Here is a 72,089-nt window from a genome sequence, read left to right as displayed (position 1 = left end):
TGAATCCGATTGAACACATCTGGGACATCATGTCTCGCACCATCCACCAACGTCACGTTGCACCACAGACTGTCCAGGAGTTGGCAGATGCTTTAGTCCAGGTCTGGGAGGAGATCCCTCAGGAGACCATCCGCTGCCTCATCAGGAGCATGCCCAGGAGTTGTAGGGAGGTCATACAGGCATGTGGAGGCCACACGCACTACTGAGCATCATTTCCTTGTTTTGAGGCATTTCCACTGAAGTTGGATCAGCCTGTAATTTTATTTTCCACTCTGACTTTGAGTATCGCTTCAAATCCAGGCCTCCGTGAGATATTAATTTTGATTTACATTGATAATTTTTATTTTTAATTGTTCTCAATGCTTTCCACTATGTAGTGAATAAAGAATTACAAGTGGAATATTTTATTTAGTGTTATTTAGGATGTGGTATTTTAGTGTTCCCTTTATTTTTTTGAGCAGTGTTTATGAGGGGGCTGCATTGTACCCTATGAGTTGGCTACTTTATATTCTATGAGGGAGCTACTTTATATTCTATGAGGGGAGCTACCCCAACCCCTGCTACATAATTAAGACGTGTACTACCTTATATTATACCCTGATATTAGCGTGTTTTACCTCACAATTGATGGTCTTGTATTTATTTCTATGTAGCTACATAGTGGGCCCCAAGAGTGATTTTCTCTGGTGGGTCCAAGGTGCTCCAGACCGACGCTGTGCGAGCCCCACGCCTGCATATCTCACGGCTGTTGGACAGCCTCAACACATACAGGGATTGCCTAGCAAGCAGGCTGTCTAACAGCCACGAGACATGCAGCTGCAGGAACGCAAACATATTATTTGAGCACGCCGAAGACACTCGGTTAGTACATGAGCATGCTCAGATAACACCTCGTCCGAGCACACTCTCTCATCACTAATGATAATACAATAATGGCAAAAAATCTGCACTGATGCGCAGAGGCACCATCTTGCTTTCTATTTCCCATGTGTTCATTAGTTTTGACACCCTCATCCATTAAACAGGAGGCCCTAGATGAACACATCTATGAGTTGTACTTGGATATGGAAAAAATGCTGTGCCTAAACCTGTAGGAAGACAGCTTAAAAAATAGTAAAATATATCCAATTTCTAGAATGAAACATGTGAGTATCATCAGCGAGCAGTGCCGCACTGAGAAGCATGGGGCCTCCCGGAATAGCTCTTTAATTTGCTACTGCTTTCCATTACGGAGCAGATAGATTCTTCGATGTCATACGCACGTCAACAATATTGTGCGCTGAGACTTAGTTATTTAATTTTGATTTGTAAACCCTTTAGGCCATGAGCGATCTTGTCACATGGAGATAAAACTGCGTGTGATTACTTTCACAGGAGACAAAGACTGACTCAATTAGAAAGAAATAAAAGTGGAATCCTTTCTAGCAGATGAGGAGGGAAGGGGCACATGTGTTTCCTGTTAGCGGAATGAAATAGCCGCCATCATTTGTATACTGTATGTGCGCTTGTTTCTAATTGTAACAAAGAACAATGTAAACACCAGCAAATCAAGAGCGGGTCCTCTCCCCAAATAACATGTTTATCAATAAGCGGCCCTGACACTGCACCCAGATCTGTGTATTCAATCAGCTGTAAGTGCTCTGGATCATCTTTCCTGCATCCTTCCAACATACCCACCTCATTACCTTGTTTCCAAAGCTGTCAGTTATAGGATGTCATATACTGCGGGTACGGCAGACAAGATTATTACCGTGTGTGTACCCATGGAGAAAAGCCTCCCAAACCCATCTCTTCTGTGTAGTTATTTGCTTTCATCAGGCATGGTACCATACATTTTGGAATATTGACAAATCTTAGAAAAAGAAAACCGGAAATATGATATTATGAAATACATATTTTATAGGGCTATTTTTTTATAATTTTTTTTTAAAGACAACCCTTGTCTATGTGACCTTTTAGGTCCAGACCCAGAACCATTCTGGTGGACTTCAGCCATCCTTGTATTACAAAGACAAGTATTAATAAAAATTGCAACCATGTAATACTACATATCCTTTGTGGACCTCCACTGAAGGAATGTTTGGTTGACCACGGTTTCCATTTTAGCTTTTTGTCCAATGGTATGGAAGCAAGACCTGTGGCTTTCAGCTAAACACCATGGTGGCTTCCATGTGTTACATTTGCAACCTTTAGAGCTCTCCTCGTGGTTGAGTGTGCAGACTTTAGACTGTATTGGCCTAAAATGTCCCAATATGAAAAGTCAAAAGATTATCAAAAGGATTTGCAGAACCATGGTCCAGAAACCAAGCTGGTAGTCCGTGGCCGCCAGACCAGAGCCCTGAAAACCTCATCCTAAGTGCCAACAACCTTGGTGACTCTTCTGATAAGTAGTGACGTTGCTAAGGGTCTACTAATCAGAAGAAACACCGGTGATGTCACCAGTTTGGATGAGATTTGCAGCACTATGGACTGGCTGACACACACTATCGATGTGGCCGCTCCATCAGTGTCCTGCAAATCGTTTTATCTGGAATAGACAAGTACTATTGTGAAGCATAATATTTAAAACAGTCTTGTTGGGTTTTGTCTTCATGCATCAGTTGTTGACAGACAAGTCATGCACTTTATCAGTCCAGTTACTCGACCCATTTCGTAAAAGAACTGTTACCCTGGATGCCGGAAACAATCCCACTGAGTATAAGAGAATCTGTTTCTCTCTGGCATTTCTTTCCAACACCGGAGGAAGAAAACAGAGGAAATGCGAGAATTCGCCGTTACAGATGTTTGCACTTGGTTCCAGGAGTTTAGACTCCATCGTTGGCGTTTGTTGTTGAGATTACACATTTCATACATCTCACTTGTAATCTGTGTTCTATCAATACATTATCAGTGCCACGTAAATACTACATTTCTTCTGAATATACGTTGAGAAGCTAATGAGATCTGTGTAAGCCCCAGTGCAACAGTTGGACTAACTGCGCATTGTATAGTATCTTAGGGGCCATAAACTCAGGTTTGTGAACCCATATTGCCACAAATGGTAGGATTAGTATTCTCTGTTTTTAACTTTTACAAAGTGCTTAAAATGGTCACCAAAAAACTAATTCTAAAAACTGGCAACATAATATACTCGTAATATACTATGCAGGTTTAAAGGCTATGGACACCGTTGGCATGGAAACTTTATTTTTTTACACTTGTTCCAGATTATCTTTAGGGTCCTGGATGCTGCATTCTTCACTAGCTCTCCTGTATGAGCACCGCTTCATTGCTGAAGGAATTTGTCATTTCCCAGCTCATGAAGGATGATGGACCTTACTTCCTACCACACCCTCTCTCATCTCTGATTCGTCATGTACATTGTCCTTGCTGACCTCCTAGCTCACCTGCTGAGGCCAAATTGAGACGTCCCTGAAACACGGAACTGCAATGCACAGACCAGACGGGTTCATCTGATCTGAACTTAGCAGCTTCAGAAGCATATGTCTTCCCAATGGTGGACATATCATTGGTGCAACCTGTGCAGCTGCGCAGGGGTCCAAGACGTAAGGGGCCACCTTCCACTTTGAAATCATCAAGGAGTTTCTTTCAACGGCACAGAGGGAGCCATATAGTGTTCTTGCACAAGGTGCCATATCGTGTTCTTGCACAGGGAGCCATATAGTGTTCTTGCACAGGGGGCCATATAGTGTTCTTGCACAGGGGGCCATGTAGTGTTCTTGCACAGGGGGCCATATAGTGTCCTTGCACAGGGGCTCTCTTCCATCTGTGCCCGTCACTGTCAGCCTGCCAAGTTCAGCTCAGCAGATCCGCAACCAGTTAGTACATTGCAGTCCATACTTGTATTGTGATTCAGCAACTACTGAATTTGGCCAAAAATGGAGAGCTCTGTCAGAGTCAAGAGCAGAGCTCTGACAGATGATTGTCAGATTTTGTAAACCAGACAGCTAATAAAAGGAGTAAAAGATTCTGGCACTCACTTACTGAATAAATGCTGATTAATTCAATTTATGGAAATCCAATTGAATTGAATTAATCAGCATTTATTCAACATGTACAGTGGGAGATATAAGTATTTGATCCCTTGCTGATTTTGTAAGTTTGCCCACTGACAAAGATATGAACAGTAGTGATGAGCGAGTGTGCTCGTTACTTGAGTTTCTCCGAGCAGGCTTGGGTGGTCTCCAAGTATTTCAGCGTGCTCGGAGATTTCGTTTATGTTGACGCAGCTGCATGATTTGTGGCTGCTAGACAGCTTGAATACATGTGGGGATTGCCTAACAAACAGGCAATCCCCTCATGTATTCAAGCTGTCTAGCAGCAGCAAATCATGCAGCTGCATCGACATAAACTAAATCTCCGATCACGCTGAAATACTCGGAGACCACCCAAGCCTGCATACTGGCTCATCACTAATGAACAGTCTATAATTTTAAGGGTATGTTAATTTTAGCATTGAGAGATAGAATATAAAAAAATAAAATACAGAAAATCACATTGTATAAATTATATAAATTTATTTGCATTTTGCAGTGAGTAATAAGTATTTGATCCCTCTGGCAAACAAGACTTAATACTTGGTGGCAAAACCCTTGTTGGCAAGCACAGCAGTCAGACGTTTTTTATAGTTGAAGATGAGGTTTGCGCCGATGTCAGGGGGAATTTTGGTCCATTTCTCTTTGCAGATCATCTCTAAATCATTAAGATTTTGAAGCTGTCACTTGGCAACTCGGAGCTTCAACTCCCTCCATAAGTTTTCTATGGGATTAAGGGATGGAGACTGGCTAGGCCACTCCATGACCTTAATGTGCTTCTTTTTGAGCCACTCCTTTGTTGTCTTGGCTGTATGTTTTGGGTCATTGTCTTGCTGAAAGACCCAGCCACGACCCATTTTTAATGCCCTGGCGGTGGGAAGGAGGTCGTCACTCAGGAATTTGCGGTACATGGCTCCATCCATTCTCCTATTGATGCTGTGAAGTAGTACTGTGCCCTTAGCAGAGAAACAGCCCAAAACATAATGTTTCCACCTCCATGCTTGACAGTGGGGACAGTGTTCTTTGGGTCATAAGCGGCATTTCTCTTCCTCCAAACATGGCGAGTTGAGTTAATGCCAAAGGCCTCAATTTTTGTCTCATCTGACCACAGCACCTTCTCCCAATCACTCACAGAATCATCCAGGTGTTCATTGGCAATCTTCAGACGGGCCTGCACATGTGACTTCTTGAGCAGGGGAAGCTTGCGAGCACTACAGGACTTTAAACCTTTACGGCGTAATGTGTTAGTAATGGTTTTCTTGGTGACTATGGTCCCAGCTGCCTTGAGATCATTAACAAGTTCACCCCGTGTAGTTTTAGGCTGATCTCTCACCTTTCTCATGATCAAGGAGGATACCCCACGAGGTGAGATTATGCACGGTGCCCCAGATCGATGTCGATTGACATTCATTTTGTATTTTTTCCATTTTCTTACTATTGTACCAAGTTGTCTCCTTCTCACCCAGCGTCTTACGTACAGTTTTGTAGCCCATTCCAGCTTTGTGCAGGTCTATGATCTTGTCCCTGACATCCTTATAAAGCTCTTTGGTCTTGCCCATGTTGTAGAGTTTAGTCTGACTGATTAATTGAGTCTGTGGACAGGAGTCTTTTATAAGGCCGGGATCACAATTGCGAGAAACTCGCACGAGTCTCGCATCTCAATACCCATCACTGCGCTCAGCTGCATAGAAATACATGCAGCCGCATGCTCCGGTCCCGAGTGCTGGTGGCAGTGCCGCTTATTGAGATGTGAGACTCGTGCGAGTTTCTCGCAAGTGTGATCCCAGCCAAAAGGTGACTATGTAAGACCACTGTCTTTAATGCAGGTAACGAGTTGATTAGGAGCATCTAACGGGTCTGTAGGAGCCAGAACTCTTAATGTTTGGTAGGGAATCAAATACTTATTGCAAATAAATTTATGGTATACAATTTGTACAATGTGATTTTCGGGATTTTATTTTTGATATTCAGTCTCTCAATGTTTAAAATTATAGACTGTTCATGTCTTGTCAGTGGGCAAACTTACAAAATTAGCAAGGGATCAAATACTTATTTCCCCCACTGTAAGTCCCTGGATCTTTTTCTCCATTTGTACTTTCTCTCCATGAGCACCACAACCTTACAGAGTGCCGACCCACTGTCTTCTATTTTATTAGCTAATACAAGGGATCTGCAGCAGATGAGTTTGAAACTTTGTAATAAAAACTATTTATAAAGTTGCTTAAAAGGGGTTGCCCAGGTTGAAATATTTTTAGTCGACAAATGTATAGTTTTCTAAATACTACAATATCAACCTTCTATACCCCCCTGCCACTATAGCGCTGCCTCTCTGCTGCTACCCCAATCTTTATCGTCCAGGCTGCAGCAGTGACCCATGCAGCAAACACTGGGCTCAGCATTACTTATGTTTTATGGAATAATATTTTACTTTTTCTTTTAATGCAACAGTCTCTATGTATATAGTTTTTTTTTTATATGGACCCTCATTGTTTATATTCTCTTTAAAAAAATGCTTTCTTCGATTCGTAATTCTATGATAAATCTAGAAATCGCATACTCATTGAGTCCAATATCTTGAAATGTTTTAAACAGAGAAAAAAACACACATACTAAAGCATGGTGGCTCAGTGGTTAGCACTGCAGCCTTGCAGCGCTGGAGTCCTGGGTTCAAATCCCACCTTGGTACAACATCTGCAAGGAGTTTGTATGTTCTCTCTGTGTTTGCGTGGGTTTCCTGCGGGTTCTCCAGTTTCTTCCCACATTCCAAAGACATACTGATAGGGAATTTAGATTGTGAGCCCCATCGGGGACAGCGATGAAAAGGTGTGCAAACTGTAAAGCGCTGCGGAATATGTTAGTGCTATTTAAAAATAAAGATTATTATTATTAATACCCATATAGTTAAAAATGCACCAAAAACCAAATAAACACCAGAGAAAATGCTTGTAAAATAGATATTTTTACATTTTATTATTTACCTTTTTTTACCAAAAATGGGAAAAAATGTATGAAACCCTGTTATTACTTTATTTAAGTGTACATTTTCTGAATTTCTAAATGACGCATTAAAGGAAATAGAAGTTAGGACAATGCAAGAGTTTATTATTAAAATTTCCAAAAATATGTCTGGTCATCGGGTATTAAATTGTCGGACAGTGAGCCAGGAACCTTCCTCTATGAGCCACAATGAAGAGCCGCTAAGGAAGGCAGACTTGGCTGAAGCAGATGTGGCCGCTCATGTATTACTTGGTCTGGAATAGATCGGAATGTGAATTCTATGAAATACAGTTGTCTTTATGAGGAAAGAAAACATCTAGTTACATGTCAAAGAATAACAACGAAGTAGTAAAAAATACCCGAATCCGCACCATTCCTATTTTTAGTTTTGTCAAAACATTGCAGCAGAAATGTAGAAACTGGTGATCTGGAAATTTTCCCCCTTTTCTCCAAAACTCTACTTTATATTATAGCAGTGCGCGAAAGCCATGTGCTAGATATGATAACATCTTCTGTTGGGCTGATCACATTCCCTCCATATGCTTGGGTTGCAGTTTTCCCATCTCTTGTGTGCGGGGATGGAATATATTCAGGTGATTGAGTTTTATTAATGTCTCCTGTGAGGGTTCAGAAACCAGATGGATATACATTATCCAAACAATCCGTCCTGTTTGTACAATATATGGAAGAGACAGTCAACCTGTGGAAGTCCGCCTGGACTGTAAGCCCATAGCCGGGAGTAAAAGAATCAAGTTTCCGTACAATCGGAGATGTTGACTTTAAAGCCAGAAAACCTTGTTGGTTCAGTTCAGAATTATTCCCCCATCTAAAGTACAGTGGACATCTTGCTGATTGCTGGGGGTCTGATCGCTGGGACCATTTCTCATGACTGTCATATCAGTTCTATACAAGAAAGGGATCATTTTTATTGATCGCCTATGTGATGTGTAAAAAAATAAGAAAAAAAAGACAAGGGTTGATGATTTTTTCAGCTGATTTTGGATGTTAAATATGCTATGTGACCCATGTAAAGTAGACTACTGAAGTATCAAAAATGTTGATTTTTGTTTTCCCAATCTGTGACAGCTAAATCGATCATTCTTTGCTAAATTCCAATTGACAAAATATTATTATAATTGAAAAAGTCCATTTTAATTAATATTTGCAGTAAATATGCCCATGCACATCGGACTATAATGCTCATTTGCAGCTCCTGGGCCCCAACACAAAATCTCAACAAGAACTCAAGCTATAAAATACCCTTTTTAATACCAGCACTTTTTGTGATATTAGTTCCAATATTACTTGTTATTAAGGGTGGCAAAGACAAACATAAAAGAAGGAGCGCAAAGAGAAACTAGTGTGAATTGACCTTATGGACTGCTTAGATCCAGTTACTTAAATGGTTTGGGTAATAAAAGACAAGATTATATATACCTTATAATAATGCAGATAAAATTAGTGTTATGCCAGATATTTTGGCCCACCTTCAGTGCACATGCAGCTTCATTTACATAAAGATGTAATATTTATTTTCTCAGCAGTTGAATATCCATCTTGAGCAAGGAAGGTATAAGGTCCTTTCTAAATATCTATCTTTGCACTTTAATCACTTTTGTGATTGGCATTATTATAAAATACCCTATACTTCTCCCTATCCTGCTAATCCCTAAATTAGTTTTTTAAATTCAGTTTGTTATATTTCGTTTGAGTGGAGTCTCAGGAGGCTGGAACTGCACTCACTTCTCCGCAGGATCTATCACCCCTCCTGAAACAGGACATCATTACAGGTCAGCGCTGCAGTAGCTTCCTACATTTGTTTTGCATTGCCGCCCTATGAAGATGTTATTGGATCCATGGTGCTGAAGCAGTAGGAGAATTAAGTGCAGCGCCGGTTCTCTGCTTTAATCCCTGCCACAGCGTCTAATTATAAAACAATAAATCATCAGGGTCGGAGATAGAAGCAGGGTGAGTGATACAAGTGCTGCCTCACAGATTCTAGCACCACTCTCAAACAGTTCGTCATCTGGGGGCAGTAATAGAAGCAATGAGTGACACCAGCACTCCCCATGATGACTATTCATTTGAAGGCGAAGCTAGAAGCTGTGGGGCGGCACTGGTGTCACTCACTGCTTCTATCACTGCCCCCTGATGACCATTTATTTGAGGTCATTGATAGAAGCTGAGGGGCAATGCTGGTTTCATTTACTGTTTTTATTTCCGCATCTTGACTACATTTTGTTGCACAGTTAGAATATGCAGTGGTGGAGATGGAAGCATAGTACAAAGTTGCAACCACCTCTTGCCCAGTTTCTATCGCCATGGATCCAGGACTTCTTCAGAGGGCGGTGATGAAAAAAACAGTGGTAAGTGACTGCAGCGCCACCCCCTGATGACGTCCTGTTCTGTGATAGCCAATGCCGCTGCAAGGAAGTGAATGCATCTCCAGCCTCCTATGACATCCTGGATGAGACTCGTCTCAAACAAAAGTCACAGCAAGTGAAGTATATCGAGAAGTATAGGGAATTTATTTTTTTTTTAAACAGCAATTTAAAAAAATGGTTAAAAATAGGATGTAAAAATAGATATTTGGAAAAGACATTTTAGGTACCAGACCACAATCACTGTCCTTGTGACTGGTATCTAGAGGTCCAAGACCTCTTCGCTATTAACCCAAGAAGAGATCAATTTTTGATGACTTATGCGAACAAGTTGTTCTTGGTCATACGTTCATTTGTGATACCACAATTCTCTAGCTGCTGTGTCCCAAGATAAAATGTTTGAAGAGGACCAGTTAAGGGTTTTTGCTACCCTATCTGAGGCAGTATGATGTAGGGCCAGGGACCCTGATTCCAGTTATGTGTCACTTACTGGGCTGCTTGCTGCAGTTTTAAGAAAATCACTGTGCTATCTGCTGCAGATCTAGCAGTGCTCTAAATGCTGAACTCTCTATAACCCTGCTCACACCACTGATTGGCAGCTCTTGTGTGTACTGCTCCAAGGTAGAAAGCTGCCAATCATTTTTAGGGTTGGGTTATACAGAGGTCCTTAATATGGAGGACTACCTAGCAGCAGGTTTACAAGTCCTCTAGTGATAATCTCCTGCTAATAAAGCAATGATTTTTATCAAAACTACAGCAAGCAGCCCAGTAAGTGACTCAGCCTGGAATCAGGCTCTCTGCCTTGACATTATGCAGCATTCAGATTAAGTGACACAAACCTGGTAACAGATTTAACTCTCAAGACATTCGAAAATCCTAATTCATTTTTTTGTAACAACTTGTGAAAAAATCGTTGCTACTTTAGTCAATTTTACTCCTGCCCTGCCACTTAGCGCAAGAGGCTGTAGTCAGCCATACCTTTATATATTCATTATCATTGTCAGTGGCATCAATTATAGCAGAAATCTACTCCAGCTCATAATTGGCATAGATTTCAGGTTGTGGCACATGGACACCATCAAGGTGTGACAAATAGATTGGCAAGCAAGGATGACCCGAGGCGCCAGCAGTAAGGCCATGGGCGGACATATCATTGGTGCTATCTGTGCGCCTGCACAGGGGACCATGTGTTACGGGGGCTCATTTCTACCTTCATGTAGGTGGAATAGTGCATTATATTGAGCTATTGGAATGAGAAAGGGCCATAAATTGTTCTTGCACAGGGGCCCTTATTTACCTCTTAAGAGTTGCATTTTGAAATCACGTGACTTTGTGTTGTGCCTTTTTGCTTTGTTATTCCTCCTGAGAATACACTAATTGCCCCTGCAGTCTTCCCATCACCCTGGTTAATAGGTTGTGTCCTTACAGACTGTCAGCAGTGCTAAAGGGAACCTGTCGCGTGATTCTCACTGCCCAAACCCCGGGCACCATGAACTGCAGCCAGGTACATTATTCTCTGAAAGGTTCCGGCGCTGCAGAGGACACATACTTTGAAGATCCATCTACATCTCAAAGTGCTGCGGTAGGTGATTCCCTATGTACACGCAAGGGAAAGACCTGTCACTCAGCTGCTGCTCCTCCCTACTCTGATCTCTGGCTATGGTTCCTATCTGAATCCTAAAAATATATAAAGCATTTCAGAGATTATTATACCTGGATGCCATCGGGGCACGAGGATGCTATTGATGGTATAAAGAATGTAAAGGGGTCATCCTGCTAACAGTTCCACCCAATTGCATTATTGTCCCCGGCCCCTGCGTTGTAAGTACGAAGGGCAGCGCAACTGCGCATGCCCGAAAAAAAAAAACTTAATGCACAGGCGCCGGGGACGATAATGCAGCAAGAGGAGGCGGCTCCCGGCGCGCACAGGCCCGGAGTTACGGCTGGGAGGCGTCTGGCTTAGGAAGGAAAGTCCCGCCTCCGGGACGATTTCAGGGTATGAGGGGGCACATATTATAAGTGATTATTTCAGCGTGTGCAGGGAGCAAAACTAAAAGAGTCACCTTGTCAGAATGCTGCATTACTGCTGCACAAGGTGGCTCTTTTAGTTACAAACGCCTGAGGGGGGTGACAGTGGCCCTTTAAACCTAGATTTGCAGAAGGAATAACAGAGGTACAGCACCGCACAGACTTTTAAGAAAAAACTTCTTGAACTGTTCTTTTAAGAGGAATAAAAGTATTTACTAAAATTAACATATCAGCAAAATAATTGATCTTCAGATTAAAAAAAAAACGGGATGCAGGAAAAGATAAAAAGAACTCCATGACTCCAAAATACTGGAATCAGAATTCGGAATCTGTGCTTTGGGGAAACATTGAAGTATGAAGCGTCCTGTTTTTTGAGCCCTATGGTCAGGTCATTGAAATCACTGCTCTTACTGACGGCAGGTTGAGATCACTGCGTCCCTGGACCACAGGATTGCATTGATTCAAAATATTGCCAATACTGTAAGGATTGTTGTAAAATAAAAGATCAGTGATTACCCATACAGATATTCAGTGCAGGAAATGTAGCAATGTTACCCATTTTAATACCACAACAATAAGAATATTAGATTTCCCGCAAGGAAAATTATTAGCAGATTGTTGTCCCTTTTAATCCAGAAGAATATCAGAGCTATTCCTTAAAGGGTTGTTCCCAAAAAAGCAAGGTATCCCCATCGGTAGTAAATGGTTCAATAGTTGATTCATGTGCATCATTGACCAAATTTGTGCTTAGCTCGGCAGGGCCTCCCACCGGGCCCTTAGCATTACAGGAATCCAAAGAAGCCGAGGCCCCAACTCAGAAAGTTCCTGATAAAAACTTGATCTTTATTTCATATTGGTTAAAAAGTAAATCACGACAGGAAGACAAAACAGGGAACGTTTCGGCCAAAAATGGCCCTTCTCCAGCCTAAAACAATCCAGTTATGATCAATGTTATACTGGGGTGACAATAGCCCACCAGTAACTAACTCCAGGACCCCACTTTTCAGTTACTTGCAAATGGGACATTATCCTCAGTCACAAATGTATATAACAATGGCCTGGGGAGATTGTTAAATATATAAGACGCTGCCTCTGTCTGTACACAGTGATTCAAGTGTATTGTGCCAACTACTGCTCATATAAGAGGGTGGCCCACCGGAGGATTCTCCTGCTCTCCTGTGGGCCAGTCCAAGCTTGGCTATGATTATGACTACTGTTTCAAAATCCTCATAATAAGCTCCATGTGAACATCCCCTGACAACTGCGTTAGCGTTTGATGCCTGTGTCATGGGGTGATCATGATGACTGCCTCTGAACATTTTAGTCTACCGGCAGCAGTAATTTGACTGCAATCTGTATTGCTTAGTTAGATGGCTAATTACCCTATCAGACATGTCCTATGACGGAGTGGGTACAGGGCACATTAGTCACCCTTGTTGAAGGGGGTCCCTCACATGAGCAGGCACTTTAAGCATGTGCCCACCGGAAGTCTTTTGTATAGCAGTATTGTGTACATATCAATGGTATTAAAGGACTGTAGCTATAGGGCTGGTATTTGGTAACTGGATGTCACTATTGAGCACTGCGTGGTGGTATTTACTGATATTGGTGGCACTGCTAATTATGCACTGTACTATTGTCATTATTATTTTATTGGGTGGTACATCATATATGGTGGTATCTGGCATCTGGCCAGTGTAGGCTACTCCTTTTGGGCTACGTATGTTTGGAGCTTTTATTTAGGGGACTCTAGGTAATTTGGAAATTAAATGACAGTGGTCCAGGAAAGAAAGCAGTGATAACAGAAGGTGCTGCCCACGGCTTTATTAAAGGTAAGGTTGGCCCTGCTGCACAAACGGTACTGAAATACATTATATGTTGGCTATGATTCCTGTGCAACTGAACGTAACCTAAAGCTCCCTGCTATCAGCCCCGTGGTCTCGTCAGGTCCCCTGCTCCTATTTTATAGTTCACACATTTTTGGTTTTTTTTATTGAAATAAATGTCTGTTCCAATGATCACATTTTTATAAGCATTTTTTATTGTAGAAATACACACAAAAAATGACAACATTTTAGGATATCGTTTAATCTACGGGCTAAGGGTGCTCATTTAAAAGAATAGGTAAAATTTGCAGTAAAAGGCGCTTTTGCACAAAAGAGATCTATATTTTATTTTTATTTGTTTATTTCACTGATTTATATAAAACCATTAATTCCACAGCGCTTTACAGACATTAAACACACAAACAGCATGTGGATGAGACTATGTTAAAACTTCACTTTGCTGGTATTGTAATACGCTGCGGATTTTACATGCAGAAAATCTACAGATAAAAGATAAAATCCAGCCCAATGAAGCAAGGAAACGTTATCTATTACACAGTTCAGTATGGGCATGGCCACACATTACAAAGGATTTTGCTCAGGAAAGTTCTGCAATTGTCCTATTCTGCCAAAACAAACAATTCAGAGAAATGGAATTGATTTTCAGTTGCAGAAATTTCTGCTATAAAATCTGCCATGTGCGAATTCACCCTAAAACGTGCAGATTTTCTCTTCATACCTGTCACATTGCAGTCGGTGTACAGACAGCAGATGATTCCTGCAGGAAGCGGAGTGTCAGAGCTATGACAAATGATTCACATCAACAGTGTGTAATAAAACCAGAACTCTGAGCAGGTGATACAAAACTTTATTAATATTCTTCAAATAAATGCAGCATGTTATAACTCTGCTTAGCCCTGCATGACTTCGATTTATTTTACAAATGAAACACAAAAAATGGACAGTCCTACTCTCCATCATATAGAATATTGTAAAATATAGTTATTATAAAATTAGAAAAGTGTGTATTTATATATATTTATATATATATGTATATGTGTGTGTATGTTTGTGTGTATATATATGTATATATGTGTGTGTGTGTATATATATATATATGTTCGTGTGTATATATATATATGTATATTATGTGTGTGTGTGTGTGTGTATATATATATATATATATTTGTGCGTATGTGTGTGTGTGTGTATATATATATATATATGGGTGACAAGTAAATGCATGGTAAAAATTAAGTAGCAATTTTTTGAAGGTCTTACCTCCTAATTTTGCTCCTTTTTGGTCATAGATATTTTATAATTTTCTTTTTTTAGGATTGGTTATCATTGACTGGTTGCTCATTAGCACATCATATTGCAGTTTTAAATGTTTGTTTAGTATTTATCGTCATGCATATCCCGCGTTTTGTATGGTATGTTATGCCGTTTACCGATCAGATTAATTATATTTACGCGAAAAACTGAACTGACTGCTACACTGCTACTAAGTACTGATACATGTATAATGTACATAATTGTGTAAATGCATATTTTACTGTAATTAAATGTTTATTGCTATTCTCTGTTTTTTTGAATTATAAATCGTATATCCAGTTAAAGATATGATGACAAACTGAGGGGTTATTGTGTGTACAATATTGTGGAAAATGAGAAACATCGAATAATTCACCTGCCTTGAGCAAGTGGTAGATCTAAATTTAATGTCAACATATTTTACATGGTGAATCCTTATGCCAAAAGGAACAAATTTGAGGGGTAAGACTTACCAATTTGCAAAGTTCATTTTTCCTTGGCACCCTAATATGTATATGTATATACGTGTGTGTATATATGTTTGTTTGTGTGTATATACTGTATATATATATGTGTGTGAGTGTGTGTGTGTGTATATGCATGTTTGTGTGTGTGTGTATATATATATATATATATGTACCATATATATATATATATTTGTGTGTATGTATATATTTGTGTGTGTATATATATATGTGTGTGTATATATATGTTTGTTTGTGTGTGTATATATATGTGTGTATATATACATATATATGTGTGTGTGTGTATATATATATACCGTATATGTATATATGTGTTTGTGTTTGTATATATATATATGTGTGTATATATATGTTTGTGTGTGTGTGTATATATATATGTATGTGTGTGTATATATATATATATGTTTGTGTATGTACATATATATGAATGTGTGTATATACATATATGTGTGTGTGTGTGTATATATATATACCGTATATGTATATATGTGTTTGTATATATATATATATGTGTGTGTATATATGTTTGTGTGTGTATATATATATATATATGTATGTGTGTGTATATATGTGTATGTATATATATATGTGTGTGTATATATATATGTTTGTGTGTGTACATATATATGTATGTGTGTGTGTATATACATATATGTGTGTGTGTGTATGTATATATATCGTATATGTATATATGTGTGTGTTTGTATATATATATATATATATATATATGTGTATGTATATATATGTTTGTGTGTGTGTGTGTGTGTGTGTGTGTATATATACACCATATATTTATATATGTGTGTGTGTGTTTGTATATATATATGTATATATATATATGTGTGTGTATGTGTTTGTGTGTATATATGCACACAATAGTATTTACCATACGGAGCACATATTCTTAACAATTGCATTTTTTTGTAGATTTTCTACAAAAAACATACATTTTAGATAGCAATAGCACAATTAACTATTCATTTTGCAGCAAGAATTATTTAATTGAAATAAATGTTTTTCTACATTTCTTTTGGGTAGCAGAAGTATTCTTATTCCATATTTTAAGGAAATATACAAAAATTATAATGATAGTTTATAATTTATAGCTAAGATGGTTATAAAAGTAATAAAACAAAATAATAACTGGGTTAAGTATAGATTATTTTGAAGCAAAAAAAAAGAATAAAACAATTTATTAAACTATGCAAAATGAGAATTTATTTATAGGTTTGTATTTATGATACAAATACATTTGATATAACTATGTATTCTATGTACAGTTTGAAGCCAGAACATTTTAGGTTTACTGCATTGCAAATTAAAACATACATGGAACAGTTAAAAAAAATGCTCTGCAACCACATAAATACATAAATTGAAGAGATGGTGGGGAAAAAAAGTGTATCCTATTATCCTTTTTCCAAACTTTTTTTTTCTTTCTTTTAATTTTTAAAAGTTACAAAGGAGCTGAAACACATAATTTACATAATACTTGCAAAATAAAATAATAATACAAATTATATTCCAGAATTGGGAAGAAAAATGGTCATAAATGAGAGGACAGGTGCACCTCCTACATAGAGGCCAAATTGGGACATTAGTTTTAATATCCCACAAATTATAGTGTTCAGCACCTCAACTTGGTCCATTGTCCTCATCCAAAAGGCTTAGTTATATGTTTAGGAAACAGTTCCCCCTCTTTACAGGATTAAAAAAAAGAAATGGGGTCCTGAAAGGAGAAGCAGATCAAAAATCTTAGAAATGATACTATTATTAATAATAATAATAATAATAATAATAATAATAATGATAATAATAATTAATAATAATTGGCACATCTAAACAGAAATAGAGGTGCTGACCAAAACACCCAAGGTAAACCAAAAGAAATTAAGAGTAAAAGACTACAAAGACTTTAGCTAAAGGAAGAAGCTTTCCCTCCAATGCTGAGAGTTGTAGTGCCACTGTCTCCTAACCCCACAGATGAATGATGGCTGCCCAATATCCTGTGGAGAGCACATGATCTGTGGTTTATGTATTTATTCTCCAAGTAAATAAACAATTAGAGAGCATTACCCAGAGCATGTCAGAGCATAATGCAATTATATGCCCAGATGTTGCCTTCCATCCCATACACCAGTGCAGTGACTGATTATCAGCCCCATTGCCCTCCTGGGTGATCACTCACTCTATGGTTGGGATCTGCAACCTGTAGCTCTCTGGCTGTTGGGAAACTACAACTCCCAGCAGGCCACATGGTGCAAACTCCATTCTAAAGCCTTATCCCAGGTGTAGTAGGAATTGCTGGCTCTAGGATTCTTTCTGCAGTGAAGCCAGAGATGTGAAGCTGCAGCCAGGGCCATACACAGAGGGGGCTTATATCATGTAATAAGGGGGCAATGAGTGATGTGTTCGGAAAATGTGCCCCAATGCCACCATGTGGAACAGTGCCAAGAGTCACAGAATGTTCCTGCAGCTGCAGCACAGAGAGAAAAGGATGATTGATAGAACAGATCTGTGCAAAGATCTTCATGGAACTAAAATACCATCAAACTGTGAAGGAGAATTTGATACAAAATGATACAGAAAGGCCACTATGGGCTGTAACATGTATGTATGGATCTTTCTATATCCACCTGGTCACCTGATTGTATCTCTCCCTCTGTCTGTCTAGCTAAGATCTATGCTCTGCTATCTATCCAGCACTATGCTCTCCTTTCTAGTTACATATCAGGCTCACATTTAGCTTCTCTATCTACCTTATATTTATCTATTCTCTCTCTCTTTTCAGCCGTTTAGCTCATTTCTAGACAAGAGAAAAAAAGAGCAGCACAAAAAAATGGAATGCTGCCTCCATATTTTCATCCCTCATTTCTAGCTTATCTCTCTCTATCTCTTATATTCTTTATTCTCCATAGCTCATATCCTTCTATATTTGTATCTATCTATCTATCTATCTATCTATCTATCTATCTATCTATCTATCTATCTCTTATCCTATCTATCTAATATCTATCTATCTAATATCTATCTATATCTATTTATCTATGTATCTAATATCTATCCCATATATATCTATTCCATATCTATCTATCTCTATCTATCTATCTATATCTATCTAATATCTATCTATCTATCTATCTATCTATCTATCTATCTATCTAAGAGAAAGAAATAGCTCCTTTTCACTACAAACGGTGTGCTGCTTCCAATTTTTCTGGATTTTAATCTATCTATCTATCTAATATCTATTTATTTATCTATCTATCTAATATATATATCTATTTAGTATCTATTATCTATCTATATATCTATTATCTATCGAATCTAATATCTATTTCATATCTATCTATCTAGTATCTATTATTTATCATCTATCATATTTTGTATTCTTTCTAGTTCATATCTATCTATATTGTATCTATCACTATTACCTCCTTTCCTTCTCATACTTTATGTATTTGTCGCTCTCTCTATGGCTCTGTCCTCCCATGTCTGACTATCCCATGTAGTATCAGAGCTGGTCCCCCAGGGTGGTGTGTGACATCCCGCAGACCCCGCACAGATCTCCTGCACAGTGCAGGCCGGCGGCTGTAGCCCCCCATCCCCAGGATCATCACAGGAGATTATTGCGGGTCCCCCAGCCTCACTACTTCCCAGTAACTGATGTCATGTGTGTAGGATAAAGCTGCTGTAACCTTAGATCTGGTGAATCTGGAGTTTATGTGACTAGATGCATTGGACATATAGGGAAATTGTGAGAAATGGAAGAGAATAAAAAAAGTGAATTTACAATAAATGAATTTAGGATATAGAACAGTAAAACCATCCGGGGGAATGTAATGAGATACCAGTGTGGGTTATGCTCGGTGCATTACACAGTGATGAAGCCCCCTGGAATAGCACTGACCACAGTGTAAAGTCCGCACCGTCTGACCCCACCTCACTGGGAGTTTTCTGGTTTTGGGGATTTACTTATTTTTTATTAAATCACGAAAAGTTAGTTTTACAAATTTGAATTTATTAGCATTATAAGAAAGTATTATTCTACTTGTATTTAGGTCGTTATTTAGGTATACTGTATATGAGAGATGATAGGCAGATATTTAGATGCGTCTTTCCATCGGTCTCTAATTAGCTGTGGATTGCAGGTTATGCACCATTAGATTCCTGGGAAACTGATCCGATTTATCGATCACTGATTTTATAGTGTATATCAGTGTTACTAAATCTGAATAGATTTCATATTTTTGGAAATGATGGATGAATATCCGATGTACAATGGTCTGGGCTCTACCATGCGCATCACAGATATCCGTGCAGTGTAGATTGTCGGTAGAAACCTAAGGACTTGTTAATCCGTGTGCATTAACGAGGCCGAATATTCCGCTTTATTGTAAGGAAACCATAAAATACTGTCTATGGAAAATAACATACAAAACAAAAAGAAATGTATAAAAAAATTGTTAAATAACTAAAATTTGGTATATTTCACTTATTTTATTATCAATGTATCAAGTCTATATATATATATATATATATATATATATATATATATATATATATACTGTATATATATATATATATATATAAATATATATATATATTTTGGTACATTTATTTTCTTATTTTATATTCAATATTCAATAGATTGTGTTTTATATATATATGTATATATATATATATATATATATATATATATATATACTAAAAAACTGAATGACATTAGGTATGTATAGAACAGAAAACAATAATAATAGCAAAATAAGGAAATGTATCAAATTCAACCTGCTAATGCGTGTAATGTAAAAATATTATTAAAAATCTAATATATCATTTACTATAAGCATTTGCACCAATATAACAGGCACACAAGTGAATAATAAATATATATATACAAGTATATATATATATGTATATTCATATATAAGTATATATATATATATATATATATATATATATATATATATACACACACAGTATATATATACATATATATAAGAAATTCTAGGGGCAGACTGGAAAGTGGAGTCCTCAGGTGTGCTTTCCGAGTACTGTATTAATATTCCTCTTGCTGTATGGTGATATTTGTTTGTACTATGTTCCCACATTGCCCTTTGCTCTCTGGTTGTTTTGCAAAACCCAAATGCAGACCCTAATTATCCGACAAGACCAACAACAATTATACTAATTACCCAATGGGCCCTCTGCTGTATGTGCACAATGTGTTGTTACAAGGCGTATGCTAATCACTCGGAAACCTAGCCCTGACATTAATCTTTCTGCCAGGCTGCACAGGACCAGTGTATATTTGGATACTGCCCCCCACGCGCACATCCACCCTGCTCTCAGGCCACTGTGGAGGTGACCTCTCCTGTCCCAGCCCACACTGGGCACGTCTGCTATAACCCCAAATCACTGGAGACCCCCGAGCAATCACTCAGCTCAGGAACACACAGAGAGCAGTGGATGGGGGGCTACATGCTCTGTGCTGCATTATATATAATATGTGTGTGTATATGGTAGAAATATAATCTGGAGGGAAGGCAGCAAGAATCACTCCAAAAGTGGTGCACAAATAGTGTGTGTAATCTATCCAACCCACGGAATATGGATGGGGCCAGTGTCTGTGTCTCATTGTGGACAGGGAAAGTGATGAGGAAGGGCTCTATGTGTTTCAGAAGATACTCTGTGAAATAATTTGTTCCATAGACATCATCATCCAAAAATCTATTTACTGTATATGTTATATAATAATAATAATAATAATAATAATAATAATAATATGCTTCTATATTCTTATATACTAAGTGTATGTGTAATATAATATATATTACACACAGATGTATATAAAGCAGCACAATTGATATTTAATATATTATATCATATTATATGAATTAAACTAGAATATACATATTTGCATATTAATTTATAATGGCATACATCAAGCTGAAAACAATATCAACCTCTAATGGCTACAGTGTTTATATATGTATTCATCTGCTGTTAGTTTTCCTAGACGACTGCTATTTCTGTATCTTATCTGTGACATTTAGCTCTGATGATATTGTAAAAAAAATAAATACTATTATTTATTTTTGAACAATAAGTATTATTATTAGGGCTAGATGATGCAGATAAGATACAGAAAAAATAGTCTTCTAGGAAAACTAACAACAGATGAGCACATATATAAACACTGTAAACAATAAAAGGTTAATATTGTTTTCAGCTTGCTGTATGCCATTATAAATTAATATGCAAATATGTGTGCGTGTGTTTATAAATTATATATATACATTAAAATAATCTAGATTAATTAATAGATATATTACATTAAATATCAATTGTACTGTATATATATATACCATTATCCTACCACTGCTACATACTATTCTTCTGCTCATCTGCTGTGGAATGCAGGCAGTTGCCCTTGGCCCCGAGCCCCCCGTGCTGGCACTCACCGCCTCTCGGAGGGTCTCTCCCCTGCTATCTGTGCCCCAGGTGCACATGAGGCTGGTCTGCGCTGGGCAGGAGCAGGGAGGCCGCCACCAGGCTGCTGCCTGTCACTGCAGAGCGCCAATGGCAGGGGGGCATTCTCCCAGCAGCCTGCCCACGGAGGAGTGCCTAGCCCCGGTGTCAGTGCGGCCCTGCCCACGTTGCTATTAGAGGGAAATACAGAACTTCCACTGTTGCACCAAGAAAAGGAAGGGTCTTCCTCATCTTGTTCCCCTTTAATTGCGCTGTGCAGCCTGCCCTGCTGCTGCCAGGCCCCTGTCATGGGTAAGTGGCCCTGTCCCCACTGGTGACCTGCACTGGCGGCGGCTGCACTCTGCAGTAACCCATGCACTGCCAGTGAGGTGAGTACCAGCTGATTGCCCAGCACTAACCCCAGTTGGCATGCATCTGTCCACAGAACCTGCCTTTGGAGAAGTCAACCAGCTAGGAGGGGTGTTTGTGAATGGAAGACCTCTGCCCAATGCCATCCGGCTGCGGATTGTGGAGCTGGCCCAGCTGGGCATCCGGCCCTGTGACATCAGCAGGCAGCTGCGGGTTTCCCATGGATGTGTCAGCAAGATTCTGGCCCGCTACAATGAGACTGGGTCCATCCTGCCAGGAGCCATTGGGGGCAGCAAGCCTCGGGTGACCACCCCGACGGTGGTGAAGCACATCAGGACCTACAAGCAGAGGGACCCTGGGATCTTTGCCTGGGAGATCAGGGACAGGCTGCTGGCGGATGGGGTGTGCGACAAATACAACGTGCCCTCCGTCAGCTCCATCAGCCGGATCCTCCGAAATAAGATCGGAAACTTGTCCCAGCAGGGTCACTACGAGTCCCACAAACAGCAGCAGCAGCAGCAGCAGCACCCCACCTCTGCCCTGCAGTACAACCACATCTACTCCTACCCCAGCCCCATGGCTGCTGCAGGGGCCAAGGTGCCCACCCCGCCTGGCATGCACGCCATCCCCAGCAGCATGGCCATGCCCAGGACCTGGCCCTCCTCACATTCGGTCACGGACATTCTTGGGATTAGATCCATCACAGATCAAGGTAAGAGATCCCTGGATCAATGTGATCATCCATAGTATTGAAATAGATGGAAACAGAATTCTGGACGTTAAGCAGAAATCACTTCCTATTGTCTCCTTACAGTTTAGCACTGGTGAAACCCAATGATCACACATCTCCTATCTCTGAACCACAAATATACAAGGATACTATATATAATATAATATATGTGTGTATATATATATATATATATATATATATATATATATATATATATAAATCTTATATAATCTTCACAAATAAAACCTACTTTATAACAGACACCTTTAAAAGAATCAGATTTGCTTAAATCCCCTTACCGCCTGTGCAACATATCTCCAATTATACATATATGCAGAATTATATTTTTATTCATATTTGTAATTAGACAGTTTTCTTCCATCCATCATTGCACCTGCAGTTTATCTTTTACCCATCAAACCCGCATGTTCTTTCTTATTAGTAGCATTTCGAGGAGGTATAAAGCATTTTTGGAGCCCGAATGTTTTAGCAGCAGATTTTGATCAATTATTTTCACATTCTACAAAAATGTCGCATGCAGACACAGATGTCGCAGGGTGTCGGGGTGGCAGCTGCAGCTTCTGTGCAGTGCAGCTTCTCCATCTAATACTTGTGGACACGCTGAGAAAACTGTATATAAGAGAGATCAGGTCTAATCGAGCTGAAGGGTGAAGAAGTGCAGCCCCCAACCTTTCCCTTTTACAGCAGGCCTGTGTCATCAGCTCAGTGCCTGCTGGAAATTAGGGGAAAAAGTTTCACTTCTCCAGTCTGTGCAATCAGACTAAATTTACCCAGACAGGAAGTTCAAATGTCAGATAATTGGTTTCATTGTGAGGCAGAGAGCCCAACCTCTGGGCATAGTGTGCACAGGAGGAGAGAGCTCTGCCCTGCACCCAGAGACTCCCTTTCTGCTTAGTGCCCTGCCTATGATGGATCTCCCTTACTGCGACTTTTATGGTGCCACCACTATACCAGTCCTGGGCTCCAACCAGTCCAGTCCCATCAATAACTAATGAGACCAAGTGCTGTATCCCCTTCCCACAGCCTGGCCCACACTATACACAGATTACCATTTCCTGAATTGGCCTAACATTGCAGAATTAGATTACAAATTGGGAATGTTTGTAGATCCCCCTAATGGTTTCCTCTCTTATTAACACCACATTGGCAGTCAGGCCTCCAAGGGAACTGTCTGGAGTTGTTCCTCTATGTCTCAGATTATTTGGGGAAAAGGATTCCTGAGCTGTGTACAAGGGGTCCTGCTCTGCACTGCTCAGGCCATTAAACTTGGGCTTTGTGAGCAAATTGCTAATTTATTGGAAAAGCATTGCCTCTGACACAGGGACAGCACTTTCTAGTGGGGAAGGTGTGAACTGGTTATTAATAAGGAGGGGAGAAAGGTCCCTTAAGTAGAGTTTTTATTTTTCCTTGTTTATATTTAACAGAGAGCTGGAGACTTTGTCTATAGAATCAGATGAAAAGGAGCAGGAAATGCATAAATAGGTTAATGCAGGTTGTGAATGAGTGCAGAAAAATGTACAATATATACAATATAAATAAAAATATAAAAAATACCAGCATGTAACATAGTAGGAATATATGTGTGTGTGTGTGTGTATATATATATATATAAGTATCAGCATGTAACATAGTAGAAATATATATGTGTATGCGTGTATATATATATATATATAATAAGTATCAGCATGTAACATAGTAGGAATATATGTGTGTGTGTGTGTATATATATATATATATATATAAGTATCAGCATGTAACATAGTAGAAATATATATGTGTATGCGTGTATATATATATATATATATATATATATATATATATAATATATCAGCATGTAACAGTGGGAATATATATGTGTGTGTGTGTATATATATATATATATCAGCATGTAACATAGTAGGAATATATATGTGTGTGTGTGTGTATATATATATCAGCATGTAACAGTGGGAATATATGTGTGTGTTAGTGTGTATATATATATATCAGCATGTAACATCATAGGAATATATGTGTGTGTGTGTGTGTATATATATATATTATATATTAGCATGTAACATAGTAGGAATATATATGTGTGTGTGTGTGTGTATATATATATATCAGCATGTAACAGTGGGAATATATATGTGTGTGGTGTGTTACTGTGTATATATATATCAGCATGTAACATAGTAGGAATATATGTGTGTGTGTGTGTATATATATATATATATATATATATATATATATATATATATATATATATATATATATATATATATGTATTATATATTACCATGTAACATAGTGGGAATATATATGTGTGTGTTAGTGTGTATATATATATTATACATTAGCATGTAACACAGTAGGAATATATGTGTGTGTGTGTGTATATATATATACATAATATATCAGCATGTAACATAGTAGGAATATATGTGTGTGTGTATATATATATATATATAATAAGTATCAGCATGTAACATAGTAGGAATGTATATATATATATATATATAATAAATACAAATATAATAAATATCAGCATAGGAATAGGAGGAATATATATGTGAGTGTATATATATATATATATATATATATATATATATATATACTGTATATATAATATATATAATATTTAGGATGTGTATCATACTTTATTCAATACATTTCATAAAATATTTTCACTAAAATCTAACACCATAATAAATCCTATATAATATAATCAAATATATCACAAATTACAAAAAATCCATATAGTGATAACTTCTAGTAAACTAATCCTACATATAATGACTATTGCAATATATCTTGTCAGCCCCTTTTTATTGATAATCTGCATCTGATATAAGGCTCTGGCACCTTATAGCACAGGGTGACTCCTCTCCTTTCTGCATGTATGTGCTTGGTCTGATGCCAGCTCTGTACCCAGGTGGGCAGCATACACTGAGGATAGGGGGCTCATCCCCCTGATGGACACTTGCAGAGCTTCTTTTCCCAGATCCTTCCTTCTGTACAATCCCGACTGACAGATCTTCCAGCTTTGACTCCATTGTGAGAAAGACTCTGGAAAGTTTTTTCCCCCTCACTGTAGAATAAACATTTCTGACAAATTCTGGAATGCTAAGTATTTTCCATATTTAATCCTTTCTTCAAACACAGGCCGCACTTTATTTTCACCAAATTCTAGGGACTGCAGACTATTTTTCTTGTAGAAAAATCCCATTTTCTTACAAGATGGGAATAAATTAATGGTGTGCTGTAAGTACAGGCTGTCACATGCAGGCCGTGATTAATGAGCCCTGTGATTAATGGCTGCGGCTAATTATTGCATTTTCCCTCCATGACATGTGATTTTCTAATGCAATTTTCAGTATTTATCCAGAAAGTCCACAAAACAGACACTTTTTCGTTTACACTAAAAACATAGTCACTTCCATTTTATTTGCATCTATGAATTTCACACATTGGGGAGAACAGCCTGCAGGATGCAGAGAGCCAAGATACACACTCAGCAGAAGTGCTCCACTCACCGCAAGGCTGGAATAACCTGATCAGATGTGGGGGAGAGCTGGGGAAGCAGGGGCAACCCGGCCTGACACCCACCAAGAGGACACTCAGGGCTTACCACATGCATTATTCATTTCCTCACAATATTTACAATATTCATATCAATCAAATTAAAGAAGTAGATGATAGTATAACAAGAGGGCGAAAGAAATTAGAGGTAGATACTAAAGATGAGGGAGACAGATGGATGACAAGTTATAGATGGCGGGAGGTCAAATCAAGAGATATTAAATAGTAAAACGTCACATAGATTGTGTGTGTATAAATATTCATGTGTATGGAATATATATATATATATATATATATATATATATATATATATATATATATATATATATATAACAAAAATTCTCGGTATGAAAAATATAACATAATGTATCTGTGTATATATATGTGTGTGTATATCTATTTATATATAGTGTGTGTATATTTTTATGTGTACTTACACAAATATATATTTATATATACACAGTGTATAAATACTAAATATGCATGTGTGTATATTTATAGTCTCCGTTTACAGTGTGTCTGTGTATATATATATATATATATATATTTATGTACACATATATACTACACACACATACATACATAAGGACGGATTTATAATGTCTTTCTCATTTCTAAATTGAGAATGGTTTTGGTGTATCTGTATATCCGGTTTATGTGTTTCCAGTGTATTTAGGAGATATGTTGTGTTTTCTGGCATATTCCTATGCAGTTCTCTCTTTAGTCCTTTCTTCAGTCCTCTCTTTAGACCTTTATTCAGTCATCCCTTTAGTCCTTTCTTCATCCTCTCTCGTGTCCTTTCTTCAGTCCTCTCTGCTGTCCTTTCTTCATCCTCTCTGCTGTCCTTTCTTCAGTCCTCTCTTTAGTCCTTTCTTCATCCTCTCTTTAGTCCTTTCTTCAGTCCTCTCTTCAGTCCTCTCTTTAGTCCTTTCTTCATCCTCTCTTTAGTCCTTTCTTCAGTCCTCTCTGCTGTCCTTTCTTCACTCCTCTCTTTAGTCCTTTCTTCATCCTCTCTTTAGTCCTTTCTTCAGTCCTCTCTGCTGTCCTTTCTTCACTCCTCTCTTTAGTCCTTTCTTCAGTCCTCTCAGCCTTTCCTTAATTGTGGTATAATGTATAATGTGGAGGCAGTGAAGATATTGGTACAGTCAGTGACTGATGCTCCTGTGCCCGCAGTCAGTGACACTTCTCCATACCACAGTCCCAAGATTGAGGAATGGTGCAGCCTGAGCAGGAATGGCTTCCAGTCTACCCAACACATGCTCAATGGCCTGGAGAAAGGCTCCCTGGAGCAGGAGGTGAAGTACAGCCAGGTAGGTGCCGCAGAGCCCCTCCTGTCATATCTCACATCTGTGGAATCTTGTTCTAAGATTGTATTTCCTTATCTACTTCATGAATATGTATTTGTATGATGCACAGATAGCAGCACAGTCAGATCTGACCTTATTCCGTCCCAGATCCTTAAGAACGTTACTATTTTATTGTTGTTTTTGATCTAAGTTTTGTATTTTTACTACTTTACATTCTTAAATATCGGTGATTATCGGACTTCATATTGTAAATCCTAGCGGGGCATGCGGAAGGGACTTATACCAGTTATTATATATATATATATATATATATATATATATATATATATATATATATATATATATATATTTACACACATGCCGGCTCCCAGAGATCGGCCCCGGCTCTATAACGACTTGCTCTTACCGGAGACGATCCCGCTTAGCTGCTGCAGATGTGTGACATGATGAATGCACCACATACTATGTCACATCATTGAATTCTATGGATGGGTAACGGATTTGCTATATTGTAATTGAGCCATGCACTCTCAAGACTGAGAAATTGCATTGGCTTAAAATCGGTGAAGCAAATATTACATGAATGATCGGTTAATAAAAGCGTGTATATAATTAGTGGCTCAGTGGGGAAAGGCTGTCAGCATTCCTAGGTCAGAGACCGAAACACACAGCCAAGGGATCTCCTGTATATGGACACAATATTGCATCTGCCACATTAATGCAGAACGCTTTCTTAAAAAAATAAAAAAAAACCATTATATATATATATATGTATATATATATTTATTTATTTATATTATGGATCTACATATGGCATGTGTCTCTCTCTCTCTATATATATATATAAATATAAATATTGTGTGTATATACGTTTTAAGCCAAATTGCATGGATTATAATTGTAGGAGATTTTGTATATATATATAGTATTAGGCTATGTTCACATGTATTTTTGCAGCATTTTTTAATGCAAATTTTAAGCTGCGTTTTACAATACCAGCAAAGTCTATGGGATTTCAGTAATCTCATGCACACACATTGGTTTTATTTTTCTGCCTAATTTGGAAAACTACTGCGTTTTTGCAAACTGCAGCATGCAATTTCTCTCGGCGTTTTCTTTGTCTGCGTATTGGCAGCATTTTTCTTTTAACCCATAGGAAACAATGGATAAGTGCAAAAACGCAAGTATCAGCATTCTTGGTGCAAAGTTGTGTCACGTTCTTTGTTTTTTTGGGGGGAGGGTTTGGGGGGCACTAAACTTTAACAGCATGCTCAAGGGACAACAAAAAACGTAGCAAAAAATAAAGGGGCAAAACCAGCTTTTATGTAGTAGCTTTTGCCTGCAAAAAAACCCCGCAATGTGTGAACATAGCCTTAAGTGTGTATGTGTGCGTATATGTACATATATATAATTATAAAACATATGTATATGTGTGCAAATAAATGTACATATTTGTACAGTGTATACACGGATATGCTGTATTTGTAAAAATATATATATTATAGTGTGTAAAATATTATATGCAGGATAATCATGTATATAATATCTAATGTGTTATGAATACTATTCAGGCATAATTGATCCATATAAGATGAAAAACCCTGAGGCTATATTTATATTTTATGTCATAGTTCTAGGATATGGGTCTTTTATAGTTTTCTCTGTAGTTTCTGGAATCCTTACTAATAATGTATATCATATGTTACATAGACAGAACTTTATATCGTATTATTTTAACATGGTTGTTGAGCTTGTCTGCTTTGTTTAATTGTTTGAACTTATTCTCTATAGAGATGAGCTATATGGGAATATTTATTTCTATCCTGTGCGATATTTATCTAAGATCTCTGATATCTATTTGTAGACAAAGTCCACATTTCTAAAAGCCTGAAACTCTCTTGCTTTGTGAGTGTATATACAAATACACAGAGATATATTTATATTATTTTAAAGCCCTTTCACTTTGTTCTATAGTCAAATATTTAGATTTAGGTCACCTGGAATCGTTTGCGTTATTTGCTCCCAAATAATAAAAAATATCCCCAAAATGTAATATATATTTATTGTATAGATTTGTCTGCAGATAAATCCACATTGATGCCATATGGTTCACTGCAGAAGGAAAACTCCACATAAGAGGGAGCGATCGCCTCTGGTGAAGTTAAACCCTACATTCAGTGTCGATAACTTTTAGAAATGCCTCACTTTGTTTTTCTTGCACCAGTGTGGTGTTACAGGGCGTTTTGTTCTCTATTTATGGCTAAAGCTAAATTCCGAATTTGTGGACACCAGTGCATTGTGTGTTCAGGTGACCCCGGCGCAGTCTGAGTTATGTGATATTTCTGATGGTGGAATGGACACAACATGTTGTCTGTTTCCAAGGGCGACCAAGAGAATTTTAAAAGCAGCGTTAGACATTAATGGGGGAAAATGGGAACAGCACAGAAAATGAAGTTATTGTTGCTCAAAGAAACCAGAGTTTATTTTTATTGAGTGCATTGATTTTAACAGTTGTAACACATTGGAAACATTGTGTATAAATGATTAGAAAATGGAAAATCTGAACCCAAGTTGGAGAGCAGCATACATCTGGTCAGATCACACAGGTAACGCGTCATCTCCTAATAATAACACATTACCCCTATACCAATGACCAGACTGTAAGCAATTTATATACGGCTTGATGCACGTCTTCTGGAATGTCTAACAATCCCAGCTCCATATTATACTATAAAAAGCTATTTTTTTTTTATCTTCACTTGATGCCCACAATTCACACCAATCTTCAGATGCAGCTGTAACAGAGCTGAATATACCATAAACATCACTTGTGATACTATGTATCAATCATGCAGTAATAATAACTGCAGACATTATCCGAAACACCCAGCACTCACTCCTGTAGTCCTTTCCATCCAATCCTTAAATGAAGCTCTATGGGATTACTAGAACACCTTGGGATAATAATCGGAGGATGTGAACCTTGGATGTCTTAATGCATGTAGGAACATTTTCCTCGCTCTGCTATAAGGTCAGGATGTATAAAGAGGAAAGAGGGGAATCCCTTATTATTATTTTGTATTGCTTATATAGCACTATCATATTCCGCAGCGCTTTACATTCATTATCATCCCTGTCCCCATTGGGGCTCAGAACCTAGATTCCCTGTTACTATGTCTCTGGAGTGTGGGAGGAAACCGGAAAACCCTCAAACATGGGGAGAACATACAAACTTCTTGCAGATGTTGTCTTTGGTGGGATTTAAACCCAGGACTCAAGGTCTTCAAAGCAACAATGCTAACCACTGAGCCAGCGTGCTTGTTCCATTATGGTGCTGGGTAGTGCCAACCTGGACAGAAAGGCCCGGTGCTTGGCTGCCTTTCTCACCCCCTTTTCATTAACCATGTGCTAGTTTACCTTCGATGCAATGGTAAAGTAGAAATAGAGATGGCAGTACGTAATCCATTAGTAAAAGGAGTAAGACCAACCTTCATTGGGATTTCTTTCTTTAAAGGCATCCAATGGAAACTGTCTCTATGGCCCATACACCCTCCTCCATTATATACATACACAGGTGCTTCTCAGAAAATTAGAATATCATCAAAAAGTTAATTTATTTCAGTTCTTCAGTACAAAAAGTGAAACTCATATATTAGAGTAATTACAAACAGAGTGATCTATTTCAAATGTTTATTTCTGTTAATGTTGATGATTATGGCTTACAGCCAATGAAAACTTAAAAGTCATTATCTCAGTAAATTAGAATACTTTATAACACCAGCTTGAAAAATGATTTTAAAAATGTTGGCCTACTGAAATGTATGTTCAGTAAATGCACTCAATATTTGGTCGGGGCTCCTTTTGCTTCAATTCCTGCATCAATGCGGTGTGGCATGGAGGTGATCAGCCTGTGCCACTGCTGAGGTGTTATGGAAGCCCAGGTTGCTTTGATAGCAGCCTTCAGCTCGTCTGCATTGTTGGGTCTGGTGTCTTTCATCTTCCTCTTGACATTACCCCATAGATTCTCTATGGAGGTTAAGGTCAGGCAGGTTTGCTGGCCAATCAAGCACAGTGATACTGTTGTTTGTAAACCAGGTACTGGTGCTTTTGGCAGTGTGGACAGGTGCCAAGTCCTGCTGGAGAATGAAATTTCCATCTCCAAAAAGCTTGTCGGCAGAGGAAAGCATGAAGTGTTCTAAAATTTTCTGGTAGACGGCTGCACTGACTTTGGTCTTTATAAAACATAGTGGGCCTACACCAGCAGAAGACATGGCTCCCCAAACCATCACTGATTGTGGAAACTTCACACTAGACCTCAAGCAGCTTGGATTGTGGCCTCTCCACTCTTCCTCCAGACTCTGGGACCTTGATTTCCAAATGAAATGCAAAATTTACTTTCATCTGAAAACAACACCTTGGGCCACCTGGCAACAGTCCTGTTCTTTTTCTCCTTGGCCCAGGTAAGACACTTCTGGCGTTGTCTATTGGTCATGAGTGGCTTGACATAAGGAATGTGACACTTTTAGCCCATGTCCTGGATACGTCTGTGTGTGGTGGCTCTTGAAGCAATGACTCCAGCAGCAGTCTACTTTCCTGTGAATCTCCCCCAAATTTTTGAATGTCCTTTTCCTAACAATCATTTCAAGGCTGCAGTTATCCCGGTTGCTTGTGCACCTTTTTCTACCACACTTTTTCCATCCACTCAACTTTCCATTAATATGCTTGGATACAGCACGCTGAACAGCCAGCTTCTTTAGCAGTGACCTTTCGTGGTTTACCGTCCTTGTGGAGTGTGTCAATGACTACCTTCTGGACATCTGTCAAGTCAGCAGTCTTCCCCATGATTGTGGAGCTACTGAAACAGACTAAGGGACCTTTTAAACGCTTAGGATTTGCAGGTGTTTTTTGTTAATTATTATAATTTACTGAGATAATGACCTTTGGGTTCTCATTGGCTGTAAGCCATAATCATCAACATTAACAAAAATAAACACTTGAAATATATCACTCTGTTTGTAATGACTCTACATAATATACGAGTTTCACTTTTTGTATTGTAGAACTGAATTGACTTTTTGATGATATTCTAATTTTGTGAGGACGTGTGTGTGTGTGTGTGTGTGTGTGTGTATATATATATATATATATATATATAAAATGAAGGACATCGGTGGCCCTGTGTCACACCTATTGTGAGATCTTCTACTATCTTTATATTTGGACACTCCTATACTCCCCATCCTTATCATTAAGCCAAAAAGCATGTTTGTAAACAAATCCCTAAAGAAACAAAGCTTTTCTTTAAGGCTGAAAATATCTTTATTACTATTAAATATACTAAAGACAATATATATGAAATTATCTAGAAGTATATTTGGATTTACTCCCTTTTTGGGGATTTTTTTTCTGCATATTATCAGCAGGGTATTTGGTGTATAAAATTTGCAATATTTTGATTTATGAAATCTCATGCACGCGCCTGTTCTTTATTTCCTGTATTACCAAGACACAGCATGTCAATTCTTTCAGCATTTTTTTCACCACTTTGGTTTTTGGGACAGAGTAAAAATGCTGCAAAAATGCCATGTGTGAACATACCCTTAGGATCTTATACACAGCGACTACTTTGTATTAGGTCACAGACCTCCTGCAGTTCACTTGGCCACAATACATAATATATCAGGCAGTCTGCTCTCAGAGTAAGTGAGAACATTCTATTTCTCTTTTCTGCCAACTAAACAGCAGTGGGGCAGAGCTAGTAATGAGGACATACATATTATACAGGTGGCAAGAGAATGACTTTAATTCATTGACAGACAAGTCCTCAGCCGTCGCGTCATGTAATGTAGGTATGCAGAACTCCTCTTCTCATGATAAGAAGGGTCCCAGCAGGATCCTGTGGATAGATGATAATTTGTACTTGTAAAACAGTCATGTAACATGGAAACACAGGATTGGGCATGCTGAAATTTGATCTGATCTGTCAGGGGCGATTGTAGAGCTTTACGTTTAGGGCTACACTTCCTATATAGGTAACTTATTTTTAGGAGCGTACCTAAATGAAGGCATCTAATTACGTCGTCAACAGATGGGTGAACGGACCGTTGATCATCAGTGTTCTGGATCTGATTTTCATCAGTTTTTATTACCAGTGGAAAAACAAAAACACAAAGCTTCTTCTCTCCAATCCACTGTTAATCACTGACAGCTCACAGATTTTCACGGGCTCATAGACCTGTATGTGTAATATTGCTCCTTGACTCGGATCAAAAATGGACGTATCTCTGGAATTTTTCGGTCCGCAAAAGAACCCACTGACATGTGAACAGCCCCATAGACTGTAATGGGTACGTGCTGTAGCTGTGGAAATCACAGATCGGACACAGATGTGACTCACGGACGCCGGAGTGAGGCCTAAGGCTTAGTTCATTTGTTCGGACATTTGTCTGTGCCTAACACTTAGCAGACAAAGAATGCGTCATCTGTTACATCAGTCATGAAAACACAAGTAGAGAGACCCATTGATTATTATGGGGATTATCCGGGTTCTGCATGCAGGACTTTTTTTTCCATAAAAACTACAAACTAAATGAACCCCATAATAATGAATGGGTCCCTGTCGTTTACATAGCTGATGCAATGGGTCACTTACTCCATTTGTCTGTTAAGATGGAAGAGACAAATAGAAAGTCCAAATGGACAGGTAGACTGAGCCTTAGTTAAAGGGGTTGTCCAGTCTGCAATCACTCTATGTGGCTGCTGAGTTGTATATTCCCTGTGCAGGTGGCTGGTCATGTGCCAAGTAGGCTCTACTCCGCCTCGTAATGTTCTAAGGGAGGAAAGTCTAGTCCGCATGTGACCACAAGTTTGCAAATCACATATATGTTCACAATGCCGCCCCCCCCAGGGAATACAGGGGAATCATGACTGTGTGCATTGTGACTGCAGACTTTTCTTTTTACACTGGACAACCCCTTTAATGATGTACATTTTGGTTTATTTGATGTCACTTCTGCATTACTGCTGTAGCCCAGTTTGGTTATGATTCTTGGAAGAGTTAATCCTCAGGCCGTTCTGCGTGCAGACACATGGGAGACATTGGCGTCTGCTTGGCACATTATTGAGGTGGAGAGCTTTCAGGCTTCACAATTTAATTAGTAAAATATGATACAAGTCTGTATTGTCGAATGTCTCCTATTAATTTGCTGCTATTTGGTACAGAATGAAGCAGCTGGTGACGTAAACTCCATTCTGTGCTTAGAACGGTGATGTCATCAGTCACAACCAATCAGATGCTTGCTTTCACGTACACGGTGTCATATTGGCTACAATAGGAAACAACATTGTTATTTTTATCACTTGCACACAATGGTGAACCATGAAGCTGAGAAAGGAATATTCTGGTTTCAGCCCATTTTTTTTTTTTTTTTGTATACTACAAAGTTCCGCAGTCCTCACAGTTAGCAAGTTCTCTGCTTGTAGTCATAGAATGGGATTTTTTATGGGTTAGTCCTGTTCTGGAATGGCGCCCCGCTCCTTACACAAAGAGCTCTTACTTTCCCCCTTGGGGGATTATTGGACCCTAGACCTCCAGCAATGATAATATGTTGTCACATGAGACTGCAATTGGAGTCACGTGTCTGTATGGCGCAACCTCACTGAACACAGGGACTGGCGGAATCTGGGGAAGGGCTGCCATGGTTCACCCAATAGATGTGCTTAGTGAGTTTTCTATTCTTTTAATAATTTTATAATTATGTCTACTGTGCTGGGGAGGTAATCAACAGCAAGTCTCCAACTGGATTTTGTTACTTATCTCTTAATTAAAATTAATGAGAAAAATTGTCCCCCAAAAATCTGTAAATTAACAAATTGAGTCTGTCATAGTAAATATGCAGTCTAGTTTGCCAGCCGCCTGTTAGGCTACTTTCACACATCCGTCGGTACGGGGCCGTCGCAAACCGTCGGCCCGACATACGTTGTGCTAAATTTAGCACAACGTGGGCAGCGGATGCAGTTTTACAACGCATCCGCTGCCCATTGTGAGTTCCGGGGAGGAGGGGGCGGAGTTCCGGCCGCGCATGCGCGGTCGAAAATGGCGGACCCGTCGCACAAAAAAACGTTACATTGAACGTTTTTGTGCGTCGCGGCTGCCAAAACACGACGCATCCATTGCACGTTGCACGACGGATGCGACGTGTGGCCATACATCGCAATGCGTCGCTAATGCTAGTCTATGGAAAAAAAACGCATCCTGTGGGCAACTTTGCAGGATGCGTTTTTTCTCCAAAACGACGCATTGCGACGTAGGCCATAAGACGGAAGTGTGAAAGTAGCCTTAAATAGCAGGAAAAGTTGAGCAGATGCCTATATATATATTGGACTGGCCCACAGGAGAAGGGGAAAATTTTCCGGTAGGCCCCTGTGTAGGGCTGCAAATGAGTAGTGCTATTACACTTGATTCACAATTTGTAGAAAAAGATATAATATAATCATTCAGTAAACAAGCTAGGCAAATTCCTATTGCAAGAAGCAAAAGTAAATGTGTGTACTAGGGTCCGGTTATTTTTGTATGTAGCTGAAAAGTGGGCCCCAAAAATCAATGTTACTGTTGAGCCTTTGCCAATCCAGTCAAACACTGTATATACATACATAAATTATATATATATCTATATCTCCGGCAAAAATTGAGAGATAACCACATCAAAACCCTGTCATGGCCAGCCCAATCTCCAGACCTGAACCCCATTGAAAACCTCTGGAATGTAATCAAGAGAAAGATGGATAGTCACAAGCCATCAAGAAGAACTGCTTACATTTTTGCGCCAGGAGCAGTGTGAAAGACTGGTGGAAGGCATGCCAAGACGCATGAAAGCTGTGATTAAAAATCATGGTTATTGGACAAAATATTGATTTCTGAACTCTTTCTGAGTTAAAACATTAGTATTGTTGTTTCTAAATGATTATGAACTTGTTTTCTGTGCATTATTTGAGGTCTGAAAGCACTGGGTTTTGTTATTTTGACCATTTCTCCTTTTCAGAAAAAAAAATACAAAATTTATTGCTTGGAAATTCAGAGACAAGTTGTCAGAAGTTTATAGACTAAAAGAACAATTTACATTTTACTCAAAAATATACTTATAAAGAGAAAAATCAGACAAATGGAACATTTTGCGGTGGTCTCTTATATTTTGCCAGAGCTGTATATATAATATGTGTGTGTGAATGATTAAAAGATAAGATTATGCATAGAGAGAGTGAAAGTGTGTTTCCTCACTTTTTGTTGTTGGAGTGCTGCTGCCTGTTTTTAATTAATTTTGATCTTTCTGCATATGTATGCGTATTTATATAAGATTTGAAAGCGGCACTAGCAAACCGTTATGATAATCGGGTGCCAAACCTTCCAGGCATAGCCCAGTCTTCAAAATAAGTAAAAATAGAAAATTGTGCTTTAATAGCCCATTGGGGCGCAACATTTTTTTGGTTCTACCAAGAACCTTTTTAAGCTGGCTATTAAAACACACAATTTTCTATCTTTGCCTAAATGGTGTGCTACCTTCTTTTGTAACTAAATATGTATGTATGTATCTCTATTGAGAGATGAAAATCAATTAAAAAAAGCAGGACTGCATGCAAAAAGTGAAGACACACTCTTTCATTCTCTTTTTATGTATAGTCTTATATTTTAGTCATTCACATCCCTGTTCATTCTCGGTTTAGGAGTCCAATGGGTGGTCCTGATCACTGACTGACCACTATCCCTCTACATGCTCATACACTAAATGTTGCCATATTTTACTATTCCATTGAATGTATCTTGGTGGGAAACATATTTCCCTAAATGCTTCTGGAAGCGAGGGATTGCTACCGACATGAAGCCAGCAGGAATAGGGAATTACTGGCCGGTGGCAGGAAATATGTAACTTCAAGCATTTGGTTGATCAAAATATTGAATAAATGATTCTGGGGTTCTACCCCTGCAATGCTCAATTAGGAAACCATCGAAAACAAAGGGATTAGTGGATGGTTTCCGCATTGCTGAAAGTATCGAGGCGTATATCCCGGTAAAAGTTGAATGAGGTGGTGGTTTATGCGACGCGTTTTGAAGTACCGAGTTATGTTTTCTTCAGGAATGACCTAAGCATGGAAACGGTCCACTAAACCCTTTGACTTTGATGTCTAATGGTCACTTGCTGCACCAGATGTCTAACATTACATGCCTTCTTAACCGATTTATCAGGCTAGTTTAATCTGAGCATAAAACTTGTGTCTCTCAGATAAGACCTTATTTTGCGCTGACTTCTCCTACAGCTCCTTCAATTGGGAAAACAGTGAGTCAATTTCTGGAGAAAGGACTGTACACGTAGACATCTAGAGAAAGCACTCAGTAGTCATAGACGCGTGTATTGACTTCTAAGCTGACACACCATTATGTTGAACATCCTTGTGTTGCTCATAGCAAACCCTTTGGAGACCTTCCTGACGTGCGAGGCTCTGCCTCTTCACCAACAGACCGTCTGGCTGCGTTCAGGCGCTGCACCCATTGAATATGGTCAGTTAGGCATGGTGAAAATAAACAATGTATGGCTGAGAGAAGTCAATGTAGCAAAGTGGAATTGTATAAATACATACTGTATATACTGCAAGTATGTGGTTAGCTACGTGATCTGGTATATGCAGTAAATCTTATACTGGGCGTATCGATTGCTGTCCCTTCCCCTGTGTATATACAATATCTACAGTAACCTTTGGATATTCATTAGCTTTTATTCTAGTTATATAATATATTTACTTTGATAAAATAAATTCTTGTACTAAAAAGTTTTTTTTCTTCTATATAAACATCCGCAAAAGTAATATTTTAACACTGTAACATGTAAGATCAGTTTTACGCCAGTTTCCCACATTATTTTTTCCATGGTCCATGTTTTTTTTCAGTATACGGGACCCATTTTTGGTCCGTGTGTCAGTTTCTATGATTCTTGTTCCATCTCTTATTCTTGTATGAAGAAAAAAAAAATCTTAGTTTCTCCTGCCCACCAAAACTAAAATACGGACAGCCTAGGGATGACATCCATGTAATATCTTATTTTCCACGGGGCAACGTGTTGCAAAGTAGGACATGCATGTGTGCTTTTTTTTTGTAGGCAGTCAGTCATGTAAAAATGCACATTCATTATAATAAGTTCATGGTCTGTCCAGAAAAATGATGGATAACACATGTAACAAAAGAACCGATGTGGGAAACCGGCCTTACAGTATTTAGCGTTTTTTGCTGCTGCATAGTTTTGTTTTACCTATATAGTTTTCTGCTTATTTATCAGCTTTCTTGATTTGTGTCTATATCGGTACATCACCGTTGTTACGTGGATCCGTGAAATTACTTTACATAGGGTGTCATGTTCCCACATTTTAACTCTTAAAATGGTAAGCTTGGCATCTTAAATGGTTCCTGGAATCAAAAAATATACCCCTATTAGAATGATGGGGTGTAAGTTACTGATAGCTGTGGGTCCAACCACTGGGACCCCAGCAATCTTTTAAAATGGGGATCTGAATAACAGGATACCAGCTCTACAGGGTCATGTCTTGAATGGAGCGGAGATGAACATGTTTTAGTAAGTTATCCTATGGCTAGGGAACACATATTCATTCTGAGAATGACACTTTCAGGTTACTTAATTTTGTAGAATATTCCAGAATAAATTGGTACTATGTAAAAATAAAAGAATTCCTATTACAACTAGCAAAGATAATGAGTGTATTGTAGTGTTCTAGACAGATGTTCACCTCCTTCGATAAGGAGCGTAACGTAGATGGAAAAGGCGCTCGCCTTGAAATGCAACACTGTGCACCAAACTTTTGCTCCAAAATTTGTCTCCCTGAACCAACCAAAAGGTGGTGTGAATGTGGCCAAAAGTATCTAAGGATTCACCAAACATATCCAACATGAGCCGTTGTGCGTTACTTGGTGATTTTCAGACTGTTACTCTTTATATTGTCTAAACATTAGACGGGATTAGTAAATCAAGGCCATTATTTTTAATTAAAGACAAGGATTTGTTATCTCTTAGGCTGCTTTCACAATAGTGTCGGTACGGGGCCGTCGCGCTGCGTCGGCCCGACGCATACTGTGAAAAAAATGCCCGACGTGGGTAGCAGAAGCAGTCTTATGACGCTTCCGCTGCCCCATTGTAAGGTCCGGGGAGGAGGGGGCAGAGTTTCGGCAGCTCATGCGCGGTCGAAAATGGCGGACTCGACGCACAAAAAAAGTTACATGTAATGTTTTTTTGTGCCGACGGTCTGCCAAAACACGTCGCAATGCGTCGGTAATGTTAGTCTATGGGGAAAAAACACATCCTGCAGACAACTTTGCAGGATGCGTTTTTTCTCCTAAACGACGCATTGCGACGTGCAGCCAAAAACGCTAGTGTGAAAGTAGCCTTACTCTAACAAGATGATAAAATGAGATATAATCTATTCATGATTCTAATTAAAATTTATAATATTCAGCCAGGTCCGCAAACTGCAGATTTATGTGCCAAAAATCTAAATCCCATTACTAGGCAGCAGATTAGAGGGTCTGCTATGGGAATACAATACACAGCATGTTCCCTGTCTGGTGGATTTTATTCATACAGTACAAATAATGACAATTACAACAAAATCTGTACACAAAACAATGTGAAATTTGCTGTTTTGAAGCAAAAAAAATGGTAAATTCTGTACTTAATATCCCCTATCCTGGTATATATGGTCCCCTCATCCTCATTCTGATACACATAGCCCCTCATCCCTATCCTGGTATGCATGGCTCCATCATCCCTATCCTGGAATGCATGACTCCTCATCCCTATCCTGGAATGCATGACTCCTCATCCCTATCCTGGTATGCATAGCCCCATCCTTATCCTGGTATGATTGTCCACATCCCGGTCCTGGTTTGATTGGTCCCATCCTTATTCTGGTATAATTGGCCCCATCCCGTTCCTGGTATGATTGTTCCCATCAAGGTCCTGGTATGATTGGTCCCATCAAGGTCCTGGTATGATTGGTCCCATCCTTATTCTGGTATAAATGGCCCCATCCTGTTCCTGGTATGATTGGTCACATCTTTTTTCTGGTATAAATGCCCCCATCCTGTTCCTGGTATGATTGGTCCCATCCTTGTTCTGGTATAAATGCCCCCATCCTGTTCCTGGTGTGATTGGTCCCATCCTTTTTCTGGTATGATTGTCCCCATCCTGTGTTGGTATGATTGGTCCCATCCTTTTTCTGGTATAAATGCCCCAATGCCCCCATCCTGTTCCTGGTATGATTGGTCCCATCCTTTTTCTGGTATAAATGGCCCCATCCTGTTCCTGGTATGATTGGTCCCATCCTTTTTCTTTTATAATGGGCGCCATCCCGTTCCTGGTATGCATGGCCCCATCAGGAAAGATTTAAAAAAAAATACACATTACACTTACCTTCCTCCGCTCCCTCGCAGTCGCAGCATACTGCTCGGGTGCCAGCAGCTGATTAATGCATGTAAGCAGCGCATGGCAGGGACATCATGAGCTGCTCACAAGCAGAGCACAGCTGCCGGAATACTCACCGGGTGTTCATCAGAGATCGCGGTGAGTATCCATTCCTCTTCAGTAGCCGCCTGCTTACTGGTGGTCACGTGTGCCGATACTTAAGAGAAATGAATATTCAGAATATTAATTTCTCTTAAGTATCGGCACATGTGGCCGCCGTCAGCAGCAGGAAGGCTCCGGCTGACACTGCACGCTACTGAAGAGGAATGGATACTCATTGTTCTCTGCGATGAACGGTCCCGGTGAGTATTCCAGCAGCTGCTGGCACCGGAGCAGGACACTGCGAGGGAGCGGAGGAAGGTAAGTGTAATGTTTTGTTTTTTTGTTAAGCTTTTCTGATGAGACCAATCATAGCAGCAAGGGGATGGGTCCAATCATACCAAGATGCCAGAAAGAAATGAATATTCCATGGGTCTGGAATGAGGTGCATATTCATTTCTCTTTAGCAACGGGCACAGGAGTTAGCCGTAGGCTCCAGCCTCCTGTGACCCGATGCTCTGCCAAAACCGCTCCCCCGCCTCAGCCCATACATCCAGACTATAAGACGCACCCTTATTTTCCTCCACATGTTGGGAGGAAAAAAGTGCATCTTATAGTCCGAAAAATACAGTATATGTTTTATATTATTACAGGTGAAACTAGAAGTTTACATACACTATATAAAAAGACACATATGCAGGTTTTTCTCAGTATTTGACATGAAATAAGAATAAACCTTTCCCATTTTAGGTAATTTAGGATTACCATAATTATTAATGTTTGCCAAATGCCAGAATAATGAGAGATAGAAAATGTTTTAAGGCATTTTTATTACTTACTGCAAAGTCAAGTGTACATACACTAAGATTACTATGCCTTTAAACAATTCTGGAGAATCAATATTCACCGCACACTCATAAGTTCATAGTGCAAAATAATTTTTTTATTTGTGTCCATTAGCAAAGTCAATATTTAACAATGGTGACATGAAGAAAAACGTGACTAGAGCTAAAATAGATGTTTCGACCTGTCCTGGGTCTTAATCATTGAGTTGCTCTATCATGTAGGTAGGTGTCATAAGGAGAAGGAAGGTTTTCCTAGTGAGATCCAACGAGAGGATGCTTGCTGGAGGTTGCAGGAATGCAGGTAAGCTGGTTGGGTAGCTCTCAGTAGCAGTGCTCCCGGGCCCTGCTGTGAAGTTCCAGTACCAGGGGCTCTTCAGCCCGTTCCACCAGCACCTCGCCTCTCGACGTTGTGCACACTAAACCATCTTATTTTAAACAATTCTGGACTGCCCATATAATGATTTCATGTGCTTGGAAGTTTCAGTTGAAGTTTTTTTGGCAACATCTGAGTTAACTAAAGACACACACAGTATGTGGATGTATTTTAATGCACACCTGAAACACACTGCTTCTTTGTGTAGCATCATGGGGAATTCTCAAGAAATCAGCCAAGATATCAGAAAGAGAATTGTGGACTTGCACAAGTCTGGCTCATCCTTGGGTACCATGTGAAGATACGTGAAGGTGCCTTGTTCATCTGTGCAAAAATGATATGCAAGTACAAACAAGATGGGAATGTCCAGCCATCATACCAATCAGGAAGGGAAGGAAGGATGGGTCCTGTATCCCAGAGATGACATGCTATGGGCCGACGTGCATATCAACCCAAGGACAAACGCAAAAGACCTTGTGAAGATGATTGCGGAAGCTAGTAAGATTGTGTCAATATCCACAGTGAAACGAGTACTGTATCAACATGGGCTGAAAGGCCACTCAGCAAGGAAGAAGTCATTACTCCAACAGAAACATAAAAAAGCCAGATTACGGTAATGTTTTCAAATGCACACAGGAGCAAAGACCTTAATTTTGGAGACACGTCCTGTGGTCTGATGAAACTAAAATTGAACTTTTTGGGCATAATGACAAATATGTTTGGAGGAAAAAGGGAGAAACTTGGAAGCCTAAGAACACCATCCCAACTGTGAAACACGGTGGTGCAGCATCATAATGTGGGGTTGTTTTGCCGCTGGGTTTCCGGGAACTTCGTTTTTCAACTCTATGTGAAGTGGCCATACTGAATAGATGTCGTTTACACTAACTTTTGATCATACAACGAAGGTATGTTTTTTAAATCTTATTTTTTAATTACCGTATATTCTCGAGTATAAGCCGACCCGAGTATAAGCCGACCCCCCAAATTTTGCCACAAAAAACTGGGAAAACTTATTGACTCGAGTATAAGCCTAGGGCGGGAAATGCAGCAGCTACCGGTAAATTTCAAAAGTAAAAATAGATACCAATAAAGGTAAAATTAATTGAGACATCAGTAGGTTATGGGTTATTGAATACCCATATTAAATCAGGAGCCCCATATAATGTTCCATACAGATCATGAAGGGCCCCATAAGATGCTCCATACAAAATACGCCCCATATAATCCTGCACAAAGGTTAATAATGGCCCCATAAGATGCTCCATAGACACATTTGCCCCATACAATGCTGCATAAAGGTTGATGGCCCCATAAGATGCTCCACACATTAGGGGCCCCATAAGATGCTCCACACATTAGGGGCCACATGAGATGCTCGATACATCATGCCCCATAAGATGCTCCTCATATTATGCCCCATAAGATGCTCCACACATTAGGGGCCCCATGAGATGCTCCACACATTAGGGGCCCCATGAGATGCTCCACACATTAGGGGCCCCATGAGATGCTCCACACATTAGGGGCCCCATGAGATGCTCCACATATTAAAGGCCACATGAGATGCTCCACACATTAGGGGCCACATGAGATGCTCCACACATCATGCCCCATAAGATGCTCCTCATATTATGCCCCATAAGATGCTCCATACATTTGCCCCATTTGCTGGTGCTGTGATTAAAATTAAAAAAAATCACATACTCACCTCTCTTCGCTCAGGCCCCCGGCACTTGCGAGTCACCTTCCACGTTCCATCGCTGCGTGCTGCTCGGTCTTCCATCCTCTGCACTGACTGTTCAGGCAGAGGGCGGCACACACACTAATCATCGCGCCCTCTGACCTGAACAGTCACAGCCAGGGGACGGAAGACAGAGCAGCGCGCAGCGATGGAACGGGGGACAGGTGACTATCGCACAATGCTCCCCCTCCCCTGATATACTTACCTGCTCCCGGCGTGGTCCCTGGCAGCGTCTCACTGTCAGATGGTCTCCGGGAGCCGGCGGCATCAGCGGTCACGTACCGCACATTACAATCATGAATATGCGTGCATATTCATGACTTTAATGAGCGGTACCACGTGACCGCTGAACACAGGAAGAGCTGCCCGGAGACCATCGGAGATGCAGGGACAGAACCAGGAACAGGTGAGTATATCACAGCCGCCGCTCCCCCTCAACCGCCGACCCCACACCGACACTGACTCGAGTATAAGCCGAGAGGGTCACTTTCAGCCCAAAAAAGTGGGCTGAAAATCTCGGCTTTTACTCGAGTATATACGGTAACTGTTTGCAAAAAAAAATTGTGTTCTAGCAACATACGAATTCCATATATCATAGCAACATTTCTGGTGCTATTGAATACTGCATTAACCCATGTCACTCTTTACAGCTTTGCCAATTTTAGGCTAAGAGGACACTTTTTAGTATATTATTTATTTATATTCTACTATCCAAACTCATTCTGCGTTGGTATCCAGGGTCCATGACAGGTCATTTTGGGACTGGCAAGGAATTGGTGTTGTCTCACCAAACCAATTTACGTGACTTGCAATTGTTTGACCATTTTTTGAGCTGTATTATGGCTGAAACCTGTGAACCAAAATACAACAGAGTTGGAGCCTTTCCTGGTGGGAGAGTGCTGCAACCCTGAATATTAAACATCTGTCACAGTCAATAAATGCAATGTCACCATGCAGCACTAGATCTTCAAATCATTCAGCCCTTTAGCACTAGTGTTTAGTTCCTCTGAGCGTCCCCACTGAAGAAATAAAACATTACACAATGCCTAAAACTATTTAAATTTCCACACTGCCCTTAAATATATTTTCACCCTTTGTTGTATTATTCTGTATTTGGGTTCAGGCTTGGACTGGCCGATAGAGGAACAGGAGAATCCTCCGGAAGGCTCCTGTAAAGTGCTAATGTTCAGGAAAAAAGTATCATCTTATCATTCATTAAACAAACTGGATTGGGCCTTTGCCAATCCAGTTCGACACAGTTTGGGTGTAGATGATTTGTGCACAATTCTGTAACATGTAAATGTCTCTCTGACTTGCCCTATGCCTCTAAGGATATTGCTTATTTCCTCCTCATTCGTTATGCTCAGCTGAGACTAACGTGCATGGCTATAGAGGAGTTCACCTTTACAATAAAACCGCTTTGATTATCTATAATTTTACCTGAAAGGCATTGACCTAAGGCATTTTATGGCTCTCTATTACTTGAAGTGTGCTTCATAGCATTGCAGGGTCTTATTCTGAGTATAAGGGCCCCATGATCTATTTCTGCACAGTGGCCACCATCTGTATGTGATGGATGAATTCAGAAATGTGTAAAGAAAATGGCAGCAGGTTTGTAAAGGAAAACCAAAGAAAAATAATTAACCGCAGATAATAAAGAATTAGACTACGTTAACAATTCTTTTTTTTTGGACACCCTTGAATACATGAGTCTCATACAATAGGAATAATATAGTACATGCTGGATTTTTTTTTTACGTGGACATTCAGTCTAAAAAACAAACAAACCAACTTACCCGGGGATATGAAATAGATATGGTGGACATGTCCAGTGGTATCTAACTTATGGCAAAAGATAAATCTCCTGGTAGACCAATTAACTGGAAAAAAAAACAATTTGGACGCCTCTGTTTTCCTCCTTGGGGCAAGACACCCATCTCTTCCTAAAAGTCTTTTTAAGTTGGTTACTTTCCTTTCTATGGCTACTAAGATACATATTGTTTCGAGATGGAGGTCCCCAATGTTATCACTACAATCTGTTAAGGATAGGATGAATAAAATTATGCTTTATGAACGCATTGAGGCTACTAGAAATGATGTGTGGGATCAGTTCTTTAAAATATGGAGCCCCTGGGTGGACTTGCAGCCTAATTTACATTTGAATCAGACTCTACGCTTGTCTCCATAGTGAAACGGTAGATTCTGTGGGGAAAATAATCAATAAAAATCAAGCTGTAAATGCATTACTCCCCTCTCCTGTTGTTTTTTCCCCATGTTGTCTTTGTAATGTCTTCCCCCATGTTAATGTTAAGCCTGTGTTCTTACATTACTCAGTTGAAAACTCCCCTGCGAAGGAGCACAATTAGATTTTGTACTGTATCTGTTATTGTTGAAATTCCAATAAAAAACTTTTGGAAACTAAAAAACAAACAAACCAAAAAACAGTCATCTGGATAATCCAATTTAATTACATTGGTTCGAGCGCTGTCTTTTTTTCCATGAAAATATGGTTGTGTGAACTTGGCCTAATTCACGTGCACGAGGGTCACTGTGGATACGAATGGCATTTAGAACAAGTGAGTAAATCTCATCCCATGCTGCTCTCTAACAGCTTAGATGGTGATTATAAAAATGTGTTGCATAGGATTCCGTGCTGTATGCCGGCGTGCAAGTGTGTGATTCATCACTGTGGAGAAATGGTTCAAGAAAAATTAAAGATCAGAAACCAGTGCCCAGAAATATAAGGATTAATAGTCTGATGTTCAGATGGCGGTGTGGCGTGAACAGTACAATTGGCTTTAGGTTACACATTTCCTACATAATTTCCTCTAATTGTAGGATTTGGAATTGCCTGTGTGGTGCGGACTTTTGACATAATAGAGCTGTTTATAGGACTAGCCATGAGCAGGCGCACACGTGCTGACAGTGATTATGCTCATGCTGAAAACTTGGTCATTAGCACAATGGAGAATATTTGCTTAGACCACAGTCTCAAAGAAAATGAGCTAAAGCGAGATGCACCAAATTGTATATTTGACCACAAACTGAGCAAGGGTTGTCACAATTCTGTTGTCAGGTGTCTCGGAACAAGGGGCTCGTTCCCTGTCCCTAACTTTAGGGCCTCCCTAGCTCACCCTGTTCTCCGTATTACTTCTGATGGTGAAGACGCTGTGGCCACATACCTTAGTTCCTGTATCCGCCCTCAGTCTATACCCTTCTCCCACCCAGGGAAGAGGGGAGTAGTAGTGTACTGTAATACACCAACCAGACTAACAAGGTAATATGAACAGGGATAAGGGAAAATATCAATCATACAAATATACTCACACATATAACAGCAGTAAACACCGGGGAGTGGAGGATGGGGTAAAACCAAAGTAGGACAAGGAATGGAATTAGCACACAACCAAAACCACATCTCCTAACCATGCTACATGAAGCTATCTCTTGCAATGAGTACTTCCAGGGGCCAGAATATACAGTATATATGAGTGGGGAGTGGCTAACAGTGAACAGCTGAGAACCTTAATGCAGGAAAGCTTCCAAAAGTTCTCAACTGAGCTGATAAACCCCTACACTGCTAAAAGCAACCTGCACCTTGTAATATGAAGGTGAAGTGCTTCTAAACAGTGCAGGAGGAGGAGAAAATAGACACTGTGGTCTTTTGGCTCCTCTGTGTCACGTTAAACCCATGACAGATTTATTGGGCTTCATCTTGCACTATTTTCTGGCATAATTCATAAAAATGTGTCAGATCATGGTAGTGATGCTAAACATGCATAGTTTATATTTTTCTTACTTTAAAGTATTTTAAATGGCTTTAATAAAATCTGTACTTGGTTTGAAAAAAAAAGAGGTTTATGTCCCCATTTTTTGGAGCTTGTAACTTTTTTTTTGTCGATGGAGATGTGAGCTTTTTTTTTTGTACCAAGGGGTAGAGTTTATTTTGAGTAGTTTGGGATACATACTACATATTCACAGTTTTTCATTTTTTTATGAATGGTTCAATGAGCAAAGCTTTGTTTTTTATTTATTTTGTGACATTTCCCATGCAATTTATAATGACAAACAATTCTATATTTTAATAAAGCAAATTTTTATATATACACACACATATATATACCGTACATATATATACACACACATTTATATATATATATATATATATATATATATATATATATATATATATACACACACACTCTTATAATTTGATTAAAAAATGCTGATTATCTTACATTTTTATAGCAATATTGGAGGTCATGTATTTACGGTATTAATCGCAGTGTGGTGATCCATGGTGAATGTATTTGTGCATATATTTGTCACATAACATATTTGTGCACCTGTATAGTAATTTAGATTTTATCAGTCATGTTGGATATTATGAACCATTTTCACCCATAGCCTGGTCTGTTTATGAGCTAATAATCACCTCCCGACCACATAAATCCCATGGCTGCAGGATCAGTCCACACACTGTGGTCTGCAGTCATGGAGACACATAGTTAGCATAGGAGCTGCAGACATTGAATGGTGAATTTTAAACTAAAATTACTTTGCTTTATTTATTTATTTTTTTTACATATATTTTGATGACTTTGCTACGTGGTATTTAGCAGTACGTCAGGTACAGGTGTATGATCTTAATGCCTCTATTTAACCAATTAAATAGTCCCTATCAACCATCCTCGATTGAAGGGTGTCATTGGGTTGCTAATGACCCCTGTTTGTCACCATCATTTTCGTACTTCCTATGAAGCCCTTCCTTTTGGGCTTAATAGGAGATAGATTTTTACTATATACTGCAATCCAGAAGTAATGCGGGATATTGTACAAGTGATTAAATGATTGTAGATTTTGTCCTAAACTGAATAAAAATATTTTTTTTTTCAATATTAAAAAGAAAACTAAACATATTTGGTAAAAAATACATATTTTGTATCGCTACATCCATAAGATTCCGAGCTATCAAAATATATAATTAATGCATATGCTAATTGGTATTAAAAAAAATAAACTGTTAGGCTGGTTTCACACTTGCGTTTTGATCTGCAGCGTTTTAAAAAAAAACGCATGTGGTGAAAAAACGCATGTAAACGTGGCAAAACATCGCGTTTTTTAGACGCATGCGTTTTTGCATGCAGAAAAAAACACGACGTTTTGCCGTGATTACATGCGTTTTTTCCAGCGTTTGCGTTTTTTAAACGCATGCTGAGAAGTGTGTGACAGCTGCCAATCATCAAAATCAACTAGAAAACCCACTGTAAACAGAAATAGCTAGGGTTAGGGTTATGGATAGGGTTAGGGTTATGATCCCTAGGGTTAGGGTTAGGGGTAGGTTTTTATTAGAAGAATGTCCTGGTCACCAGGTCACTGATAAGCCACCCCCCACCATCAAGGTGATAAAGGGATCCAAACCCTAACCCTGACAAGCCACCCCCCACCATCAAGGTGATAAAGGGATCCAAACCCTAACCCTACCCCTAACCCTGACAAGCCACCCCCCACCATCAAGGTGATAAAGGGATCCAAACCCTAACCCTAACCCTGACAAGCCACCCCCCACCATCAAGGTGATAAAGGGATCCAAACCCTAACCCTGACAAGCCACCCCCCACCATCAAGGTGATAAAGGGATCCAAACCCTAACCCTACCCCTAACCCTGACAAGCCACCCCACACCATCAAGGTGATAAAGGGATCCAAACCCTAACCCTAACCCTACCCCTAACAAGCCACCCCCCACCATCAAGGTGATAAAGGGATCCAAACCCTAACCCTGACAAGCCACCCCCCACCTTCAAGGTGATAAAGGGATCCAAACCCTAACCCTGACAAGCCAACCCCCACCATCAAGGTGATAAAGGGATCCTAACCCTAACCCTACCCCTAACCCTGACAAGCCAACCCCCACCATCAAGGTGATAAAGGGATCCTAACCCTAACCCTACCCCTAACCCTAGGGATCCATAGGAATTGGCTATTATGTTGACCTGGTGACCAGGACATTCTTCTAATAAAAAGCTTTGTTCAATGTGGACACCCCAAGATATACGGTATTGCTATAGAGTACTAAAAATATACACTTTTTATTGACTGTCATATAGGGTTAGGGGTAGGGTTTGGATCCCTTTATCACCTTGATGGTGGGGGTGGCTTGTCAGGGTTAGGGTTTTCTTGTTTTTTCTATAAAAACGCATGCGTTTTTAACGCAAGCAAACGCATGTGCTTAAAAACGCATGCGTTTACATAGACAGCAATACTTTTTTTGCCGCGAATAAACGCATGCGTTTTTTTGCGGCAAAAAAACGCAGCTAGAAATTACTACAGGTTGCATTTCTGCAAATGAACGCACGCGTCAAAAAACGAATGCGTTGCCGAAAACGCGTCAAAACGCACGCTAAAAAACGCATGCGTTTTTTAGCGCTAAAACGCAGCGGACAAAAACGCAAGTGTGAAACCAGCCTTAGAAATAACATTTTTTGGTTACCACACCAAAAATGTAATAAAAAGCGATCAAAACATTTTATGTACCCAAATAAAAAAATTAAAACTACACATCAACATGCAAAAATCAAGCTCAAATACTCGTAAGGAAAAAAAAATAACATTTGGATTGTGTTTTAATATTGTCTAAATTCAGACTTTTTATTTTTTTAACTACTAGAATCTAAAAACTATACAAGTTTTGCATCGTCTTAACTGTACGGACCTGAAGAATCATATTGCCACATCGTTTTTACATTTGTCGGAATGTTGTTTTTTTTCAGTCATCCAACATGGAATTTTTTTTCTCGGTTCCCATCATCTTATATGAGATGAATGGTGTCATTTTAAACTACAACTTGTCCCGCAAAAAAAGCCCTTATTACACTGTGTCCATGGAAATGGAGCAATAGAGGGTTGTTACTAAAGTATACACACCCTTTAACTTTTAGTTTTTAAAGAAGTTTACTTGTGAACAGGAATATTGATTTTTTTATTACCGTTTTTCTTTTCTACAGTGATCCCAGCAAATGGATTTACTAGTCTATGACTATCCTACATGTGAAAATGAGCAGAAATAAGTACCGTATACCAGCCATTAAGTGCTCAGACTGCCCCAGCAGATAGGCTTCCCACACTAACACTGACTAGGATAATGGTCTGCAGGAAACATTATATCACAGCCATAATGAGTCAATGATTCCCTACATTTGGCTGCTACAATAGGATTTTTGCATGTGTTCTCAATTCAGTCCGCTTGTGAACGTCTTATCTTTCTACGCTTTTCCTCGTTTTTTGTACACTGATTTATAGAGCAGGATGTCTTTAATGCCGTTAATATAGCATCACGGATACTACATGTGAGATATTTTGCAAGCCGAAAACCACAGTAATCTTGTGTCTACACCAGTCAGTGTTCAGAAAGCGGCTTTATACCCTGCCAGGCAGCAGTAAATATGTCTTTTTCAATGACATTCTCAGATGTTATAGATGTTTTTGAGCTCTCTTAGAATTTCCTATCACTTACACATGTGAACGCATCCCAACACATTCTGGCTTAGACTGGCTAGACTGTATATTTTTTTAAACCGCTCATTGATTTAAATAAGTATGGTGTAATGCCTAATATCACCTGTGAGAGTGCTGCAGGGAAATTAGGCTTTTGCAACCAAGTTTGTACACAGATTACATCTGACTCCTGGTATGATCAGCTTATTTTTATGGATCTCTTGGCAAAGAGTATCAACTAGTCACAATGGCTGCAAAATAGTCAGCCTCAATCTACCAGAGATCAAAAGCGATTCAACCATAAAAAACATGAAAGCCCAGATTCATCAAAGTGTTTACCCCAGAAATCTGACGTAAATGCTTTGAAAAATTGCAAATTTTTTTTGCAATGCAGAGCTTTGGGACTTTTGGGGTTTTCCTGCCATAATGGGTGAATTCGAGGAGGAGTTGCACCTATTTGTCAAATTCATCAATAGAGGTGAAGTTTCTTTTGCCATAAATCTTACTTAATGGCGTGGCCGGGACTAATTATACTATTCAGTCAATGTTAATGCTAGAATTAACTACCCTGAATGGTCTTGTCGTCCCAACTTTGCAAACTGCTGGCAAATGCTTTACAATTGCTTTGCTGATAATGTGGTTTTGGTTGGGGTTTATTTGCACTGATTGTTGTAGGATACAAATGAAGGTTGTTCTGCAGTGATTGGTGAGTGCTGTGGCCGGTAGGTAGCAGCGTCCCGGGCTTGATTTCCGTGTATGCTAGGTCATTGTTGAACCAACGAGTTTTAGAGATGCACACTCTCCTTCCATGGGGGACCTGATTGAATGTGACCCTAATTTCACATTTCTCAACATTTGGTTGAACTTGATCGAACAGTTGAATAAAAAAAAAAACATCCATGTAATCTGACAAGGGGTGCTTATATCATTGGTGCAGTTTGTAAAGCCGCACAGGGGCCCAAGAGGTAAAAAGCCCCATTTCCACCTCCAAATCTGGTGGAATTGTGCATTGTGATGACCTATTGGTCTCCAAAAGTCCATATATTATTCTTGCACAGGGGCATCATCTGTCTGTGTCCGTCAGTGAATCTGAGCAACAACAAATAAAAAAAAGCAGCTATGGCTCTTGGAAAATGGAATTAATAAAATCACAGCAAGGAAATGGCAGTGCCAGGTACACTATATATTTTTTAACACTTTATGTATATTCATGTGGCTTCTTTCCCTTTTACTATAACGTCAGACGAACACTAAATGTTGTTGTGAACTTTATGGTTCGATTTAATCAGTTTGAGTCATTACACAAACAGTCTTTGATGAGGAATGCCTTCCAGCTCCCCCATCAACTTGCCATTGCATGAGCTATCCGACCAGTGGTGCCTCTCATCAACAAAATCCAGATTCTTTTCTCTAAAGAAATGCCTAAGAGAAATCGGTGTGGTGAAACAGATGATGAATCCAGCACTGACATGTTAAAGGACTGGCTACATGCCAGCATTTGACAAATAAGCCTCTAATAATATGGGGCTTAGAGAGATCTTATCACTGTTCAAAAATCAAGATCAATCTCTTGACCTTGGCTTTTCTTTTGTACTCTCTAATTCTCTTCCTTGCCATTGCTTCCCGTACACATTCTACTGTTACCAGAAAGGAGAGGAATGAGGATGACGGTGACTTCTTGTTCTCGGCTACTCAACTACTCAGACAATATACTGGATTACTGTACACGATTCACCATTTCTTCTATTATAATCAATAGTTACTATTTAAGATGCAGCAATAGCCGGTCAGGTTGAGTGCTTGCTCAACACCAATAGGAAATGTCTCATTACGAAGTGTTGCAAATTTATCTTTTGTTAGTTACATTAATATATAGGTTTTTATTACAACATATTTGGAATTAGAATTTTACCCTTGGAAATGTTGAGCTCTATACACACTTAAAGGGAACCTGTCAGGCAATTAATGCTGCCCGATACACAGGATGTGTGAACCAGAGACAGGCTCCATCATCACATCCCGCCCCCATGACTCCAATATTTATGGACATAACTGTTTATCACTGTTTATCACTCTCCCATAATGGTAGTTTTGCTTCACGTCACCTGTCTTATCTATGACACTATCTCTGTGCTGTGTTGTGCATAAATATGTGATTCTTCAGAATTTGTATTAGTCTATGAGTCTATGCCTGATGAAGAGACCTGAGTAGTCTCGAAAGCTTGCAATTTGTTACCATCTTTTCAGTTAGCCATTAAAAGGTATCAACCACTGAGGACTCTCAATTCTAAATATCTTTCTATCTACTGGCTACAAAGATATATATCTTTCCAGCATCCCTCTTATTAAACTCTCTCCTCTCCTTCCTCAATGTAGCAGCCAGGATCATATTCTTCTCCAACTGCTACACCGATGCCTCTACCCTGTGCCATTGGTTGCACTAGTTACCCATCCGATACAGAGTTCAATATAAACTTAGCACTCATCATTATTATATACCTGGCTACTTGTGCCGCAGTTTTATTTTCTTTTTGCTGATTGACGAACAGAAGTCATGAGTAAAGCAGATTGATAGACTGTTGTACTCTTGGTCACAAATTTACTGTAAATGAACAGATAAAAAATAAGTCCCTTTTCATACATTCAGCAAACAGCTAATAAAATTGTGAGGGATTAGATGTGACGGATTTTCTGGAAAGAGGACATGAAGAAAATGCTTTCTGATGAGCTGTTAGAGAGCAAGGGGCCCATAATTTGTTTTTGCTGGTCGGACCTACTCTTGGAGGGGTTTAACATTCCTATTAAATAAATATAAAACCAATGTAAAGACAAAGGAAAATAATAATAATCAAGGAGAGATCCAACTGATCTGCCAGAATTAAAATAAACATTTCCTTTGGATAACGTCAATCAACTAAATCCAATGTTTGACAACTGGTGTTTGTTTATCTCATTAGTATAATTCTACTCTTCTGTGTCTGCCGCTTGGCAGGGGATGATTTCTGGATGATGGTGATCTCTATGGATGACAGTGTTTACAATGTACTCAACACTTGGCCTGATACAATTTTAGGAATGACTTGGTTCACTGGATAAATCAACATGGCAGCTCTCAGTCAACAAAAAAAAAACATTATACGAGTAATTTATCCCATTCCGCTAAATGGGTAGTTCATACCTCTGTGACTACAACCATGGAAATCTGATTTTATTTTTTTCTTTTGTTTTTATATAGCCATAAGGACAGATTTTTATTTTTTTCCATTTCTGTTACAGTTGCAACAAGAGAAATATGGAACATTTACAAGAGAACTATATCTTTTATCATTAGTAATCAAAAAGCACAAACTTCACAAATTACAAATCATTGAGCAACTTTGGATTAATGTTGACTTTGGGGCTACTGTTCATAGATGTCAGACCAGAAAGTTTATCTGATGCCAAACGGACATTACAAATACTGAGGAATAGATAACTGAGAGATCAGATATATATATAAAAAAAAAAGTTGATTCATTATTTCAAACCTCAAAGCAAAATTCTTATTTTAATTGCATAATGACATGAAAAAGTTATTCTGCATTATAAATACAGTCATACAAATTTCTATACTTTAATATATATTTTTACTTCAGCACAGTAAACTTTTTTTCTTTTTTTTTTTAATAAAACCGTTTTTGTATTGCTGAATTCAAAGATCCATAACATTTTTATTTTTGAGTAATACAAGAGCTTGGTTTTTGTGAGAAGACTTACAGCTTTCACTGGAATCATTTTGAAGCACAAACAATTTTCTTGATCTTTTTAAAATTCTGTTGTTTTTTTTTGGTGAGACAGAATGAACATAAACTTTGCCTTTGTTTTCTTTTTAACAGATTACATTGCGTGGGGAAAGAGAATGTTTTTTAATTTTATAACATGGGTCGTTAGTTACTGGATGCGGTGATGCCACTAGTCAGGGTAAAAGTAACAAGCAGTGTATTGCTTGTAGCAAGTCGTAATAGTCTTCCGTACAGTGGCGTAACTAGAATCCAAGATAAAAACAAAATGAGCAAATAACCTATAGTAAATAAACAGTAATAGTACATGTAAATAATCTAGGGTACTTAACATTGTTTTGATTAAAAAAAATGTAAAAGCCATCCAATCATGACATGGTTCGGCATGGTACCTAACTCTTATAATTCAGACATCTGCCCATGGAAAGCTATATAATCAAAATAAACAGCCCCCCAAAAAAGGAGCCACACCCCTGTATGAACGACGTACAAAAAGCTAAACCAAAACCAAAATGGGCCGTTCATTCTGTTTACATAGCTTTCCACGCTTGTAAACAAAGACAGGAACAGCAGCAGAGAGTCATTGCTGGACCTGGGGAACAGGAGTATTGGAATCTTTATTATTTTCTATGTTTGCAAAACTGTGCGAAAATGCAAATGTATCCTGGACAACCCCTTTAAGATTTCCGTAGCCATTAAGAATAAAGGCTTGTTCATATGTTGCTACATTTTTGCCAAATGTTTTTCAAGGGTAAAAAAATGTTTCACTGTACAGTACCAAGGCACAGTATGAAAGCAAGAGGTGGAGGGTCAAAGAACTAAAGCAAAACTGAAAAATGGGCCAACACAGAACCATCGTTTTTATCCTAGGTTCTGTCTAACAGGTGTGCCAGCCATTTTTTTGTTTTACATTACATTGCAGCAAACTGAATGACAATTCTGAAATATCATACACACTATTCTTTTTTTTCCAAATCAGCAGCACAGCATTTTGGTTCCTTTGGTGTTTGTTTTGGTGATTTTCAACTTACGGTACATGAATTAGAGAAAAAAATGTAAATACAAATGCGTAAAAGAGTATTTTTGCATATTTTTTCTGCCAGTAATCTGGTTTTTGGTGCAGAAATCTGCTGCAAATATTCGACTTGTGCACATATCCTAATTCTATGAATACAACATGCGTTTCACATAGAGGATTTAGTTTTAAAGAAAAAAAACCTCAGTTCTATTTCAGCTATTGAGAACTTGGGAAAGAAAAATATGAGCTCAATTCAATGTTGCCTTTATGACATTAGCTGGTGTCACCATGAAAAAAAAGATTGATAACTATGTGGTGGGCCATTAAAACTGGATTAACTTTTGGGGGCTTTGTACCTTCAAGGGATGCTACTAAAATATAGGGTAGAACAATGCAAGAATGAGAAAGACCAAATGTCTCCGGGACCTTGTTATGGGATTTTCCTACCTGAGCTATTAAAATAACATAGGCTATAAAGCTTCCCACAAACACACCACTTGTCTTCCTGAAATTGGAGATCTTTACAGATGTGATTGTACTGAAAGGTTAATTCACCTGCCACCGCTCAGGAGATTTGGGGGCTCTCTAAAAGTCCTGCTGTTTACTTCAGATCATTCAAGGTGATGTCTAAACAAATGGAATAAGTTGATCTTGGTGGCTCAGGTTTAAAGGATCCTTTGTGTGAAATTTTAAGGTCAAAACTACTTGGCAAACATCGCCTTTGTTTGTGGGATTGAGAGAATGGAAGTGTAGGCCTCTAGTCAATAAGCTGTGAATCGGTTTATCCATCTAAGGGATTTCCACTCCTACGAAAGCCATTGAGACTCTTAAGATGTGTCGCTGATCCACAGGGCACCTCCTCATATCAGGAAAGTGCACAGATAGAAAACCTATTAAAGCTGCTTTGTTGAAAGATGTCAGTCATTAGAAGGCATTATCTTTCTTAATTCATGTCAATCTAGGATGACAATATCGTTGGTTGGAATAGACGTTCCATCATGTTTTAGCCTTAAATGGGTTTTGAAGTTTTCTCTACAATATGGGACATGTTCCTACTATTTTAGGACCGTGTATTCAAAAAAAATCATGATCTTATGACCTTGCCATGAAATTGGCCAATAATGTGGGTGTAAATAGTTTGCAAAAAAAATAAAGCGGAATACATATGCAAAGCATAACCTCACTACAAGTGAGCATGTGCAGAACGAACGAAGCCTATAGGAGGAGCAAGAGCGGCAATGGATGATTCTGTAGAAACTAGAAGGATATGCCACACTACTATTATTTCTATACCCACATCTTAGGACTTGGAAAACCAGTAATGGAGAGAGGAACCCCTAGGAACACTCATATCTATCCCAGGTGCATGGCCACACTCTAGACTTTCAAAGACATGGCTTAGACTGTAAAGCTGAAGAAGACTATAAACCTCACTTTATTCTACAGCTGCTGACTCATTTCAGATCTCACTTCTAGTCCAAAAGTGACTACATCTTAAGGGCTTCAGTGTCACCATGTGTATTCACTTCGGTTTAAAGTCCCAAATGGCCTAATATGGCAGTATGAATTTGTTCATGAATAAAGCAAGCTGTATGTTTACTTCCCAACAACAGCAACACTGTCGCCTATGGGATGTCTAGAAACAACTTTTCTAATAAGTAGAGCTGAGATGCAATGCCAGACAAAGCCCAAAGACAAGAGTGGTGCTGATATACAGTGGGGAAAATAAGTATTTGACACACTGCCGATTTTGCAAGTTTTCCCACCTACAAAGAATGGAGAGGTCTGTAATTTTTATTGTAGGTCCACTTCAACTGTGAGAGACAGAATCTAAAACAAACAAACAAACAAAAAAAAGAAAATTACATGGTATGAGTTTTACATAATTAATTTGAATTTTATTGCATAAAATAGGTATTTGACATGATAGAAAAACAGAACTTAATATTTGGTACAAAAACATTTCTTTGCAATTACAGAGGTCAGACGTTTCCAGTAGTTCTTGATCAAGTTTGCACACACTGCAGCAGGGATTTTGGCCCACTCATCCAGGTCTTTCAGGTTTCGGGGCTGTAACTGGGCAACATTGAGTTTCAGCTCCCTCCAAAGATTTTCTATTGGGTTCAGATCTGGAGACTGGATAGTCTACTCCAGGACCTTGAAATGCTTCTTATGGAGCCACTCCTTAGTTGCCGTGGCTGGGTGTTTGGGGTCATTGTCATGTAACAACCCATCTTCAATTCTCTTACTGATGGAACGATGCATGACCTGATCCATTCTCCCTTCAATATAGTGCAGTCGCCCTGTCCAATTTGCAAAAGAGCACACTAAAAGTGTGTTGATGTGGTTGTACTCATTCTTCTTCCTCCAATCACGGTGAGTTGAATTGATAACAAAAAGTTATATTTTGGTCTCATCTGACCACATGACCTTCTCCAATGCCTCCTCTGGATCATCCAGATGGTCATTGGCAAACTTCAAACGGGCCCGGACATTGCTGGAGTGAGCAAGGGGACCTTGCGTGCCCTGCATGATTTAAATCCATGAAGGCATAGTGTGTTACTAATGGCAATATTTGAAACTGTGGTCCCTGCCCTCTTCCGGTCATTGACCAGGTCCTCCCTTGTAGTTCTGGGCTGATCCCTGACCTTTCTCAGAATCATCCTTACTCCACGAGTTGAGATCTTGCATATAGCCCCAGATCGAGGAAAACTGACAGTCATCTTATGTTTCTTCCAGCTTCTAATGATTATGCCAACAGTTGTTGCCTTCTCGCCAGGCTGTTTGCCTATTGTCCTGTAACTCATCTGAGCCTTGTGCAGGTCTACAATGTTGTCCCTGGTGTCCTTAGACAGCTCTTTGGTCTTGGCCATGGTGGAGAGTTTAAAGTGTGACTGATTGAGTGTGTGGACAGGTGTCTTTTATACAGGTAACAAGTTCAAACAGGTGCAATTAATCGTAATGATTTAGAGATGATCTGCAAAGAGGAGTGGACCAAAATTCCTCCTGACATGTACGCAAACCTCATCATTAACTACAAAAAACGTCTGACGGCTCTCTGCTTGCCAACAAGAGTTTTGCCACCAAGTATTAAGTCTTGTTTGCCAGAGGGATCAAATACTTATTTCTCACTGCAAAATGCAAATAAATTTATATAATTTATACAATGTGATTTTCTGGATTTTATTTTTGATATTCTATCTCTCAATGTTAAAATTAATCTACCCTTAAAATTATAGACTGTTTATGTCTGTCAGTGGGCAAACTTACAAAATCAGCAAGGGATCAAATACTTATTTTCCCCACTGTATGTCAAAAATTACAGACCTTTCCAATCTTTGTAGGTGGGTAAACTTGCAAAATTGGCAGTGTATCAAATACTTGAAAATAAGGAAAATAAGTACTGCAACAAAGGTAAAATATAACATATTTGGGACATAACATTCATAAAAAGTATTTCCCACAAGACGAGCACGAATGTAAATGAAGATTCTTAAATTATGTGTGAATCAAAATCTTAACAATAATTCTTTGCCTTTCTTTTTTGCAGACAGCCAGTGGTTTACCAACGGTTGGTAGTTTTGTTGCAGCTTCAGGAATGACTCCATACCCCACTCCAGCACCAGTGTCCCCATACATGGCATATGGCACAGCAGCCCCCACAGGGTATGTGACAGGTCATGGATGGCAGCATACCGGGGGTATGCCATTATCTCCTCATAACTGCGACATTGCCGCATCACTAGCATTTAAAGGTATGCACACAGCACGAGAAGGTGAGAACCACCTAGATAACTGGCCCAGAACCCACTATATGTGCATCAAATAAACCTGATGTTGGCTTATCATATAGGAAACCACAAGAGAAAAAAGGAGACGACCATTAATACTAAGAAAAAGCCAATTTATTAACACAGCTCATTTGTTTTTCTGCTACATTAATAAGGTGGCTTTTCACCATTAAATGGTAGCCTTGCACACTTTTTCTGATTTTATCTGATGTGAAGTGTATTTAATCAGGATCTGCTTCAAAGTAGTAACATGCACCTATTATTTTAAAGCCTCTTCAGAAAAAAATGCTAAAACTTCTTATATCTTTCTTTTTTTCTTTCTTTATTTTTTTTTATATAGCGCTAACATATTCCGCAGCGCTTTACAGCTTTGCACACATTATCATCGCTGTCCCCAATGGGGCTCACAATCTAAATTCCCTATCAGTATGTATGAACATCAATGTGGAATTCTCATAGAAATTAATAGAAAGAGTTTTTCAAACTGTTTTGGAGCAGATCTGCTTGAAAAAAAAAAAACAGTGTGGGAACGTACACTAACATAACCTTGACCAAGCACTCAACTCAAAACTGGAAGTGTTTCCTGACTTGTGTATTAAAGAGTACCTATCACCAATCTGTGGCTGCCCTTTTTACTCAGCAAAAGAGTGGGCAGCCCCAGATTAGTGATTTCTCAAAATATAAATTGTCAAAAGGTCTCCTAAGTAACCCTAATGTTCTCCCAAAAGTCAGGCCCAACCTTCTGTTTTGTGGGATCTCGACATGCAGAGTAGGATCCCGCAACCCTCCGTGGTCTTTCTCTCAGTGAAAGATCGAGATATCATTCTTTGCACTAACCCAGCGCCACCACTGACTTTACTGTTCAGTAACCACTTAGTAAAGTCGTAACAGAGGGCATTGTGGGTTATGAATAATCTAGCAATAGAGAATGTATAACTGGTGGAGAAAAGTTGAACTTGATGGACCTGTGTATTTTTCAACCTAAGTAAATATGAAGTAACAGTGCTGCCGTGTATCTACAAAGAGAGAGGGTCTGCAGGGGTTTAATGTAGAGTAATGCACCTAGCACGGAGTAATCCTATTGCTGCACATACATTAAATGGAAGTATACTCGGTACTACAGATCAAGAGAAGGACTTGGGTATTCTGGTTACAAGTAAGCTGGGCAGCAGTACTCAATGTCAAGCAGCAGCTGCAAAAGCAAACAAGATTATAGGGTGTATAAAAAGAGAGAGAAAATCCCGCGATCCCAACATATTGTTAACACTTTATAAATCACTGGTGAGGCCACATCTAGAATATGGGATCCAGTTATGGGCTTCACATTTTAAAAAGGATATTTAGAAGTTAGTCAGTTCAAAGGCGGTCAACTAGATTATTACAAGGGATGGAAGGCCTCTCATATGATGAGAGGTTGGAAAAATTGGGCTTTTATAACTTACTAGATGGTAGCCCGATTCTAACGCATCGGGTATTCTAGAATATGTATGTAGTTTATTTATGAAGATTTTAGAATAATACATTGAATACACAGGATTCGGCCAAACGTGACCAATTAGCGAAGCGTGGTTCAAATCCCGCTCCAATTCGCGGCCGGACTGCGCCTGTCGCTGATTGTTCGCGGCCGGCCACGTACTATATAGCACAGCCACGTAGTATATAACAGCCCACATAGTAAATAGCACAGCCACATAGTACATAGCACAGCCATGTAGTATATAGCACAGCCACGTAGTATATAGCACAGCCACGTAGTATATAGCACAGCCCACGGAGTATATAGCACAGTCACATAGTATATAACACAGCCCACGGAGTATATAGCACAGCCCACGGAGTGTATAACAGCCCACATACCATATAACACAGCCACGTAGTTTATAACAGCCCAAGCACGCAGTATATAACACAGCCCACGTAGTGTATAACACAGCCCATGTAGTATATAACAGCCCACGTAGTGTATAACACAGCCCACGTAGTATATAGCACAGCCACGTAGTATATAGCACAGCCCATGTAGTATATAACAGCCCATGTAGTGTATAACAGCCCATGTAGTGTATAACACAGCCACGTAGTATATAGCACAGCCCACGTAGTATATTGCACAGCCACGTAGTATATTGCACAGCCCACATAGTATATTGCACTGCCCACGTAGTATATTGCACAGCCCACGTAGTATATAGCAATGTGGGCATCATATCCCTGTTAAAAAAAGAATTCAAATAAAAAATAGTTATATACTCACCTTCCGTTGGCCCCCGGATCCGAAGCGTTTACCGATGCACTCTTGGGACCGGAGCGCGCGAGGAGCATTGCGGTCTCGCGAGATGATGACGTAGCAGTCTCGCGAAACCGCTACATCATCATCTCGCGAGATCGCAATGCATGGAGCGGTCACCGGAGCATCGCGAGGAGCGGGAAAGGCCTGTTCTGGATCCGAGGGGCTGACGGACGGTGAGTATATAACTATTTTTTATTTTTTTATTATCTTTAACATTAGATCTTTTTACTATTGATACTGCATAGGCAGCATCAATAGGAAAAAGTTGGTCACACGGTTAATAGCAGAGTAACGGAGTGCGTTACACCGCGGCATAACGCGGTCCGTTAACGCTGCCATTAACCCTGTGTGAGTGCTGACTGGAGGGGAGTATGGAGCGGGCACTGACTGCGGGGAGTAAGGAGCGGCCATTTTGCCGCCGGACTGTGCCCGTTGCTGATTGGTCGTGGCTGTTTTGCCGCGACCAATCAGCAACTTAGGATTTCCGTTACAGACAGACAGACAGAAAGACGGAAGTGACCCTTAGACAATTATATAGTAGATAAAGAAGACATCTCAGAGGGGATCTCATTTATATATATAAATATATTTGTGTGGTCAGTACAAAGGACTAGCGCATGACTTATTCATTCCAAGGACCATACTTAGGACCAGGGGGCACTCATTACAGGTCGACAGTTAAATAGGAAAGGGTTCTTTACAGTTAGAGCAGTCAGACTGTGGAATGCCCGACCACAAGAGGTGGTAATGGCAGAAACTATAACAGCATTTATACAAGGGATGGATGCAGGTTATAGTTAATTTATTGACAAAATGAACAATTGGTGGAGAAAGGTTGAAAAAAGACCTAGGCTCATCATGTTCAACCTATGTAACCATGCAGAGGCTTGTGGGATCCTGCTCTGCATCCCACAACCCCACAGCTCGGCCTTAACATTTGTGGAGCTTTCTTGGGGGTCTGTAGGGTTAAGTTTAAGCAGTTATAGTTAGTAAAATCACTAATCTGGGGCTGCACATTCTTTTATTGAATAAAAAAGGCAGCCCCAGATTGGTGATGATTACCTTTTTTGCTATACTCAATCGCAGCTAGATACTTCTTTGATATTCTAAAGAAAGAGGTACAATCATGGCCAAAACTTTTGAGACTGATACAAACTTTGGTTTTCACAAAATTTGCTGCTTCAGTGTTTTTTAAATCTTAGAGTCGTCTGTTTTTATGGTTGCTGAAATACAATTATCAGCATTTAATAAGTTTTTACACTTTTATTGACAAATACTATTGCTCCTGAATGGTTGGGAGAAGTAGCTTATGTAGAAGGTGTAGATATTATTATTTAAAGGGAACCTGTCACCCCCAAGATTATACTCACCCAGGGGCGGTCCCGGTACGATGGGCGTCGCGGTCCGGGGCCTCCCATCTTCTTACGATGACGTCCTCTTCTTGTCTTCACGCTGCGGCTCTGGGAAAGGTCAGAGAGGCCCGGCGACTGCTCACTGCAGTACTTTGCTCTGCCCTCAACAGGGCAGACAAAGTACGCCTGCGCCGGAGCCGCAGCGTGAAGACAAGAAGAGGACGTCATCTGATGAAGACAGGAGGCCTCGGACCGGACCGCAACACCCATCGGGCCGGACAACAGCGCGACCGCCCATGGGTGAGTATAATATAACCTCTTTTTCTCATCTTTCAGGTTACATCGGGGGCTTATCGCCCCTGATGCTGGTGGGCTTAGCTCACCTTCGATTTTGGAGGTGACAGGTTCCCTTTAGTCTATGGCAAAATTCTGATGACCCCACTTCCTTGAATAAGAAGCAACCCCACGCATCAATGGCAGCAGAAAACTTTACTGTTAGCAGACACAGGATTTGCTTTAGCACTCACCAAGTGCAACGTTTCTCAATGATCCAGGACCAATTTGGTTATGAACAATGCTTTTTCTAGCATGATGGAGACAATGTCACAAGGCAAAAGTGATACCTAAGTAGGTCAGTGAACAAAACATTGACATTTTGGGTTCATGGTCAAAAAACTCCCCAGATCTCAATCCCATTGAGAACCAGTTGTGAATCTTCAAAAAGGGTGAGGATAGATATATATACAGTACAGACCAAAAGTTTGGACACACCTTCTCATTTAAAGATTGTTCTGTATTTTCATGACTATGAAAATTGTACATTCACACTGAAGGCATCAAAACTATGAATTAACACATGTGAAATTATGTACTTAACAAAAAAGTGTGAAACAATTGAAATTATGTCTTATATTCTAGGTTCTTAAACGTAGCCACCTTTTGCTTTGATGACTGCTTTGCACACTCTTGGCATTCTCTTGATGAGCTTCAATAGGTAGTCACCGGGAATGGCTTTCACTTCACAGGTGTGCCCTGTCAGGTTTAATAAGTGGGATTTCTTGCCTTATAAATGGGGTTGGGACCATCAGTTGTGTTGTGCAGAAGTCTGGTGGATACACAGCTGATAGTCCTACTGAATAGACTGAGAATTTGTATTATGGCAAGAAAAAAGCAGCTAAGTAAAGAAAAACGAGTGGTCATCATTACTTTAAGAAGTGAAGGTCAGTCAGTTCGAAAAATTGGGAAAACTTTGAAAGTGTCCCCAAGTGCAGTGGCAAAAACCATCAAGCGCTACAAAGAAACTGGCTCACATGAGGACCGCCCCAGGAAAGGAAGACCAAGAGTCACCTCTGCTTCTGAGGATAAGTTTATCCTAGTCACCAGCCTCAGAAATCGCAGGTTAACAGCAGCTCAGAATAGAGACCAGGTCAATGCCACACAGAGTTCTAGCAGCAGACACATCTCTACAACAACTGTTAAGAGGAGACTTTGTGCAGCAGGCCTTCATGGTAAAATAGCTGCTAGGAAACCACTGCTAAGGACAGGCAACAAGCAAAAGAGACTTGTTTGGGCTAAAGAACACAAGGAATGGACATTAGACCAGTGGAAATCTGTGCTTTGGTCTGATGAGTCCAAATTTGAAATCTTTGGTTCCAACCACCGTGTCTTTGTGCGACGCAGAAAAAGTGAACGGATGGATAGATGCCTGCTTGCCACCGTGAAGCATGGAGGATGAGGTGTGATGGTATGGGGGTGCTTTGCTTGTGACACTGATGGGGATTTATTCAAAATTGAAGGCTTACTGAACCAGCATGGCTACCACAGCATCTTGCAGCGGCATGCTATTCCATGTGGTTTGCGTTTAGTTGGACCATCATTTATTTTTCAACAGGACAATGACCCCAAACACACCTCCAGGCTGTGTAAGGGCTATTTGAACAAGGAAGAGAGTGATGGGGTGCTACGCCAGATGACCTGGCCTCCACAGTCACCAGACCTGAACCCAATCGAGGTGGTTTGGGGTGAGCTGGACCGCAGAGTGAAGGCAAAAGGGCCAACAAGTTCTAAACATCTCTGGGAACTCCTTCAAGATTGCTGGAAGACCATTTCCAATGACTACCTCTTGAAGCTCATCAAGAGAATGCCAAGAGTGTGCAAAGCAGTCATCAAAGCAAAAGGTGGCTACTTTGAAGAACCTAGAATATAAGACATTTTCAGTTGTTTCACATTTTTTTTGTTAAGTATATAATTCCACATGTGTTAATTCATAGTTTTGATGCCTTCAGTGTGAATGTACAATTTTCATAGTCATGAAAATACAGAAAAATCTTAAAATGAGAAGGTGTGTCCAAACTTTTGGTCTGTACTGTATATATATATATATATATATATATATATATATATATATATATATATATATATATATACACTAGATGTATTTGTTAGTAAAAACGTCCTAAATTCTTATAATTGTACATCAGTAACCATAGAAACATCCAACTAAAAGATTGAAAAACACTGAGGCAGCAGAACCAAAATTTGTGTGAGTCTCAAAACTTTTGGCCACGACTGTACCTGCTAGGTAGTCTGGTACTCTGCTTCGCAGGTCACCAGTATTATAAATAGAGACTGGTGGGGTACTGGATTAGTAATTCCGTATTTGGTTCATGGAGTTTCAAGTTTTGCTTGTGCTAAAATCCCTGTTTGCTTTCTTTTTTAGTAAGTGAAGATATAATATAGATATATTAGTTCCATTTTATGGAATCGGTCACTAGGTTTTTGCTACTTATTCTGAGAGCATCATTTAGAGACAGAGAACCTGATTCATGTGATGTCACTTACTGTAGTTTTTATAAAATTATAGATAAAAAAAAGTTGTAATCTGGCACCAAAAAGAATGTATTAAAAAATCCACTCGTCCATTAACATCCAAAGAATCAAACCAAAAATAACATGTAAAAAAATGTATTTTTCAATGTGTTACTTTTTTGTTTGATTCTTGGTATTAAAATTCCATTTTATTAGTGTCCATTAAAATCCACAATTTTCAACTACGATTTGCCGATGGGGATACCAGCATCAATTTTTGGAATTTATCCACATGACCGTTGGTATTTGTGGTAAGTTGATGTAATTTTTTCCACTTTTTTCTTTTCAAAAATTAGTTTTATCAGCAGGAGATTATCACTAGAGGACTAGTAACCCTGCTGCCAGGTAGTTCTCCATATTCATGAGCTATGTATAGCCCTGCCCACACCACTGATTAGCTTTCACCCTTTGCACATTGGCAGCATTCTGTGTACAATCACTGGTGTGGGCGGGGCTATACAAAGCTCAGCATTCTGAGAACTGCTAGATCTGCAGCAGAGAAAACAGGAATTTTATCAAAACTCCAGAGTCCAGTAAAGTAAGTGAGACGTCTCCGGAGTCTCTGTGCCTCTCTGATAGGGTAGCAAAAACCTTGTGACAGATTACCTTTAAATATTCTATTAGCATTTGAAAGAAATGGAATTAATTCTAATTTATATAATTTTTTTTTCATTTGAATTTTTAGCAGAAGAAACAAAAGTAAGCATCCATTTGCGTAAATCTCCACAGTCCTACCACACATCCCAACGCCACGGGACAGTTGCTCATATGACAAGTGCATAGAAATGAAGGACAACCTCTGCAATCTGACATACAAGTATCACGGAAAACATTCCATATCCTATCAAGCCAGTAGCACATGCAGAACTGGAATTTTGCCAGAAATCTGCCAATCACATGGATCGTGAACACCTGACCACTTGTGCAAAGCAACCAGCTGTCTCATCTTCACCTGGATATGTGGTCATCATGAAAGACATACACCTGGTGGACATACTGTGAAAGAATCTTCTCTGGATTCATTGAACCATATCTCTGCACCTTCTTATGGAATTTGAGACATGCCACTTTCCCGTTGAACTAAAACAAAAAAAAGGAAGTTTTGTTACCGTACGCTCAACATCTATTTGCCTTTTATAAGACTTGTGGTTTGTAGCTTTAAAAATTTAGAATCTCTCACACAAAAGAAATCTAGTCATGAAACCTGAATTCAATGTGAAGAGGAAATGAAGGGACTTTGGACTTGCAGTGCACCTCGTGCTGGGTGAAGTTTTGCAAATGTTCGATAGCCAAACATGGGGTATATGGGTTTAAAACCCAAACTACACAAAGGTTTATGGTCACTCAAAGTGATCGAACCAGATAAAATCTGGAGGACTCATTCATACAATCCACGATTCAGCCTCTTAAGCATTAAATAAGACACGTCTTGGCCCAACATCTACTAGGATATGTAAACATATGGTAGATGACAAGCACAAACCAAAGCGGAAATGTGAAAACGTGTTCTGTCTTTTTGTATAGGTTTTAATTATTATGGTTATTATGGTCCAAGTTAACTAATGGGCGGGAGGGTCGGGGTAATATTTTGTCTTTTACTTTACAGGTGAATTTTTTGTAGATAATTTAAAAAGGAAAAAAAAAAAACTCATGATGGTCCCCGCTGAATTCTGGCATAGAACTTCTTGAAATGTTTAAACTTTTTCTGCAGATTGAAATGGGAGGTTTAGTTTATGATCGACACCTAAGCTTCTAACTAGCATATTTTTCTGGCGGTGGCACACACAAGTTGAAAGAGGAGCCAAATTCTTTAAACAATTTTTCCATACTCCCCGAATTATTTGTGATGTAGTGCAAGTGTATTACAATTCGTACCAATTGCCACCTTCCCCGGTTTCCACTACTGTTCCCGGTCCTTTTTAATTTACATGACAGGTCTTCAATTTGCCTATTCACATTATGTGACCAGAGCTTCTATTCCATTTAGTTTTTTAGAAATCAAATGAGGCGCTATAGACTTACAGTGGGTACAGAAAGTACTCAGACCCTTTAAATGTTTAACTCTTTGTTTCATTGCAGCCATTTGGTAAATTCAAAAAAGTTCATTTTTTTCTCATTAATGTACACAATGCAAATTTATTAAAAAAGAAAAACTGAAATATCACATGGTCATAGGTATTCAGACTCTTTGCTCAGTATTGAGTAGAAGCGCCCTTTTGAGCTAGTACAGCCATGAGTCTTCTTGGGAATGAGTCACATGCTGTCCATTTCCTTGCGCTCCTCCTTGAGATGGTTCTACTCCTTCATTGGAGGCCAGCTGTGTTTAATTAAACTGATAGGACTTGATTTGGAAAGGCACACACCTGTCTATATAAGACCTCACAGATCACAGTGCATGTCAGACCAAATGAGAATCATGAGGTCAAAGGAACTGGCCAAGGAGCTCAGAGACAGAATTGTGGCAAGGCACAGATCTGGCCAAGGTTACTAAATAATTTCTGCAGTACTCAAGGTTCCTAAGAGCACAGTGGCCTCCATAATCCTTAAATGGAAGAAGTTTGGAACCAACAGAAGTCTTCCTAAACCTTGCCATCCAGACAAACTGAGCAATCATGGGAGAAGAAACTTGGTGAGAGAGGTAAAGAAGAACCCCAAGTTCACTGTGGCCTTTTTCGTGATAATTCTAAGCGGTATGTGTGGAGAAAACCAGGCACTGCTCATCACCTGCCCAATACAATCCCAACAGTGAAACATGGTGGTGGCAGCATCATGCTATGGGGGTGTTTTTCAGCTGCAGGGACAGGACGACTGGTTGCTATTGAAGGAAACATGAATGCGGCCAACTACAGAGATATCCTGGATGAAAACCTCTTCCAGAGTGCTCTGGACCTCAGACTTGGCCGAAGGTTCACCTTCCAAAAAGACAATGACCCTAAGCACACAGATAAAATAACAAAGGAGTGTCTTCAGAACAACTCTGTGACCATTCTTGACTGGCCCAGCAAGAGCCCTGACCTAAAACCAATTGAACAACTCTGGAGAGACCTGAAAATGGCTGTCCACTAACGTTCTCCATCCAACCTGATGGAACTGGAAAGGATCTGCAAGGAAGAATGGCAGAGGATCCCCAAATCCAGGTGTGAGAAACTTGTTGCATCATTCCCAAGAAGACTCATGGCTGTACTAGCTCAAAAAGGGTGCTTCTACTCAAAGGGTCTGAATACTTATGATCATGTGATATTTCAGTTTTTCTTTTTTAATAAATTTGCATTGTGTACATTAATGAGAATAAAATGAACTTTTTTGAATTTACCAAATGGCTGCAATGAAACAAAGAGTCAAAAATTTAAAGGGATCTGAATACTTTCCGTACCCACTGTACAATGAGAAAGCGGCTTCAACTCCGCACACCTCTCCCTGTATGAGCCAGTTAGTCGATTTACAAATCCTGTGGGCCAGAAGACAACTGTAGTGATGTTGGAAACATTGGAAGATGGCGATCAGTAAATATTTTAATACACTTACCAGAATAGGAGAACAAAGGAGAATATACTATATTCTGGTATTTGATATGGAGTTGGTTTTTCTTTTTGGCTTTGGGTTCTTTTGCACTATTTAGAGCTTAATTCCCCATTTTTGGTCAATATGTCTCCTGGCTTTGTTATTATTTTACTACACTTGCATTATATCACATACAGGACTAGGCGGGCTTAGGGGAAAAAAGTGCTGAGACCTCTTCTATAACAAATGTACGCCTCTTAACGAATTTAATGCATCTTACACCAGCGCTCACTTAATTAAAGGGACTTTGTCAGCAGGTTTTGCTATGTAATTTGAGAACAGCATGATGTAAGAGCAAAGACATTGATTCCAGCAATGTGTCACATACTAGACTGTGATGCCATTTCAATATAATTAGTGTTTTATCAGCAGGAGATTATCACTACTTGACAAGGCATATTGTGCCTCCTAGTCAACTGCTCTGTGTAACCCCACCCACAGCACTTATTGGCAGATTTCTATGTATGCTGTGCATTGACAAAATGCTGCTGATCAGTGGTGTGGGCGGGGTTATACACATATCAGCATTCTGAGCACTGCTAGATCTGCAGCAGAGAAAGCAGTGATTGTATAAAAATGGCAGCATGCAGACCAGCAAGTGACATCACTGAAATCAGGATCTCTATCTCTACATTACACTGCTCTCAGATTACATAGCAAAACCTGCTGATAGATTCCCTTTAATACTGGTGTACATGACGGCAGCCATAGTGTATTGGGACAAAACAGCAAAAACAATAAAGCAATACATTTTCTTCCATGTTTTTGGCTTACAATTACTGGTGCAAACTAAACAATGTTGTGTGAAAGAGACCTTAGAGGTGCCCATACATCTTCGACAGTGGGTGGCCGATTACTCGATCGGCAATATCTCCTGACTCTGCATACACATGGCCACTCTGCTCTTCAGTCTGGACAGTGAAAATAGGCCTCTGGTTGTGTCTTATCATTCTGGGGAATAAATGAAGAGTGAAAGTCAACAAACCAACTCCTTCTTTTCCCCAATATCATCTGTCGGAAAGCTCCATACACCTTAAACACTTCTGTGTTTTGGGCAACTGCCTTTAATTCGTATGGGGCCTTTGAATGGGTTATGTAGGGCCATCCAGAGTTGCTCACTTCTGTATGGGAAGTGACTGGTGCCGATGACGTTACAACTCCAAGTCATTGGTACTGCGGTCTTCCTATAGTGAAGTGAGCAGCTCTGGACAGTGCTGAATAACCTTGCAGTGGTGTCTCATTGTCCACAATCTTTGGTATCATCTTGCATTCAAAGTATTCTGGTTTAAGTGCTATACCATTTACAACATGTCAGCCAAGATCTATTCTAGTTATGCTAATTTATTTGAAATCTATGAACAATCCATTATTGATAGGACTTCTATATGCCACAACTAGGGTTGAGCGAAACGGATCGTTCATTTTCAAAAGTCGCCGACTTTTGGCAAAGTCGGGTTTCGTGAAACCCGACCCGACTCCAGCGTGGGATCGGCCACGTGGTCGGCGATCTTGGCGCCAAAGTCGCGTTTTGTATGACGCCTTCCCTGCCATTTTTTCAGCCAATTAAGGAGTATGGGCAGCGTGATGACATAGGTTCCGGCCAGCGTCATAGAGCCATATTACCGTTTGGGCTGCAGTGATTTCCGCAGTCAAACACAACACATGCTTTGCACGGAGGAGAGAGAGAGAGAGAGAAAGAATAAAATACACATTGACTTGCATTGGGTTTCGTGTTCCGGTCCGGAACCCGACTTTACAGTAGAATCGGCCGATTTCACGCGATCCGACTTTCGAGAAGGTCGGGTTTCACAAAACCCAACTCGACCCTAAAAAAGCAAAAGTCGCTCAACCCTAGCCACAACCTCTTGGCACCACATAAGTGTGCATTCTG

The 72,089-nt window shown here is 39.5% G+C and overlaps 1 protein-coding gene across 1 annotated transcript; it reads left to right on the top strand.

Annotated features, from left to right (window-relative positions):
- Positions 1-21,731: 21,731 nt before the first annotated feature.
- PAX9 (paired box 9) lies at positions 21,732-68,708 on the top strand. The gene is made up of 5 exons (XM_077262666.1): positions 21,732-21,848; positions 21,982-22,617; positions 27,391-27,527; positions 59,887-60,091; positions 67,323-68,708. The coding sequence occupies exons 1-5, from the start codon at positions 21,845-21,847 to the stop codon at positions 67,418-67,420; spliced, it is 1,080 nt and encodes a 359-aa protein (XP_077118781.1). The 5' UTR covers positions 21,732-21,844; the 3' UTR covers positions 67,421-68,708.
- Positions 68,709-72,089: the final 3,381 nt, after the last annotated feature.

The sequence above is a fragment of the Ranitomeya variabilis genome, chromosome 1 (genome assembly GCF_051348905.1).
Source record: "Ranitomeya variabilis isolate aRanVar5 chromosome 1, aRanVar5.hap1, whole genome shotgun sequence".
NCBI classification, from domain to species: domain Eukaryota; kingdom Metazoa; phylum Chordata; class Amphibia; order Anura; family Dendrobatidae; genus Ranitomeya; species Ranitomeya variabilis.
The sequence above is the reverse complement of the archived record's forward strand: the minus strand, read 5'-3'. Positions and strand labels throughout refer to the sequence as shown.

Excerpts from the sequence above, each read along its gene's own strand:
- PAX9 (XM_077262666.1), top strand. Across the intron at positions 27,528-59,886 it reads AGGAGGTGAAGTACAGCCAG|ACAGCCAGTGGTTTACCAAC; the intron begins GTAGGTGCCGCA and ends TCTTTTTTGCAG. Across the intron at positions 60,092-67,322 it reads CGCATCACTAGCATTTAAAG|CAGAAGAAACAAAAGTAAGC; the intron begins GTATGCACACAG and ends TTGAATTTTTAG.